We start from the raw sequence: 72089 nt of genomic DNA on the forward strand, positions 1-72089 counted from the left end.
ATGAACATGAGGTGTTCAGTCCTCAGATTAGTTATGTCGATATCTCTAACCTATTAATACAGTTACCATTTACCTAGTGATGCATGACCATCTAAATATTTGACCATGTTATGCATGAATAAAACATGCTTTTCCGCAAGGGCTGCATTATACTTCATATTTCATTTGATTGCACAACCCCATCATGGGCTATTTGTGAGTACGTTCAAATTACTCATTGGCTTGCCATCGGTTATTTTATTGACCATACATGGAGGAACCAGAATATGGAGAAGAATTCGTCGTTGGAGACGGACACACAAACTAGGACGCTTCCCAGTCAGAATGAATGTTCATTAGGCTGATAGTATGGGTTCACGTTTACTACCATGATTTCTGCTAGTAGTTTAATTGGTGTGACTGGCCTTCATGGCCCTATCTATGTAAGCCTTGACCATAATGGTCCTTATTTGTATCAGACGTTAATCATGGATGTAAGACTCTTGTTATTCAGTATCTGTGTGTTTAGTGAGTATTGATCTCTAGGATCACTATGCACGATCAGTCGGTGATCTCGACCCGTAAGTCGGGGTCCCCACAGAGTTGGTATGAGAGTCATCCTGACTGTAAGAAGCCTTAGGTAGCATTTATGTTAGCAAGGACGAATAGCACAGTGAGTCATTACACTGGGGTTTTACATACCCTTACTACCTTTCTATACAATTCACAACTTTTTGACCTCTCTCCTAAAACCTTGTAGATGATCGTTGTACCTCGGACTCTCCTGGAAACTGGCTTTCCCCTACTTCTCGGAAGCGGCCTGGAAAAGTGTCAGTTACGCCGAACACCCGTTTACCTCTACCACGAGCATTGGGTCAATTCCAACACAAAGGAATATTACGTGGACGTAATTGTGAAGGCAAATGACTCTCCCACAAGTTGGTTCTATCAAGGGCCACAGATGGAGACTCTGGTATTGGAAGTTGAGACGGCAGCATGAGAGGCGCTCGTGCACATCCGCGACTTCCTTCCAGAGATGTCTGATGAGCTTGAACCCCGCCACCTACCTTCTATTGAGGATGTGGCTGACGGGAGCTGGACGCTAAACCCATCCCCGAAAGGAGGGACACCACTCATGTTTCTGACCTACTTCAGCCTCTGCGCTGACAGCCTAGTTCACAACCTGCTTAAGGAATCAGTAAACCTTCGCCCGGAACTCCATCGTGTACAAGAACTACTCTGCCAAGAAAAGATGAAGGCAACCAAGATCAAGAAAGAAGGAGCACTTGAAGGACACCTTGCTATCGCATACAGAGGAGGAATACCACCACACAAAGTCACCCCCATTCGGAGTCGGCGCATGACCCCCGAGGAGTTTACAAAGCTCTTCACCGCTTCTCTTACAAAGCGTCGTCGTGATGGACTTATTCCTTCCCCACACCCTTGACAGGAGATGATGGTCGCACTGATGATGACAAAGAGGAAGACCCCGAATAGCGCGAGTATGCGACCGAGCAATCCACCGCTCAGGATGAACGTCTTAAGGATAACTAGGAGTCCCCATGCGAAGTCGAGTCCATGAAATGGTTCATATGAAACCATGAATGCTTGTAGTGTGTGCCTTCTGTTTGTGTCTCGATGCAAGCCGTGATTTTTCCCTAGGCAACCTATAAGCGGCTACATCACTTATCTTAATTAATGTATTTGCATAAGGGTTCCGCGACCCTTCTCGTTTGACACACTCGCACCATACCCAAATCCCCTTATGTAGACACGTTTCTCCCCAATGTTTTCCTCTTGACCATTTGGGGGTATTTACCTGACTGCTCCAAATAGGATGGTGATTGCTTCTCACACCAGTACCTTCGGCCAATCCATCACTTGTGAATCTAGCCAACAGCCAGGAGCCGGTGGGTCTGCACAAGCTGGAGTTCACTAGGAGCAGCCACAAGGTGACATTCTCCCGCCACCGCCTCCTCTGGAGAACCTGACTGTGGCTGAGTTCCTCCAGGCTCTTCGAGAGGAACGCAAGGGCAACGATGCTGATATCCAGCAGATATCTCAGGCCTTGATGAGCAACCCTCCACAGGGCGGACATGGCAATGGTTCCTCCACTCTCTCAGAGTTCATGACCTCCAATATTCACTAAGGCGACTAAGCCTATGGATGCCGATGACTGGATCCGCACCATTGAAGACCTCCTCACACTGGTTAAGTGCACCAATGATCGTGAAAAGGTTCTTTATGCCTCTCTCTGTCTCAGAGGCACTACCAGGAATTGGTGGGATGGGTTCCAAATCATGCAAGGCATGCATGTTATCACTTGGGCTGTCTTCAAGGACGGGTTCCGCGCTGCTCATGTTCCCCCGGGAATGATGACTATCAAGAAGCGGGAGCTCCGTGCACTGAAGCAAGGCAGCAGCACAGTCAAGGAGCACCTAAAGAATTTCAACCTCTTGTCGAGGTATGCACCTGATGATGTCAGCACCGAAGCCGCCAAGGTGGGACGCTTCATGGAAGGGCTACAGTAGTCGCTGCAGTATCAACTTGTTGTCTATGACTGTCGGACCTTTTGTGATCTGGTGAACAAGGCTCTCATGCTTGAAGACAAGTGTCGTGCTATAGATGATACTCATAAACGCAAGGTGATGGGTAATGGTGGTTCCAGCAACCAGAAGGTTCGTCCGTGGCAAACAGCCCCGACAAGGCCTAACTATCAGCAGCAGCAGTACAAGACCCCTGCACCTCGCCCAAGTTTTCAGCCTCAGCAGTATGCCAACCCCAAGCCAGCATTCAACCTGTCCAATAATAGTGGGGTAAAGCCCAACATCCCTGGGCAGATCATATGCTTCGGGTGTGGCCAACCTGGACACCACTCTAGGCAATGCCCCAACATGAAGACTGATGCACCGCACCCCAATGCGCTGAATCAAGGACAAGGTCATGGAGCACCAAACAAAAGTCAGGCCTCCTGCAACCAGCAATACCACTGTAGGGGATGTGTAAACCACATCTCCGTAGAGGAAGCCCAGGAAGACCCGGACTGCATACGGGGTACGTTCCTCGTCAACTCCACTCCAGCAACAATATTGTGTGATTGTGGTGACTCACATTCTTTTGTCACCCAAAAGTTTTCTACGAATATTGGCTTGAAACCTAAATTCATAAAGAGTCAAATGGTAGTACAGCCCGGGTGCAGTATTGAGGACCAATACAGGATGTAGGGGAGTTGGAATAACATTAACGGAGTAGACTTCGTAGTAGATCTCATCATCCTTAAGTCGCAAGGCTTGGACGTGTTCCTTGGTATGGACTGGTTGGCCAAGCACCAAAGCATACTGGACTGCACCAATAGGGTTATCACCATGAGCAGTAACCAAGGGATCAAGGTCAAATATGTTCCTCAACCTATCTCCGCTCAAGTTCCTCAGGTTAACTGCCTTTTAGGAAAAGAGTTGGATCAAGTGCCAGTGGTATGTGAATATCCGAGCGTCTTTCCTTATAAACTGATTGGGATGCCTCCTGATCGTGACATCGAGTTCATCATTGAGCTCATGACCGGGTCAAGGCCTATCTATAAGAAGCCCTATATGATGTGATTCGAGGAACTGGCAAAGCTAAAGAGCAGCTAGCCGAGCAGCTTAGGAAGGGATTTATTCGCCCTAGTGCCTCACCTTGGGGATCACCTGTTCTATTCGTGTCCAAGAAGGATGGGACTATCTGCCTACCGTTCCCTCAATGAAGTCACAATAAAGAACAAGTATCCACTCCCCAAGATTGAAGACCTATTCGATCAGTTAAATGGTGCCAAGGTATTCTCCAAGATTGATCTCAGATCTGGGTACTACCAACTAAAGATTCGACCCGAAGCCATACCAAAGACGGTATTCGTAACTAGGTATGGCCTGTACGAGTGCACCATCATGTCATTTGGGTTGACCAATGCCCCTGCCTACTTCATGTACCTCATGAACAAGGTCTTCATGGAATACCGGACAAGTTTGTTGTCGTCTTCATCGATCATACTCATCTTCTCCAAGTTTGAAAAAGAGCATGAGAAAATACTTGAGGATGGTGTTGGAAAAACTTCGGGAGCATCAACTTTATGCCAAATTCAGAAAGTGAAATTTTTGGTTACAGGAAGTTGGATTCTTGGGTCATACCATGACGACAGATGGATAGGCAGTCGATCCCGCCAAGATTACTACGAAAACAAACTGGGAGTCTCCAATCGATGTGAAGGAAGTCAGAAGCTTCCTCAGACTCGCGGGGGGTATTACCGCAAGTTCGTGGAAGGATTCTCCCGCATCGCCCGACCAATGACTCATCTCCTGAAGAAGGGCAAGAAGTTCAAATGGACGCTGGAGTGCGAAGAAAGCTTCGAAGAACTCAAGAAGAGGTTGACCACCATCCCAGTATTGGCCACTCCAGATATCAACAAAGAGTCTGTGATATACTGCGACGCGCCAAGAATCGGGCTGGGTGGCGTTCTGATGCAAGATGGAGGGTCGTGGCTTATCTGTCACAACAACTGCGCCCTCATGAAGAGAACTACGCCACGCATGACCTCGAGCTGGTGGTTGTAGTTCATGCCTTGAAGACATGGCAACATTCCCTTTTGGGGAAGCGATGTGAAATATACATCGACCACAAGAGTCTGTAGTATATTTTTACCCAGAAGGATTTGAAATGAGGCAGCGGAGATGGTTGGACATTATTAAGGACTACGACCTCAGCATTCAATACCATCCCGGTAAGGCCAACATGGTAGCAGACGCCTTGAGCCGGAAGGCTAGCACCTTGAATGCGATGATCAAGGAAACGCTACCCGCTCTATATGAGGAGCTGGAAGGCTTCGGGTTGGAGCTAGTCGAACAAGGGTTCCTGGCAAACCTCAAAGCCAAACCCACGCTCATGGATGACATTAAAGCAGCCTAGAAGGGACATGAGAGCATTGAAGGCATTAATAGGAAGATCAAGGAAGTCAAGGCCCAAGGATTCTCAGTGGACGAACATGAAGTTGTGTGGTTTGGGAATCACATATGCGTACCCAACAAGGCTGAACTCAAGAATCTAATCTTGCAAGAAGCCCACGACACTCCACACTCAATTCACCCTGGTGGGACCAAGATGTATCAAGACCTCACAGAAAGATTCTGGTGGCGTGGCATGAAGAGATAAATAGCTTCATATGTAGCCAAATGTGACATATGTCAGCAAGTCAATGTTGAGCACTAGCGACCCGCTGGGCTGCTACAACCTCTCCAGCTGCCTGAATGGAAGTGGGATAAAGTCAGTATGGACTTCATCATCGGTCTGCCTAAATCAGGCAGGGGACACGACTCCAGACGGGTCATCATCGACCATGTGACCAAAATGGCCCACTTCATTCCCGTCAGCATGAAATATGAGGGAATCAAGTTGGCGAGTCTCTATATTGAGCATACTGTGAGCCTCCGCAGAGTTCCCAAGGAAATTGTGTCCGACCGGGGCAAACAATTCACTTGAGATCCTGGAAGCTGTTTCATCAAAATGCACCATTCAAAGACACATCATCAATTTTCAACTATTTCTGACTTCATTTGGTATTTTTCATGCATTTACTGATTTTTTTTGAGCTAAATGACCCTTAAATTGAAAAGAACTAAAAATGAACTCTGAAAATGTTGAAAGTTGGCATGGTATCATCATTTCACCCACATAGCATGAGCTAAAAAGTTGAGAGGGTTGCGGCAAAAACTGGATGCACTTGATGTACAAAACGGACAATCTCTTTCGAAGTATTAGGGTTCCATACAAAAACTCATATGTTACAAAGGTATTTAATTTGTTTGAACTCATTTGAACTCCAGACTTTTTGTGTGTTCAAAATGCACCATTCAAAGACACATCATCAATTTTTAACTATTTCTGACTTCATTTGGTATTTTTCATGCATTTAGTGATTTTTTTGAGCTAAATGACACTTGAATTGAAAAGCACTACAAATGAACTCTAAATTTTTTGAAAGTTGGCATGGTATCATCATTTCACCCACATAACATGTGCGAAAAAGTTGAGAGCGTTGCGGCAGAAACTGGATGCACTTCGTCTACAAAACGGACATTCTCTTTCGAAGTATATATCAGGGTTTCATACGAAAACTCATCTATTACAAAGGGACTTCATATTTTTGAACTTATTTGAACTCCAGACTTTTTGTGTGTTCAAAATGCACCATTGAAAGACACATCATCAATTTTTAACTATTTCTTACTTCATTTGGTATTTTTCATGCATTTAGTGATTTTTTTTGATTCAAATGACACTTAAATTGAAAAGCACTACAAATGAACTCTGAATAGGTTGATAGTTGGCATGGTATCATCATTTCACCCACATAGCATGTGATAAAAAGTTGAGAGGGTTGCGGAAAAAACTGGATGCACTTCGTGTACAAAACGAACAATCTCTTTCGAAGTATGAGGATTTCATACGAAAACTCATCTGTTACAAAGGGCATTTCATTTCTTCACTTTTTCTTCGCTTGTGTTCCTTGCTTATTGCACCATAACCATGAATAATCTTCATCGTTTAAGAGGGTTCTTGGGCCAGCCTTGACTTTGAAGGGAGGAATTTCATGAAACTTTTCATAATCTTCACACATGTCTGTCTTGCCCTCCAATCCCATGATGTCTCTTTTTCCTCAAAGAACTATGTGGCGCTTTGGCTCATCGTATGATGTATTCACTTCCTTATATTTTCTTTTTCTCGGTTTGGTAGACATGTACTTCATATAGAAAACCTGCACCACATCATTGCCTAGGACGAATGGTTCCTCTGCGTGCGCAAGATTGTTCAGATCCACTTTTGTCATTCCGTACTGTGGGTCTATCTGTACCCCGCCTCCTGACAGATTCACCCATTTGCAAGGAAACAAAGGGAACTACAAATCATATCCATAGTCAAGTTCCCATATGTCCACTATGTAACCATAATATGTGTCCTTTCCCCTCTCGGTTGCCGCATCAAAGCGGACACCGCTGTTTTGGTTGGTGCTCTTTTGATCTTGTGTGATCGTGTAAAATGTATTCCCATTTATCTCGTACCCTTGGTAAGTCAATACATTCGAAGATGGTCCCCAGGCCAACGAGTACAGCTCATCAGAAACAGTGTTGTCACACATGAGACCTTTTTGCAACCAACTGCTGAAAGTCATCATGTGTTCAAATGTAATCCAGTCGTCACACTGCTCCGGGTGTATGGAGATCAGAATATTCTTGTGTTCATCGACATATGGGGTCACCAAGGTAGAATTCTATAGAACTGTGTAGTGTGATTGAGACGAAGAATGCCTGTCCGTACACATTATTGACTCCGCTCCTAGTGTGCCTTTTCCAGTCAGTCTCCCCTCATACCGCGATTGAGGGAGACCAATCTTCTTAAGGTCAGGAATGAAGTCAACACAAAATCCAATGACATCCTCTATTTGATGAAGAATGGAGATGCTTCCTTCTGGCTTAGCACGGTTACAAACATATTTATTTAAGACTCCCATGAACCTCTCAAAGGGGCACATATTGTGTAGAAATACAGGGGCCAGAACGACAATCTCGTCGACTAGATGAACTAGGACGTGTGTCATGATATTGAAGAAGGATGGTGGGAACATCAGCTCGAAACTAAAAAGACATTGCACCAAATCACTCCTTATCCTTGGCAGGATTGCTAGATCGATCACCTTCTAAGAGATTGCATTGAGGAATGCACATAGCTTCACAATGGCTAATCGAACGTTTTTCGGTAGAAGCCCCCTCAATGCAACTGGAAGGAGTTGGGTCATATTTATTATTTCTTTAGGTTTTGGAACTTTTTCTTTGCCATATTTATTATTTCCTTTATATTCGACGGGAAGGCAGACGGTACCTTCATACTGAGCAGACATTCGAAGAAGATTTCCTTCTCTTCTTTGGTAAGAGCATAGCTGGCAGGACCTTCATACGGCACAGGATGCATGCCGTCTTTTTCATGCACACGTTGATGTTCCTCCTGTGCCTCCGGTGTATCTTTTGTCTTTCCATACACTCCCAAGAAGCCTAGCAGGTTCACGCTAAGATTCCTCATCACGTGCATCACGTCAATTGCAGAGCGGACCTCTAGGTCTTGCCAATAGGGCAGGTCCCAAAATATAGATTTCTTCTTCCACATGGGTGTGTGTCCCGCATGGTCATTCGGAAAAGATAGTCCGCCAGGACCCTTTCCAAAGATTACTTATAAATCATTGACCATATCAAGTATGTGATCACCAGTACGGAGAGCGGGCTTCTTCCGGTGATCTATCTCACCTTTGAAATGCTTTCCTTTCTTTCAACATTTATGGTTGGTCGGAAGAAATCGACGATGCCCCATGTACACATTCTTCCTGCATTTATCCAAATATATACTGTCGGTGTCATCTAAATAGTGTGTGCATGCGTTGTATCCCTTGTTTATCTGTCCTGAAAGGTTACTGAGAGCAGGCCAATCGTTGATGGTTACAAACAGCAACGCATGTAGGTCAAATTCCTCCTGTTCGTTCACATCCCACACACGTACACCATTTCCATTCCATAGCTATAAAAGTTCATCAACTAATGGCCTTAGGTACACATCAATGTCATTGCTGGGTTTCCTAGGGCCTTGGATGAGCACTGACATCATGCTGAACTTCCGCTTCATGCACAACCAAGGAGGAATGTTATACATGCATCGAGTCATAGGCCATGTGCTATGCTTGCTGCTCTGCTCCCCAAAAGGATTAACGCCATCTGCACTTAAACCAAACCATACGTTCCTTGGGTCATGTGTAAAGTCGCTCCAGTTTCTCTCGATCTTTCTCCACTCCAACCCCTTAGCGGGTGCTCTCAATTTCCCGTCTTTCTTACGGTCTTTTATGTGCCATTGCATCAACTCGGCATGCTTTTTGTTTCTGAACAAACGTTTCAACCGTGGTATTATAGGAGCATACCACACCACCTTGGCAGGAACCATCTTCCCGATGCGTTGGCCCTCAACATCACCAGGGTCATCTCTTCTGATCTTATACCGTAATGCGCCGCATACCGGGCATGCGTTCAAATCCTCGTACGCACCGCGATAGAGGATGCAGTCATTAGGGCATGCATGTATCTTCTGCACCTCCAATCCTAGAGGGCATAGAACCTTCTTCGCTTTGTACGTACTGTCGGGCAATTCGTTATCCTTTGGAAGCCTCTTCTTCATTAATTTCAGTAGCGAACTAAATGCCTTGTCAGATACACCATTGTCTGCCTTCCATTGCAGCAATTCCAGTGTGGTACCAAGCTTTGTGTTGTCATCTTCACAATTTGGATACAACCCTTTTTTGTGATCCTCTAACATGCAATCAAACTTCAACTTCTCCCTTTCACTTTCACATTCTCTATGTGCATCAACAATGACCCGAAGAGGATCATCATCCGGCACATCGTCTGGTTCCTCTTGATCTTGAGCTTCCCCCATTGCAACATCACTGTATTCAGGGGGTGGGTAGTTGTCATCATCCTCTTCTTCTACGTTGTCTTCCATCATAACCCCTCTTTATCCATGCTTGGTCCAAACATTATAGTGTGGCATAAAACCCTTCACTTCCACCTACTTCAGAAGGGTTTTATAGTCGGAGAATTCCTTCGTATTCCCATAGACAATACATGGACAATGCATAAAACCATTCCGCTTGTTTGCCTTAGCCGCTTCGAGAAAATTATGCCGGACATTAATATACTCGGAGGTGCGTCGGTCACCGTACATCCATTGACGGTTCATCTCGGTGCATTATATAACAAAGTGTATTAAAAACTACACAAATCTTGATGAAAATGGAGCTTGGACAAGGAGCTTCTAAAGGAGAAAGCTTAAGTGTGGCTCGGGCATTTCATCGAACACCTCATGTGCATACGAGGTGAGCTAGAGCACCACAAAGTGCTCCCACAGTCAGCCGAAAAAACAGAGCAGTGCACTGCTCTGCTCAGAGGGGTATATGTAGGCCAACCATTGGTCCTTGTTTGTGGCTGGAACCGAAACCAAAGGACAACCTGAGGTCCCGGTTCCAGCCACAAACCGGGACTACTGGTTGTGGGCGAGGAGCGAGGCACATTGGTCCCGGTTCGTGTCTAGAACCGGGACCGAAGGTGACAAACGAACTGGGACAGCCCATGAGGCCTGGCCGGCGCCCTCGCCTCACGAACCGGGACCTATGCCCACATGGGTCCCGGTTCGTGAGTGAACTGGGACTAATGGGATTTCATCAAGTGGACCAAAGCCCTCTTTTCTAATAGTGTCCTCGGTGTCCATTTGCTAAAAATTGGATGTTTTGTTTTTTCCAAATTGGTGCCACCGAGTTTGGATAACTACCTAGGCTAGCTAAATTGGACCTGCCAAAAATATATGTCAGTATCATCAAGTGCAACCGTTTTTTGCATCGGTTTCACTGAGTTGGGCAATAATGTTTTAAATGTTGGATTTTTGGAGATGCCTATATATATACCCCTCCACCTGCCTCTCATTCATAGAGGAAGCACTCAGAACAACCCAACAGTTGACCCATCTATTTTCTGAGAATGAACCACCTACTCATGTGCTGAGATCAAGATATTCCACTCCAACCATATGGATCTTGATTTCTAGCCTCCCCAAGTTGATTTCCACCCATTCAAACTCTTTGACCAAGCCAAATCTATGAGATAGTGATTGAGTGTTGAGGAGACTATCTTTTGAAGCACAAGAGCAAGGAGTTCATCATCATACCATATCTATTACCTTTTGGAAAGTGGTGTCTCCTAGATTGGTTAGGTGTCGCTTCGGTGCCTCCGACTTCATGTGGACTTTTGTAACGGCAAGGAGATCACCTACTTCATGGAGAGCTACCCCAAGTGAGGCTAGTCCTTCATGGACGTAAACCATGGTGGAATAGGAAAGGTGGCTTATTCATGGACTCCCTGTGGGTGGAGCCCTATGTGGACTCGCGCGACCGTTGCCCTCCATGGGTTCAAGTCTCCATCAATGTGGACATACACAAAACCACCTATCGGAACTACGGCAAAAATCTATGTCTCATCTTTGCGTTTGATCTTCCTGTCTCTAATTCTTACTTTCATGTGCATGTCTTTACTTTCTGCTTCTATACTCATTTACTTGAATGTGTAGGGTGTGCTTGACTTGTTAGAATTGCTAAAATCTGACAGCTGTTAAAATTGGGAAAATGTTAGGTTTTTAGATTGTCAGGTAGTCTATTCACCCCCCTCTAGACGTCCCTTTTGAGATCGCACACTACTCGCCGTCAAATCAGGAGTACGAACCACTGTTCCCTCGTGGCGACAGCGCCCCCGCTAGTACTCCACTCCCTCGACCTCATCGAGGACGACGAGATTGCTACTTGTGATGCATTAGGATTTTTCCCGGATAGATAGGGGGAAGTTATATAGTAGCGATGTGTATTCCCATTAGTTGAGAACGAAGGTTTATCAAACCTATAGGAGAATCAAGCAAACAACTGGCAAGAACACCTGCACACAAAAGAGCAAATACTTGCACCCAACACGACAAGAGAGTTATCAACCCCCTTGTACTTGTTAACAAGAAGGATTAAACCTAATAGTGACAGGTCGATAAGTCTAGAAGTATATTAGAAGTAAATAAATTGCAGGAAGCTATTTTTGGTTTTTATAATATGATAAAAGTAGACTCGAGGTGCATAGTTTTCACTAGAGGCTTCTCCCTTATAAGCATGGCATACGGTGGGTAAACAAATTGTTGTTCGTCAATTGGTGGAAAAGCGCATAGTTAGGATGTTATTCGTGGCATGATCTAATACGTAGCCATTACATCCATGCCAAATAGTCCGACACCTGCCAACGTCTACCACTCTTACTCCACCAGACGATCGCTATCCAGCATGAATCCATGGTATTAAGTTCATGATAAACAGAGTAATGCTTTAATCAGATGACGTAATGTAGACATAATAAAACCAATCAATATGATTAAAATTCATCTTTTTATCCTTACTGGCAACAATACAATACATGCCACTGGGTGAGGACACCACAAGATTGAACCTATTACTATGCACCAATTCCATTGAAGATCGATAGATCAACTTGGCAAAAGAAAACCCATGGATCAGAAAATAATAGATAGCTATATAAATCACACATAATAGAATGCAGAAGGTATTCAATTCAGAATTCAGAGAAGATTCAATTACTTTCAACAGATAATCTGATCATAAAGAGACAATTCATCGGGACCCAACAAACACATCGCACAAAAGATTACATCGAATAGATCGCCGAAGAGAACATGGTATTGAAGATCAAAGAGAGATAAGTAGCCATATATCTAATCATTATGGACACACAGGTCTCTGGTGAACTACTCACACATCATCGGAGAGGCAATAAGGTTAATGTAGAAGCCCTCCATGATTGATTCAACCTCTGACAGGTTGTTCGAAAAGGACTCTATATGGGATCGACGAAGAACACAGACTTGCAGTAGATGTTTTTGTTTCGGGTGACTCTCTAGGGGTTTTAAAATATTTGGGAATTTTTAGCGCTGGAGTTACTTGAGATGAAGTCAAAAGAGGGCCACAAGGCATCATGGCGCTCCATGTTGCATTATCGTCTCCTTGTAGGTCTTCCGGTCCTACCCCGAAGCTTCTAAGGTGTCTTCTCATCCAGAAAAATTGTCAACAAGTTTCATAGTGTTTGGACTCCGTTTGGTATGGATTTTCTATAAAACCAAAAATAGGCGGAAACATCAATTAGCATTGGGCACTAGATTAATAGGTTAGTTCCCCAAAACTAGCATTGCTTGCTCATGAAAACCTCGGTCATTTGAGGAAGCCCATCATCGGAATATGCAAGCCAGTTTTATAGTTATGATAATATGATTCCCACTAGCATAAGAAAATGATATATCATGAGACTTTCTACATGAGGAACATGGTGCCACTTTGAGGCACAAGTGTGGTAAAGGATAGTATCAAAGTCCATTCTCTCTTTTTCGATCATTCATTCTTTTAATGGTGGGCTCATTTGGCCTCCCCCATTTTTTTCATTTTTCATCCGGAGTCTCTTCCCGACTTGTGGGGCAATTATAGTCTCCATCATCCTTTCCTCACTTGGACAATGCTCTAATAATGGTGATCATCACACTTTTATTTACTTACAACTCATGAAAGATTGATCTGAACCAATATGAATGCCTCTCGCACTATACAAGGATGTGCAATGATCTAGCATGATCTATATTCAACAATGTAATGAATGGTGGCTTTGACAAAAATGCTATGTCAGCTCTATGATCATGCAAATCAATATGATGATGAATGAACTAGTCATATGATGTAATGGTGAAATTTGCATGGCAATATATCTCGGAATGGCTATGGAGATGCCATGATAGGTAGGTATGGTGGCTGTTTTGAGGAAGATAAAGAAAGGTTTATGTGTGACAGAGCATATCGTGCCACGGGGTTTGGATGCACCGTTAAAGTTCGCACCAAACCTCGAGGTGAGAATGGGCAATGCAAGCTACCAAAGAGGCTGTCAAACTATGAGGAAGTGAGATAGCGTATGTCCATGGTTTCACAGTAGTCATGAAGAACTCATATACTTATTGCAAAGTTTTATTAGTTTCAACTGAAATCAAAGCACTACCCGCATGCCACGACGGAGAGGGTTGGGAGGAGTTAGCCATCGCTTGACTCGAACTCAAAACAACACTCGGATTTCAACGAGGAATAGAAATGCTCACACATGGCTGCCATGCCTTTTTAATATTCAGAGAAACAAGGAATTAACACCTCTTAATACCGCTACTCCTACAAAACAACAATTATGCACTCACACCTTTTTTATATTACCACATCAATATCATTAACCCACAATTTCTCTTTATGTGGTACACAACGGTTTTGATTATCATCCATTCGACACATCTTATTTTTGGACTAGCTTTATGAACCAGGAAAATACTTCTGCTGTTTATTAATGCTCAAAAATATATAAGTGAAGAATGAGAGTTCAAATATTTCCATATAATCTACACGCTGCACTACTCAAAAAGATACAAATGAAGCACTAAAGCAATTGTTTAGCTCAAAATATATAAGTGAAGCACAAAGAGTATTCTACCAAATCATGATAAATGTGCATCCCTATCAGGTTGGTGTGTCCAGTAAAATATGATTGTCGCAAGCTAATAATAAAAATCAAACTAAAGCAAACGATGCTCCAAGAAAAACTCATATCATGTGATGAATAAAAATTTAGCTTCAAGTGACATACCGATGGATTGAGATGAAAGAGGGGATGCCATCCAAGGCATCCCCAATCTTAGACTCTTGAGTCTTCCTATAATTTTAATTTTGGTGCCTTGGGCACCCCCAATCTTAGGCTCTTGCTGCTCCTCATTCAATTGTCCATCACGAAAACATCCAAATCTTGAAAACTTCAATCACACAAAGCTCAACAAAACTTCGTGAGTTCCGTTAGTATAAGTAGCATAAAAATACTCAAGTACTATCGTAAACTGATTCTTATTTCATTATTTCTTAATAGGTAATGTATTCTAACTTCTCCATGGCTTATACCCCCCGATACAATCAATATCATCATCAAAACAAACAAACTATGCAAGCAAAAACAGAATTTGTCTAAAAGAGAACTGTCTTTAGTAATATGTAATGAACCTATACTTATGTAACTCCAAAAATTCTGAAAAATTAGGAAGCCACGAGGAATTTGTACATAAATACTGTGTAAAGCAACCAGATTAAAATAATTCCAGTAAAATCTTAGAAATTCTTCACTCGACGTCAAAGTTAATGTTTTTTGCATCGTATCAGTTACACTTATCATACAGGTCATCCCAAAGTTTTAACTTGGAACAACCGCTAATTTAAAGACAATAACATAATCGTTAAAGAGGAAATAATAATGTGATAACATCAAAGCATAAAGTTAAAAGCAAAAATTAATATAACTATTGGGTTGCCTCCCAATAAGCGATATTCTTTTATGACCCTAGTTAGGCATAATGCATATGATCAAGTGTTGTCATCTTTGACACTCAATCCGTAAGTAGACCTCATGATAGATTCATAAGGTGGTTTGATTATATTTATAGGGAAGTGCTCCATTCCTTTCTTTAATGGAATTTGGAACCTTATGTTGCCCTCTTTCATATCAATAATTGCACGTATAGTATGTACGAAAGGCCTTCCAAGTATTATTAGACAAGTAGGATTACAATCAATATCAAGCATAATGAAATCTATAGGCACATAATTTTTTTTTGCACAAATGAGAACGTCATTAATTCTACCAAAGGGTTTCTTATTGGTAGAATCCGCACGATGCAAGTTTAGGGAACACTCTTGAATATTAGTGAGACCTAGCGCAACACACACGGACTTTGGTATTGTTGAAACACTAGCACCAAGGTCACACAAAGCATTGCCTTCATATTTATTCGTCTTTATTTTGATAGTAGGTTCCCACTCATCAATCATCATGCAATTTTCTAGGAATAGAATTTTCAAGTTCAATTTTCTCATGGTATGCTTTTATGATTGCTTCCACTATATGATTAGTAAAAGCCTTGTTTTATTCATAAGCACTGGGTGAGATAATAATGGTTTGCACCAAGAAAATAAATTATAGTAAAGATCAAATTTCATAATTAAACTCCTTGTAATCCAAGATAGTGGGCTCATCAATAGTTAAAGTTTTGACCTCTCCATCCCACTTTTTTCAGTTTTAGCATTAGAATCATCAAGAAAACAGGACGCTCTCTAGCTAAAGTTGACTCATCTCCTGTCCCTTTATCATTTATATTCAGATAAGTAAAAATATATTCAATCGAAGAAGTGCCAACCATTTTAAGATTTTCATCGTGGTTTTGGTAAAAACCGAGTGGGAGACCTTTTCTATGAATTCCCGCTTAGCTTCCAACTTAGCGGTCCTCTCGCTATTTTAATTCATAGGTATTTGGATAGATTTAATAGTCTCATTAAAATTGTGCTTGGGTGGCAAAGCTTTACTTCTAATAGTTTTTACATCAAGAGCAATTATATCCATGTTCTTAGCCAAAGTATCGAGCATATGCATCTTTTCCTCTACCATAGTATTGAAAACTTTTTGTGAGTTGAAAAATTATTTAATCGTATTTTAAATATTAGAGGAGCATTTATTATTATTGGTATAAGTATTTCCATAATAATTTCCATAAGAATTTCCATAACCACTAGAAGGATTACCTCGATATGGCCCAACACTGAAATTAACCCTATATGTATAGTTATTGAAATTATTTCATGAAATAAAATTCAGATCAATGAAATTATCATTCTGCTCAATGAAAGTAGACAAAGGCATGTCATTAGGATCAACATGTGCATTTTTATTAGCAACCAAATTCATAAGAGCAACCACCTTTTCACTCAAGGTAGCAATTTCCTCAACAAAATTTACCTTCTTACCAGTTGGAGCTCTTTCGGTATGCCATTGAGAATAGTTTGCCATTATGTTGTCCAGAATTTTGGTGGCATCTCCTATGGTCACCTTCATGAAGGTACCACCTGTGGAAGAATCTAGATGATTTTGAATACAAAGTTTAGTCCTGCATATATATTTAGGATAATCGTCCATAAGTATAAACCATGTGTAGGACAATTTCTAATCATTAACTTCATCCTATCCCAAGCTTGTGCAACATGTTCACTTGATGACTAAAATTAATTATTTGATTTATAAGGGAGATGATGTTAGGAGGAGGAAAATACTTGGCAATAAAAGCATATTTACACTTATCCCATGTTCCAATACTATTACATGGTAAATATGAAATCCAAGCCTCATCTTTATCTCTTAGCAAAAAAGAAAATAATTTTAATTTCATAATATCATTATACATATCCTTTTTATTTTGCATATCACAAAATTCAAGAAATATATTAAGATGAGAAGTGGGATCCTCATGAGGACTTCCCGAAAATTGTTCTTTCATAACAAGATTCAACAATGCAACATTAATATCAAAGGCATCCGCACGAGTGGTGGGCGGTATTGGAGTAGTAATAAAATAATTATTAGTAGTATTTGAGAAGTCACACAACTTAGTAGTATATTGAGACATGGTGACCGATCAAGCAAAGTAACAAGGAGGACAACTAAACTAGAGAGCGAAGATGCAAACTAGTGACAAGCTAAGCAAGCAAAGACAAATATTTTTGTATTTTTGATTTTTTGAAGCGAGAAATATATACCAGCAAATAAAAAGAGGAACAAGTGAATGATAATTTGTGTGAAGTTACTTGATAGTTGGTAATGATATTCCCTGGCAACAGTGACATAAATCCTTCCTGATGCTTGTGATCCGCGTTGCGTTTTCCGAGAAGAGGAACGGGTTATCGTATCACAATGTGGGTAAGTATTTACCTCGATTAAGAAAACAAGGTTTGTTGAACCAATAGGAATATCAATCATCAACCGTATACAGGGTTTGCACACAAAAGAGCACACAACTTGCACCCAACATGGGCAAGAGGGTTGTCAATCCCCTTGATCTCGTTATTTGCAAGAGAATGAGGTGTGTAGATAATAGTAGATAGTTGTGACTTGCAAAATTAAATAAAAGACAAATAATAATAGTGGGGAAATTATAAGTTTTCTGAATGTAGAAGTGAATAGACCCGGAGGCCATAGTGTTCTCTAGTGGCATATCTCATGAAAGCAACATACAGTGGGTAAACAAATTACTAATGCGGAATAGATAAAAGGGTGGATAGTTATGAAATTTTCATGGAAAAAATCATGTGTATATAGGAATCACATCCATAAGACAATAGGCCGACTCTTTCCTGCACCTACTACTATTACTCCACCCATCGACTGCTATCCAACATGTATCTAGAGTATTTAGTAAAAAAGCAATGCTTGGGGAACAATGACGTGATGTAGACAAAGTAAACTCAATCAATATGAATTAACCCCATTATTTTATCCTTAGTGGCATCAACACGAAGATGGACCATGTCACCTTTCTGCCACTTGGATATAAAAATTCGCCAAGTTGAACGCACTAGAACACACATCTACCAGTGAAGAAAGATCAAACTACTTGGCCAAAGCAATTCAATAGACCGGATAGATTTATGAAGCTATGATGAACATGCAAATAAGAAACATAAAACTCGAAGAAGGTTTAAATACTTGTCATGAATAATCTAAACATAAACCCACATTTCATTGGATCCCAACAAACACACAGTACGAAAGAACTACATCAGATAGATCAAAGCGAAAGTGCAATGATTATTGTATTGAAGATCAAGAGAGAGAGATAGCCATATAGGAACTAACTATGGACCCATAGGCCTGTGGTGAACTACTCACACATCATCATGAGGGCACCAAGGTTGATGAAGAGGCCCTCTCTGATCGATCGCCCCTTCGACAGAGTGCTAGAAAGAAGCTCCAGATGGGGTCGCCGTGGAATAGATACTTGTGGTAGCGTAAAGAGTGTTTGCTCAATATCCCTAGGGTTTTAAGAGTATTTGGGAATTTATGGGCCAGAGAATGAGGTAAGAGGAGCCACAGGGAGGCAACAAGGCTTCAGGGCATGACCACCCCCTTGCCGCGCCTTGTTGCCCTGTGGGCTTCTTGTGTGAATTCATGTCTCCTCTCAAAGATTTCTGGTCTTATTTTGGTCGAGAAAAATCATCAAAATGTTTCGTGGCAATTGGACTTTGTTTCGTACTAAAAATCTGAATAACAAAAAACATGAAGAAAACAACAACTAGCACTAAGCACTAGGTTAATAGGTTAGTACTAAAAAATAATATGATTGGTGCATTATGACCCAAAAAGTATCTTTAGATGATAATATAATAGCATGGAACAATCAAAACTATAGATACTTGGAGACGTATCAATATCTTAGGGGATCCTCCTCCACCAAAAGGAGATCTCGTGTTTGGGTTAAAGACATTACCTGATACTTTGAAATATGCTTATCTTGATTAAAAGAAGATATATCCTGTTATTATTACTGCTAACCTAAAAAAGCATGAAGAAAAGAGGTTACTCAAAACTCTGAAGAAGCACAGCGCTGCTATTGAATATACTCTTGATGATCTTAAGGGCATAAGCCCTACTCTATATCAGCACAATAGTAATACGGAACCAGATGCTAAACCTGTTGTTGATAACCAACGCCGCTTAAATCCTAAGATGAAGGAAGTGGTAGGAATTGAAATACCAAATCTTCTAGAAGTGGGTATAATTTATCATATTGCTGATAGTAGATGGGTAAGTCATGTTCATTGTGTTCCTAGGAAATGAGGTAAGTATTATTCCTAATTATAAAAATGAACTTATTCCACAAAGAATAGTAACTGGTTATAGGATGGTAATTGATTTCGGGAAATTAAACAAATCTACTAGTAAAGATCATTACCCCTTGCCTTTTATTGATCAAATGTTAGAAAGATTATCTAAGCACACACACTTTTGTTTTCCTGATGGATATTATGGTTTCTCTCAAATACTTGTGTCAAAAGAGGACCAAGAGAAAAATAATTTCACATGCCCTTTTGGAAACTATGCTTATAGACGTATGCCTATTGGTTTATGTAGTGCACCTGCTACCTTTCAAAGATACATGACTGCTATATTCTCGAACTTTTGTGAAAACATTGTTGAGGTTTTCATGGATAATTTTCCATTTGCCGGACATATTTTGACGATTGCTTGAGCAACCTTGATCGAGTTTTACAGAGATGTGAAGAAACTAATCTTGTCTTGAATTGCACTAGTGTAGCCGCGTGCTATACAAACGGGTTTTTACCCCTTTTCCATGATGAAAGTTTAAACCCTCGCCTTGCATGTGTGTGTGATAGGGGACCTATCCCACACGACAAAGATAAATCGTCGGTGATGCCTCCGTTCGGTCACACACCATAATCGTAATTATGTCGATTGTGTTATTCAATATATCACTCATGGTGCCTAGAAGAAACTGTTTGGCATTGGGATGTCCATCACACACACTTTTTGTGTGAAAATGTTTGTGATAGGGTGGCCTAACGCACACAATTGTCGATCGAAAGTCGTATGTGATTGTTCACTGATCCAACACGCTAATTTTAAAGAAACCGTGAGAGTTTGTTGAGGTTATCGTCCACTTTGTTATCTTACAAAACTTCTACAACAGTAACCACAGTTATCAGCCTAATTGCTCTATTATTTATAATCCACATATTAATCAAATTAAAATTTCATATCAAGAAGAGAGTATATTTCTTATTCGTATTACGGCAACCAGAATTTTATAACTGAATTACATCAGGGTACAACATCATATATGCATATACTACCTAGCTACCCAATTGCACAACAGGATAAAGTTTTAAATGCAACATCTAAAACTTTTGGAAATTAAGTACCATCGTAGATGGTAAATAGACAAATGAGTCTCGTCTAGAAAACTGTTGAAGTGGAAGGCAAATATTGAGACTTCAATGACGTTGAAGATCCTCGCAACTTTAGGCCAGTGCATGTGGATGATTGCCCTCCCATCCTTCATCCTCTTGAGGAAAACTTCCAGATTATATACCGTGGGTGTTGTATGAATACCTTCCTCATATGTTTACCATACAGGTGGTTTGAGACATAACCATCGACGAACTGCCTTGAAATGACAGAAAACAAACATATGCATAAATATCTTTTCGAAAATTTGAAATGGCGCAAATGGAAAATGACAAGGTGAAAGAAATTGAAAGAAGTGGGGCTACGCACACCCAAAACGTTCGAACTCTGGGGTGCGCTCGCTCTCCTATCCTGTTCTACCTCTCAACTTCACGACGACTCTCTGGTGGCTCGAGCTAAAGGAATAAAACTAGAACACACGATAGTTTACCCAGGTTTGGGCCACCTTGTTGTGTAATACCCTACTCCTTCTTGTATAGATTGCTTGAGGTGGAATACAAGTAAAATGGTGGGTTCTTTCCCTAGACCAACATAATGAGCCTCGGATCCCCTACTACAGAGGCTGGGCCTTTCTTTTATAATGGCCCTGGTCCTCTTCCCCCGAAAACACAATTGGCGGGAAGGGTTGCCACAATGGCCAATTTGAAAGAGGACATGACTGTGGTTTGCCCTAACAAAGGTGGTCTTCACCTGCAAAAGCCCTTCTCCATGATGCGCTGGTGAGCTTGGGGGTGACCTCCGCCCTGCCGAGCCCCCAGCCTTAGTCATCTTGCACCGATTGGGAAACCTTTGGGCAATTACTTTGGGAACCTGCGGCTGGCTTCACTCCCTTAGCACCAAAGGGGAAAGCTTCTTTGTCCGCGCCTGCTAGCACCGACCCTGGTGCCTTGCAGGGTGGCTCACGTCATCCATGTGAGGCGGTTGGACCATGCAACATCGGCAGGCCGCGCTCGGTAAGTCTGCCCCTCGGCTGAGGGGCGTTAGGAGGCGCCTCCTTCCCGCAAGCCTCGCGGGAAACCTTCTGGTGAGAGCCCAATGAGCGTCCCCTCACGAGGAGGGTCCTTCATGAGGTCCGAACCCCTGGGCCTTAAAGGGCGGCCTCTCGGGGCCCACATCATGAATTCGGCCATCGATAGCAGGCGGGCGGGCCTGGGTACCCCTGGTTGCAGAGCCCCAACAGTATCCCCCGAGCACGCGATGTTTACGGCCCAACAGTTTGGGGCGAGACAATGCGGGCTCACACCGCCTACACGCGAGGCCAAACGCGTGGCGGGCGACGGGATGCGGGGTCACTTGCCTTTCTATAGTGCTATAGCATCCGCCCCGGCTGACATAAAGGAGGAACACTGGGTGGAGCTATCATTACTCACCTCCATCCCACTTTTCTGCATCTTCCTCCTTCGTGCAAGGACGCACCAGAAACAATCTCCGAGTGATTCACCTTGTCGCCTCCTTTGTGGCTCCAGTCGATGGATGGAGCCGTAAAAAGGGAAGGCATCGACGTCCAACCCGAGCGCCGCCATTGCCGGGCCTCCTCTCACGCCTTCCCGCATATCCAAGGTGGAGGACCTGGCCCATGTGCCCCCGCTAATCGTTGGTGACATGAACGAGGGGGGAACAACTGCCATTTGGCCGGGCTCAGCAGGACTGAGCAGCCTGGTGAAGACTGCGTACCCCTTCTTCCTCCACAACTTTTACGCCGATCTGGTCCCGCCATTCTCCGACTTCTTCTATGCCATACTTTCCCATAACCAGATCAAGGATGTGAACCTTCAACCCAACTCCCTCCTCCTCATCGTCACCTTTGCCTTTTACTATGAGGCCTTTGTGGGTATGAGGCCCTCGGTGGCGCTCTTTTGCCACTTCTTCAGCTTGCGATTCACCGCCTAGGTCTAGCACTCCACATGCATCTCTTTCATTGACATTGCGGGCACGGGCACTCACCTCAAGCCCGGGAAGAAGGTTGATGACTACCAAAACCACTCGGTCTTCATGCATGCGCGACGGGAGAGCTCACTCCAGGCAACTCCCTTGGTCCCACTCGAGCAAACCCCCAAGTGGAACCAAAAGAAGCTCATCAACCCGAGGGCGGGGCCCGTCCTCAAGCGAATCTCCTCCCTCACGGACGCCTGCTTGATGGGGCGATGATTATCATGGAGTTCTTGGGGCATTGCATCGCGCCGCTCCAGGAGCACTGGCGCCCCTTGTGGGAGTTCATCGACGGTCGAGACCTGATGCGCCTGCACATCAGTGGCCTGACGTTCGACGAGCTGGATGGAGCCTTGGGGGCTCTGCAAGGTCCCAGCCCTGAGGACCTCCCGTGGACCAGGCCACCGTTGTACGTGTGTGACAACATGGAGGGAAGGGTCGCGTACATGCCCGCCTTCGATGAATGGGGGCTCGTTGGGACGCACAAGGGCTCCCCATCACAGTCTCGTCCTCGGGCAAAGATGACAGCGACCAGGACTCGGATGCGATGGAAGGGGAGGAAGACGCTGGCTGGGTTCCGCCGCCCAACCTCCATCCGTCCCTACACAATCTTGCGGACGATGCAGCCACGGATGAGCGGTGTCTAGCGATCCCCCGTGAGCCCGTGTCCCCGAGAGACAGAGCGGGGCTGGGCCCCCCAACAACTAAGGTGTCAGGGTGGGAGCCTCCAATGATCGTGTTGCACCTCCCTCGGCGACGTCCGCATATCCCATGGGAGGGGCCTCAGGCTCCGAGGGAAAAGGGAGGCTGGGATGAGCTTGCCAGGGACCGCGTCGAGCACCCCTCTAGTGGCGGCGGGCGGCACACGAGGGTGGCGAAAACGCACTGCCCACTGTCGAGATGAAGAGGACGTGGGCCACCTGGGAGGAGTAAGTAACTTAGCCCGTCCTCACTCTATTCATCTACGATTAGTTTGGTTAGGCCGCCTCTCCTCCGGTGCAGGCTCCCTGGCGCTGGCAAGGAAAAGAAGAAGAAGGCCGACACTATGGCGAAGGTGACGCAGGTCTTGAAGGCGCCTTCTTCCCTCGGTCGGGGTATCAGCGGGCGCGGAGGTGACCAGTGCAAGCCGGGTGCCGTGCTCAGGTGCACAGGCGCCACTACATCTTCACTCATCTCCTTGCTACCTCTTGAGCTTGCGTTGGTTTTTTTCCCTTGAAGAGGAAAGGGTGATGCAACAAAGTAGCAGTAAGTATTTCCCTCAGTTTGAGAACCAAGGTATCAATCCAGTAGGAGTATCAACATGAAGCACCGATGTACTTGCGCAAAAACAGCAAACTTGCACCCAACGCTACAAAGGGGTTGTCAATCCCTTCACGATTGATTGCAAGGTGAGATCTGAAGGCGGAAAGTGCAACAAAGTAAAAGTGCAGGGCTGAAAATAAGATGTGAAGTAGACCCGGGGCCATAGTGTTCACTAGAGGCTTCTCTCAAAATAGCAAATATTACAGTGGGTGAACGAATTACTGTCGACCAATTGATAGAACCGCGCAAAGTGATGATGATATCTAAGGCAATGATCATACATATAGGCATCACGTCCGACACAAGTAGACCGATACTTTCTGCATCTACTTCTATTACTCCACACATCGACCGCTATCCAGCATGCATCTAGTGTATTGAGTTCATGACAAACAGAGTAACGCCTTAAGCAAGATGACATGATGTAGAGGTATAAATTCATGCATTAGATATAAACCCCATCTTTTTACCCTTGACCGCAACAACACGATGCGTGCCTCGCTACCCCTTCTGTCACTGGGTGAGGTCATCGCACGGTATGAACCCAAAACCAAGCACTTCTCCCATTGCAAGAATCATAGATCAACTTTGCCAAATAAAACCCACAACTCGAAGAGAATTACAAGGATATGAAATCATGCATATAAGAGATCGGAAGAAACTCAAATAAGATTCATAGATAATCTGATCATAAATCCACAATTCATTGGATCTCGACAAACACACCGCAAAAGAAGATTACATCGGATAGATCTCCATAAAGATCATGGAGAACTTTGTATTGAAGATCCAAGAGAGAGAAGAAGCCATCTAGCTACTAGCTATGGACCCGAAGGTCTATGGTGAACTATTCACGCATCATCGGAGAGGCAATGGTGTTGATGAAGAAGCCCTCCGTATCCGAATCCCCCGTCCGACAGGGCAACAGAACGTGCCACAGATGGGATCTTGCGGAGACAGAAGCTTGCGGCGGCGGAAAAGTATTTTCGTGGATCTCTCCCATGGTTTTTGTTTTTTCGAGGATTTATAGGCGGAAGAAGTAGGGAAGACGAGCCATAGGGGGCCCACAAGCCTGCTAGGCGCGGGCCCCCTGGCCGCACCTAGGGGGCTTGTGGCCTCCCTTGGTGGCCTCTACCTTGGTTCTCACGCTCCCTGCGTATCTTCTGTTCCGGAAAAAATCTTTTCGGTGGTTTTATTCCGTTTGGACTCCGTTTAGTATTCTCCTATGAAAAGGGTCAAAAATACGGAAAAAATAGGAACCGGCACTTGGCACTGAGTTTTTAAGTTAGTCCCAAAAAAGATATAAAAGGCATACAAAGAATTCCAAAGTTTGACAAGATAATAGCATGGAACCATAAAAAATTATAGATACGTTGGAGACGTATGAAGCATCCCCAAGCTTAACTCCTGCTCGTCCTCGAGTAGGGAAGTGATAAAGACTGAATTTTTGATGTGGAATGCTACCTAGCATATTTGTCCTTTGTAACTTCTTTCATGTGACATGAATGTTCAGATCCGTAAGATTCAAAACAATAGTTTGCTATTGACATGAAAACAATAATAATTCAAGCAAACTAGCAAGCTAATCATGAACTTTCGAAATAAAAGGTCAAAGAAAATTATCCTTACAAAATCATATAGTCTGGGTATGGTCCATCATCCCCACAACTAATTTAAATCATGCACAACCCCGGTATTGGCCAAGTAATTGTTTTCGCACTCTTACTTTCTCAAACCTTTTTCAACTCTCACGCAATACATGAGCGTGAGCCATGGATATAGCACTATAGGTGGAATAGAGTGTGGTGGAGGTTGTGAGACAAAAAGGAGGAGATGGTCACATTGACTCGGCGTATCAAAGGGCTATGGAGATGCCCATCAATAGATACCAATGTGAAAAAGTAGGGATTACCATGCAATGGATGCACTTAGAGCTATATGTATGTGAAAGCTCAAAGGAGAACTAGTGGGTGTGCATCTAACTTGCTTGCTCACAAAGACCTAGGGAAATTTTGAGGAAGCCCATCATTGGAATATACAAGCCAAGTTACATAATGAAGATTCCCACTAGTATATGGTGGTGACAAAACAAGAGACTCTCAATCATGAAGAACATGGTGCTATTATGAAGCACAAGTGTGGAAAAAGATAGTAGCATTGTCCCTTCTCTCTTTTTCTCTTTTTTTTGTTTGTGCTCTTTGGCCTCTTTCCATATATACTTTTTTGTGGGCAACATTGGCCACTTTTTTTCCTCACATGGGACAATGCTCCAATAATGATGATCATCACACTTTAATTTACTCAAAGCTCAATGCTTAGAACAATGATGACTCTTATAGGAAATGCCTCCAGAAGTGTACCGGGATGTGCAACGATCTAGCTTGGCGGATGACTCGCCAGTTATCTTACGATCATGCAATGGCAATATGAAAGTGACGCACAAGTCATGTGACGGAACGGTGGGAGTTGCATGGCAATATATCTCGGAATGGCTATTAAAATGCCATAGTAGGTAGGTATGGTGGCTGTTTTGAGGAAGGCATGTGGTGGGTTTGTGCACCGGCGAAAGTTGTGCAGCACTAGAGAGGCTAGCAATGGTGAAAGGTGAAAGTGCATCTATAGCATGGACTCACATTAGTCATGAAGAACTCACATACTTATTGCGAAAGTTTTCATTAGTAATCAAAACAAAGTGCTAAACGCATACTCCTAGGGGAAGGGTTGGTACGTGTTAACCATCGCGCAATCCCGACCGCAACACAAAGGATGACAATCAATAAATCAATTATTCTCTGACTTCCTAACATAGCGGTTCATCATACGTGCATGTTACGGGAATCACTAACTTCAACACAAGTATTTCTAGATTCACAACACCGTACTAACATAACTCTTAATATTACCAAATCCATGTCTCAAAACTATTTGAGAGGAATCAAACTTCTCTTTCTAATCAATGCACATGAGGATGGAAGTTTTATTGTATCCTCTTTGGGTGCTTATCACCTTTGGGACTACTTTCATAGCACAAGCCAACTACCAAGTTACTCAGAGAGATCATTCTCAAAAAGATATAAGTGAAGATCGAGAGTTCTTATTTCTCCAAAATATGACACCGCCGGGCTCTAAAAGATCTAAGTGAAGCACTTAGAGCAAAGTTTTTCAAGCTCAAAATATATAAGTGAAGCACATGTGAGCTAAATTGCCTAACTCAAAAGATATAAGCGAAGCTCAAAGAGTATTCTAGCAAATTCACGATGAGTGCATGTCTCTCTCAAACGGTGTGAAGCAAGGATGATTGTGACACAACAAAAAGAAAATACTCCTACGATACAAGACGCTCCAAGAAAAACACATATCATGTGGTGAATAAAAATATAGCTCCAAGTAATGTCACCGATGGATTGAAGACGAAAGAGGGGATGCTTTCCCGGGGCATCCCCAAGCTTAGGCTTTTTGGTGTCCTTGAATTTGTCTTGGGATCCCTTGGGCATCCCCAAGCTTGAGCTCTTTCCACTCTTTATCCCTTTGTCCATGAGAACATCACCCAAAACATGAAAACTTCACAACACAAAACTTAAAAAGAAACTCGTGATATCATTAGTACAAGAAAACAAAGTACCACCTCTTGAGGTACTATAGCAAACTTGATTTCTATTTATATTGGTGTTAGATTACTGTATTCTCACTTTACCATGGCTAATACCCCCCGATACTATCCATAGTTTCATCAAAATAAGCAATCAACACAACAAAAACGGAATCTGTCAAAAACAGACCAGTCTGTAGCAATCTGTATACTTCGTATACTTCTGGTATTGCACAAATTCTGAAACATTACGACAGCTTGGGAAATTGGCATATCAAGAAGCATAAACAAGAATTGACTCAAAAGCTCTTTCTGGATAAAATTGAAAAATAATTTCATGAGCGAAAAGTTTCTGTCTTTTTCCAGCATGATCAAACAACCATCACCAAACTAGTCATAAAGGTTTTACTGGGCTCAAACACAAAAAGAAACACAAAAGACACAATCATAACAGAATTATGATGGTGTGTACGCAACAAAACAGAAAGCAAAAAGATAAATTCGTTGGGTTGCCTCCCAACAAGCGCTATTGTTTAACGCCCTTAGCTAGGCATAAGGCGATAGAATCACGTATCGTCGTCTTTGGTACTCAAACAATAAGTAGGGTGAACACTCATCATCTTAAGGTCTTCATCTCTTTTACTAGATGGTTCACCACTATTTTTAGGAATAAAAACAGCCTTGGTGTCCTTATTGTCTGCAAAATTTGGAGTGTTCTGCATAGCGGCAAAAGCGGAACCCAAGTTGGTTATAACATCCTCTAGTTTGCCAATCCAAGCGGAATCATGACCTAATTTTTAGTTAACTGTGGGTTCCCTCTCCTTTAAAATTTTCAAAGTCATTCCTACCTTGGATCCGTACTGAGTGATTTGATTGTGGATCTTTTTATCCAAATTCTCAATGAGTTCGATCGTAGCAACTTTATTTTCAATTATATCCAACCTACGCATCACATGTTCCAAAGTAGTTCCATTAACCATGAGTGGGGGAGAGCCTACCAAATTTATTAAAGCATCGTAAGAATCAACGGTATGTCTACCCAAGAAGTTTCCACCTACGATGGTGTCAAGAACATACCTATTCCAAGGGGAAATACCCACATAAAAGCTGCGAAGCAGGACGGTAGTAGATTGCTTACGAGTAGATTTACTCTGAGCATTGGAAATACTATACCAAGCATCCTTTAAGTTTTCTTCCTCATTTTTTTTGAAATTGAGAACTTCATTCTCGGGAGTATCGTTCGAAGCGGTAGGTCTAGCCATGAGGACAGGTAGACAAGCGCACAAGCGAACACAAAGCAAGCAAAAAAAAGGGCGAACGAAAAAGGCAAATATTTTTGTAATTTTTTGTTTTGCAAAAGTGGGGGAGAGGAAAACGAGAGGCAAAAAAGTAGATGCAAGAGATGAGTTCGCAAAACTTACTTGGATAAGCTTCACTGGATGATCCCCGGCAACGGCGCCAGAAATTCTTCTTGCTACCTCTTGAGCTTGCGTTGGTTTTTTCGCTTGAAGAGGAGAGGGTGATGCAGCAAAGTAGCAGTAAGTATTTCCCTCAGTTTGAGAACCAAGGTATCAATCTAGTAGGAGTATCAAGATGAAGCACCGATGTACCTGTGCAAAAACAACAAACTTGCACCCAACGCTACAAAGGGGTTGTCAATCCCTTCACGATTGATTGCAAGGTGAGATCTGAAGGCAGAAAGTTCAACAAAGTAAAAGTGTAGGGCTGAAAATAAGATGTGAAGTAGACCCGGGGCCATAGTGTTCACTAGAGTCTTCTCTCAAAATAGCAAATATTACGGTGGGTGAACGAATTACTGTCGAGAAGTTGATAGAACCGCGCAAAGTCATGACGATATCTAAGGCAATGATCATACATATAGGTATCACGTCCGAGACAAGTAGACCGATACTTTTTGCATCTACTACTATTACTCCACACATCGACCGCTATCCAGCATGCATCTAGTGTATTGGGTTCATGACAAGCAGAGTAACGCATTAAGCAAGATCACATTATGTAGAGGGATAAATTCATGCAATAGATATAAACCACATCTTTTTACCCTTGATGGCAACAACATGATGCGTGCCTCGTTACCCCTTCTGTCACGGGGTGAGGTCACCGCACGATATGAACCCAAAACCAAGCATTTCTCACATTGCAAGAATCATAGATCAAGTTGGCCAAACAAAACCCACAACTCGAAGAGAATTACAAGGAAAGAAATCATGCATATAAGAGATAAGAAGAAACTCAAATAAGATTCATAGATAATCTGATCATAAATCCACAATTCATCGGATCTCGACAAACACAACGCAAAAGAAGATTACATCGGATAGATCTCCATGAAGATGATGGAGAACTTTGTATTGAAGATCCAAGAGGGAGAAGAAGCCATCTAGCTCCTAGCTATGGACCGGAGGGTCTATGATGAACTATTCACGCATCATCGGAGAGGCAATGGTGTTGATGAAGAAGCCCTCCGTATCCGAATCCCCCCTCCGGCAGGGCACCGGAACGTGCCCCAGGTGGGATCTTGCGGAGACAGAAGCTTGCGGCGGCGGAAAAGTATTTTCGTGGATCTCTTCCGTGGTTTTCGATTTTTCGGGGATTTATAGGCGGAAGAAGTAGGGCAGACGAGCCACAGGGGGCCCACACGCCTGCTAGGCGCGGCCCCCCTGGCCGCGCCTAGGGGGCTTGTGGCCTCCCCTGGTGGCATGTGCCTTGGTTCTCATGCTCCCTGCATATCTTGTGTACCGGGAAAAAAATCTTTTCGGAGGTTTTATTCAGTTTGGACTCCATTTTATATTCACCTCTGAAAAGGGTCAAAAACATGGAAAAACACGAACTGGCACTTGGCACTGCGTTAATAAGTTAGCCCCAAAAAAGATATAAAAGGCATACAAAACATCCAAAGTTTGACGAGAAAATAGCATGGAACCATCGAAAATTATAGATACGTTGGAGACGTATCACTCCTCCATGCGACGGGGGAACGCGATAGTCAGGGTCGCAGCAGCCCTGCTACCAATGTCGCCGGTCGAGGGTGTGGCAGTCCAGCTAGCGCTGCCGACTGTCGAAGCTGCGGCCACTAGCAGGGCCCTGGAGGCTGGGGCGATGGCCCTCGTGAGCGCGTTGCGGACGCTCGATAAAGGGGAGGGCCCACAGCCCCCGGCGCCCCAAGCGGAGGGCATCGAGGCCGTTCTGGTTGCGGCAGCAGGCAACGCATGGGCGTCAGCGCCTCCGGAGGCCCTCGCCCTGATGGGCCCAGACGCGTTGCTCCGGTGCTGCGCTCTGACAAACGCCCTGAGCCTGCTCCCTGGGCTCGAGGCGGACTGCTGGGATGCCGAGGCGAGCCTGGCCATGGAGTGCGCAGGGTTGGCCGCGGGGGTGGCGCCTACTTGATGCCTACGCCAAGGAGGTCAGAGGCCAGGCCGAGGCTGTCCGCGCGGACGGTCGGCGGGAGGCCGCCTGCGCGAGTGCCCTTCTCGAGAAGGAAGCGCTCACCAGGCGTTGCGAATAAGTAGAGGCCAGTTTCAAGGCACTTGAGGAGGCCACGAAGGCCCGTGAGGCGGAGTTCACCGACCGAGACTCCGAGCTAGCGAGGGCGAGAACCGAGCAGGTCGCGGAGCGCAGGCACTTGGAAGCACTTCAGCGGGAGGTGGATGAGGCTCGGGATGCCCACGCGAAGCAAGACTCCGAGGCCAATGCCACGCTGGCCGCTCGGGCAGAGGAGGCCCGGGCCGTTGCCTATGTGAAGGCAGTAGCGAAATTCTCCTCTCGGGAACTTAGGGCCCGCCAGGCTCTAAGCTCCATCTGCAAGTTGGGCCTTGAATCTACCCTCGTGCCTCAGGACGTCGGCTACACCGAGTTTTCTTTCGAGCTCGTGAGGGAACTCGAGGGTGCGGCCAAGAAGGTGGACATCATCCTGGAGGAGGAGTGTTGCGACCTTTTCTCCGTGGCCGCGACCTGCGTCTTCACGATCCCCTCTTCGAGTTCAAAGGGGTGATGGGACTTGTGCCTCAGGAGTCCCGCGGCGACCTGACGACCGCCACGGAGGGCCACATGCATACGCTGATCGATAAGTTCTCCTCCGATGATGATGAATGATCCGGCGAGGAGCCCCGTGCTTGCCCTGAAACAGATTATCTTTGCCTCGAGGAGACGTCACGCATCACCTTGATTGTATGGAACAATTTGAATTCTATACTAACTTCTTGTGATCCGTAATATCTATCTCCGCGCTTGGTTTTCCTCTTGCTTGCGTTTGTGCCCTGCTTTGGCAGAGTTGTAATGCCCCAAGAGTGTAACTTTACATATATGGAACCTTCTGTATGTGGGTCCATCATGTCAGTGCCATGAGAGTTATTCCATGTGTTATTTCATGTGTGTCACCTTCCCATGTATCTCTTTCCATTCTTGCATCCATTCATCCATGTCTTTGTGTTTGTGTCCTTGTGATCATATGTATGTGGTGTGTTGTGATGTGATGATGATATGTGATGATGTGGGTGTAGTTTGCTAGTAGGAAGAACTATGTGGTTTGCAATAGGTTTCAAAACTCCCCCCCTCTCTATTTATCTCAAGCCCAAGATTCTTTTGCTCCTTCCTTGATTCAAAAAAGCCCATGTTTTAGTATGTATTGTGGTGGTTGTGAGGATGTGAATTTGTTGTTTTGAAACTATATTTTAAAGGTGCAAATACTCACAAAACAGATCAAATAAATTCTGTTTCGTAAATATTTAATTGCTCCAAATATTTATTTTCCATTTTATTCAAATGGGTCATAATTCCCTTATGACCACGAGTATTTTGTTTTATTTTGAACTCCAACAGTATTGCCTTTATTTTAATTCTTTTCTCTGTTTGTTTTATTTAGAAAAACCCTAGAGGTTTTATTCCTCTCTTATCTGGCACCACTTGGTGGGCTTTCTCCCCCTGTGTAGCCCAAACCCCTTCCTATCGAGCACAGCCCATGCCCAGTAGACGACGTCTTCTACCCCCTTCCCCCGTCAGACTTTTTCAGTGAGAGAGAGACAGAGAGACGACAGCAACGCCGTCACGAACGTCGAGGCGCGCGTCCCTCGCCTCCTCCTCCTCCATGTAAGCCCCCCTTGGCGTCCGTGCAGCCTAGGGTTCCTCCCCTTGCGTAGCCACCTCTTTCCCATCTCCTCCTCCTTATCTGTCGATAGCTTCAGGTAAGGGGATCGAGCTCCTCCGCCATGGCCGCAAGGTGAGGAGGTCCTCGCCGTCGCGCCCGTACACCTGCGACCTCTCCGACCATTCCCGCGGCTAGGACGACGTGATCAACCCTTCTACCACTACTTCGACGATGGCGACCTTCCTCCCCGACGTTCTTCCCCGAGCGGCTTCTTCCCCTTCTTCCTCTACTTCCTCTCCAGCAGACGTGTCGACCTCGTCTAGTGGGTGATCCCGAACCTCTTTCCCTTCCCCGTAGCCAGATCTTGCGCCTAGGAGCCCGTAGCACGCCGTGCTCTTCTCCCTGTTGCCGGCGCCGCCGTGCATCGTCGAGCCGTTGCTGTAGGCCCTCCCGATTAGGATTAGTTAGGGAAATGGAACCCTAGGAACTCCTATTCCCTTCCATCGATGAGTCGTTGGCTGATTTAGTGTGTAACACCGGCGAGGTCCTTCCCCTGTTCCGGCCACCATCGGGCAGAGGAATACACGAGGGGGATGCTCAAGAGGGTTTAGTCCCCTCCTATGTTAAGATCCAAGCGAGTAGCAGAGTGGTAGTGGCGTTTTGGTGCAGTGGCAGGTCGGGGGTCCGAATCCCCTCGGCGCACCCTTTTGTTTTGTGATTTTTGGCAGAGTAGCACAGTTGTGGCTTCAGTAACACTTTACCCTATTTTACCTCCCTGTTCTGTCGAGCAAATGGACAGTAGCAGAGTGGTGTTGGTTCTATGGCAGGTCGGGGGTTCGAATCAACTCGGCACACCCTATTGGTTTGTGATTTTCAGCATAGTAGCACAACAGTGGCTTCAGTAACACTTTACCTATTTTACCTCCCTGTTCTGTCGAGCAAATGGACAGTAGCATAGTGGTGTTGGTTCTGTGATGGTAACCAGGGGGTCTAGGGTTCGAAACCCACCCCATTCATTTTATTTTCTTTTTCTTTTCCTTGCTGTTTTTCTTTTGATTGTTGTGTGTGTTGCTATGGTGTGCTCTACACCATGTGGGGATTTTATTTCTCCTCACAAGCAGCATGTTGTCTTTAGTTTTTGTTGCTAGCATGATAGAAATACATGGTAGGCTTGAGTGCATATGTGTCATATGAGATAGATGCTATGTATGAGGTGTGTGTGTTTGAATGTGGTGTGCTTGCACTAGGTTGTATGTGTAGATGCATGTCACCTTGGTGATGTGGTGTGATACTCATAAGATATGATGAGTTTATGCACTAGTGGTGCAAGTGATGTGTATGTGTGTGTGTGTGTTTCCCCCCACATACCTTGTGTGTGTGATAGTGGTTCATGTGATGTTGTGAGTGCTTGTGTGTGTGTGTGTGTCACACACATGCCAAGGCATGATGTGCCTCAATGAGCACATGAGAAAGTTAGTAAGTGTATGGATAGAGATGCATATGTGAGTGTAAGCTAGTGTGGTTTGTGATAACTAGCATGTGTAGGTGTTATTATATGTGGAGCTTGATATATGTGTGTGTGGTGGTGTGCTAGACACATGAACATGAGGTCTACCCCTCATGTGCATCATTGGATATGTGAGTGGTGCATATGCATGTGTAGGAGATAATCTAGTGGAAGCACATGTGATGATGCACTATTCACCTCTATGTGATTCCATGTAGTTTTTCCTTGCAAGTTTGTGTTCTTTTGTTCTATGCAAGTGCCTATGTATCATATATGTTTTTGTGGTGGAATCATCCCAGGAATCCAATGGTGGGTTTAGATTCCACTTTGGAACACTTTTTGGGAATGTCATATTTCTGTTTTGTTCAATGTTTGGAGCTTGGTTCCATGAGATGTGGTGAGCCCAAGAGGTTGTTTCCTTGTGGTGGCAGTAGAGGGTGACCCTCTCTATAGCATGTTGGTTTTGTTTCATGCTTAGGAATTCATATGTGAAAGTGGTGATTAGTAAAAGTAGGCATGCGGCTGGAAATTCCAGTTTAGTGAAAATCGGCGATTTTCACTAAGTCTGAGAATCTTCTTATATTTTCTTCTCCTGTTGTTGTCCTTGTAGAAGTCCATGTTTTGGGAATCAGCCCTTGCTGTCAACTGGAAAGTTGTAGCTTTTGTGTTTGTCTAGCTCTTTGTCAATTTTCATTCCATTTGGATTCCTGTAGATATTGTTTTGGGTGCTGTCAAAATGCTTCAGAGCATAAACAGCTAGTGAGAATCTGGAATTTTCACCAAGTCCCTGAAAACTGATATTTTTGTCCAAGTTAGCATCTGTAGAACTTTCTGTGTGAAACTCCTTTGTATTATCTTTTTTGCTTGTGATTGTAGAGATTTTGAATAGCTTATGCCGCATATCTTATTTGGCATATTTGGGTGGTTGTAGGTGCTTTGCATGTAGCCCTCATACTACTATGATGCTGTTTATGCCAGATTGTATAGTTTTGATGTTTTGATGCTTGTGAGTGCATAGTTGATGGTGTGATGATAATCTTTGCACCACCCCATCCATACTTGATTGTTTTGTGATATGGAAACCTGGGAATACCAGAAGCATGCCATTGGAGTGAGTTGTGATGGATTTAATCCATAGGACTCTATTTCTTGTTTCGTTGTTCCCGGTTGATCCGTAGCTCCGTTCGTAACGTTCTTTATATGTTTTTGCATCATTTTCGCATGATGCATCAGTTCATGTCATCCTCATGCATGTCAAGTTAGCTTAGAGAGCAGTTCTGTCCAGGAACTTGTACTTTTCTTCTCATGCTTGTGCTAGTAGCTATAATAGAGATGCATGTTCATTTTCATCTCATGCATCATGTGCTTGTTGCATCTTGTTGTGCTGTTGTTCATTGGATGCTATTTTTTATGTTGGGTAGCACCGGGATCGGAGAACGAGTACGTGGATCCGGAGAGTACGTGAAGGATGAACAAGAGCAGTTCCAAGCTGTTCACATCACATGCAAGATGATATGACCTTGATTCCATGTCTAGACTTGTTATGCTAGATTATGTTTCCTTCGTCATATGCTCGCTGCCTACCACTGAAATAATTGCCTCCTGATACTTCCATGAAACCCAAACACTTATCCCTTCCTAGCAAATCTTGAATGGCTAAGTAGGCTTTGCTCAACTACTAATGTTAGCGTTGCTAGTTGCAGGTACATTGTCTCATGTGATAACATTAGTTTGATATCATTACGTTAAATCTGTTATTTAATTAATGCACCTATATACTTGGTAAATAATGGAAGGCCTAGCCTTTTGCCGGGTGTTTTGTTCCGTTATTGCCGCCATAGTTACCGGCTACCGGTGTTTGGTTCCATAACTGATCGCTCCTAACATGTTCGGGGTTGTTATGGGTCCCCCCTTGATAAATCGTTTAGTGTTAAGACTTGTCCGGCAGGACCCGACATTGGTGTTAATTCGCTAATCACTTAATAATAATCTGCATAGGGAATAGATACCCCGAGGAATTAATCAACAACCCGGGCCAGTGCTCCTCATGAGTGTTGGTCCAAATTGAGCAAACTATGGGGCCACCGCAGGGCAACCTGAGGTTTGCTATACTCGTAGTGTGACTCATCCGGCGTGTCCTGAGACTGAGATACGCGGCTCTTATCAGGGTCGTCGACACGTCGGGAGGTCCTGCTAGTGTTGTCTTACCTTAGCGATATATCTTGCGTATAGGAATCCCGGTGAAGCTTTGGTTCTCCCCAGAGTTGAGGTTTTCCTCTAAGGAATCCGACCAGATCACGAGATTCATGATAGAAGATTACTTTGCGGCCCGTGACCGTTTGTGATGGACTAGTTGGAGCACCCATGCAGGGTTTAATCTTTCCGAAAGCCGTGCCCTCGGTTATGTGGCAACTTGGAATATTTGTTAACATCCGGTTATAGATAACTTGAACCTAATCTAATAAAATTGCCAACTATGTGCGTAACCGTGACTATCCCCTTCGAAGACCTCTCTTCGATCGGGAACACGGTGGGGTTATGTTTGACGTAAGTAGGTGTTCGGGATCACTTACTGGTCAACTAGTCTTCGTCCGCTAGTATAGACCACCTTCAATACTTGTTCTACGTAAGTTAGCCACCACATATGCTTAGGCTGCTGCAACCTAAACACTGAACCTTCCTTACCTAATAACCTGACTAATTCTGGCACCAAGGTCATAGATTATTGAGTCCCCGTGGCTCACAGATTACTTCAACGCCCCAACAGGTACAGGTACACCCGACACAGGTGATCCCGACGGCACGCAGCTGGTGTGGCAGTACGATGAGGAGAATGACCACCTATACTGAACTATCCAGAAGACCAAGGCATGGTCGTGATGGTGGGAAAGCTTGCAGGGTAGCATATCCATTTCTCATGTTTTGTAGTTCGTAGCGGAACTACCTTGTTTGAATAAATGTGTGATGTAAACTCTGATATTATTTATGAGATGGCAGTTGAATCCCTAATTGTCATTCTATTATTATGTATGTGCTATGTTACCGTGCTTGCAAAACGCTTAGATGCGCTTCTTTCCATTTTGGGGCCTCGTTCCCTAAATCGGACAGGACCGCATCTTAGTCGTTACAACTCGGTATCAGAGCCTTACGACCATAGGAGCCTTTGTGTGATCGTACTTGGCCGAGTCGAGTCTAGTAAAATGTTTTGAGATAGTTATATCGGAGAGTAGGATTCTTTTTTCTCCTCTTCCATGTTCTAGTGATGTTCCCGACTTAGGGAATCTTAATTCTACTCCTCTTCTCGCTCAAAATATTTTTTAGGATCACGTGGGTATTTTTGAAATCTATATGATTTTGATGTGACGGAGTTCTGTCTTGGTGACTCCTGTCTGCCTTGATTTCTTTCGGGGAGTTGAGCTCCAGGGGATTCTTGTGCACATCGCCGTCATTCAGATTTCCGAGTATCTAAGAACGAAGGGTGTTCGTAATTGCTGCAATACTAGTAGTGGCGAGATAACCCCAATGTCCCCTGTACTGGTGCAGATTGTTCGGGAGTACTGCCATACTTTGTATCGTTGTGATCACGAGGGTCTGTTGTATATGAAGGTCCGAGATTCTGGTTATGTGTTGACAGATGTGATACAGTGGACGGGTTAGTATAGGAGTTGTGTGAATATTACTCCTTGTATCCGCGTACCAGATTGCATGACCAGATATTTTGGGAATTTATAGGTGGGATTTCAAGTAGTGACTTTTAGGGCAATCTTCCTATAGACGCATGATGTGAGGTTGGGTTTCGATATTCAGTGGGTATGTTTGTTCTCGGTCGTCTTACAACAGTTCTCGTTATGTCTTAAAGAGTCCTTGTAGCTGGCTACGACTCGGGGATACTTCGTAAGTCGTGTGCACTACCTTGCACAGGATGGCTACTGTAAATTCGAGCCCGTGCGATCTTATCCACGAAGATATCGGATGAAATCTCGATCATATGTTTGTTCCGAGCAGTTCTAGCTCATACTTGGTTGCAAGTGGTCTTAATCAGAATTTTGTCGACCGTCACTTTGAGGAAGCATTCTTACTATTTTGTTCGAGTGCAATTGCTAATATTCCTGTTCAGATATTCCTGCCTTTTTGATTCAGCTATACCATCAATTTATTTTGTGGGCTAATGTATTGTCCGTCTTCAGGATGGCTCCACCAACTCGTCAGGATCCAGGGCGTGAGGATGTGCCGCCACCACCTCCTCCTCCGGAGAATCCTCCTTTGCCGCCGCCTCCTCCCGCACAGGCTTGGCAAGCGGTGATGGCTGCTACAAATGCAAACACTCAGATGCTGCTACAGTTGTTGCAAGAGAGGGGTAATCAGCAGCAAGGCAATTTCCAGCATGGTGGCAATCAGTTTGCTAATCTGAGTCAGTTCCTGTCAAATCAGCCGAAGACTTTCACTTCCTGTGACCAGCCGTTTGATGCTGAGGATTGGATCCGTGACATGAACAAGCACTTTGAATGCAACAATGTTCGTCCTGAGGATTTCGTCAAGTTTGCTACATTCCAGATGAAGGGGCAAGCATCTATCTGGTGGGAACAGTTGAAGGATTCTAGGGGTGCTAGAGTGATCACTTGGGATGAGTTCTGCCGTGACTTTAGATCCCACTACATTACGTCCAACTTCGTGGAGGAAATGCGTGAGAAGTTCAGGCGCTTGAAGCAAGGTGGTAACTCCGTGTACAAGTATACCGTCGAGTTCCACGAGCTAGCCCGATACGCCTTGCAGGATATCCCTGATCAAAAGAGCAACATTTATCAGTTCAGAGGTGGCTTGAAAGAAGATTTGCAGTTAGCTCTCGCTTTGAACAATCCTGAGGAGTTCGATAAGTTCTACAATTTGCTCTGAGGGCTGAGGCAGCTTTGCTCAGGGTGGAGAATTCTAAGAAGTGCTTTAGAGATTCCAGTCCGTCTTCCTCTACTTAGGTGGTTCAGAAGCAAGAGAACTATTGGGTGTCTCCTCCTCGGCACACGCAGCAGTTCAAGCATTCTGGTGGCTGTGGTTCTTCCCACCCACCCAACCCAACTTTTCAGCAGAGATTCCAGCATCAGAAGCAAGGGCCTGCTCAGACACAGTACCGTCAGCCAGCAGATGTTACTTGTCACAAGTGTGGGCAGAAGGGTCACTATGCCAACAAGTGCACTTCTCAGCTCCGTCTGCCGCCTCCTCCTCTAGGAAAACCTCCAAGCAATGCTCTCGTGAAGTTCAACCCCAGGTCTGCTCGAGTCAACATGGTGAATGCGGCTGAGGCAGAAAACTCATCAAATGTGATCTTGGGTAACCTCCTCGTCAATGATATTCCTGCTGAAGTGTTGTTTGATTCTAGTGCATCGCATTCTTTCTTGTCATATCCTTTTGCGGCAAAGCATGATTTCCATCTTCAAGAATTGGCTAAGTCTTTGGACATTGTTTCTCCGGGGATGCTTATGAGTTCTCGTTGGGTTGTTCCGGATGTTTCTGGCAAGATGGGTAGTTATTCTTTTCTCGCGTCTCCTATTGTCTTGGGCAATTCCGACATTGATTTGATCCTTGGTATGGACTGGTTGGCCATGAACAAGGCATCGATTGATTGTGAAGCTAAAGAAGTGAAGCTTACTCACTCTTCAGAGGACGTGATTATATTCGCGGCGGGCGATGATACAATCCGTTTGTTCTCTTTGAATAAAAAGGGTGAGATTAATGCTATTTCATAAGTCCAAGTGGTCTGCGAATATGAAGATGTGTTTCCAGAGGAACTGCGAGGAATGCCTCCGCACCGAGAAGTTGAATTTGTCATTGATCTTGAACCAGGTACTGAGCCTGTGTGCAAACGACTATACAAATTGGGTCCAGAAGAGTTGAAGGAACTTAAGAGGCAACTCGATGAGCAGGAGCGTTTGGGTCTGATCAGACCAAGCTCGTCTCCGTGGGGCTGTGGTGTTCTCTTTGTCAAGAACAAGGATGGCACGGACCGATTGTGTGTCAATCACCATCCATTGAACAAGAAGACAATCAGGAACAAGTATCCACTCCCGAACATAAATGAGTTCTTCGAACAGTTGAAAGGGGCTAAGATCTTCTCCAAGCTCGATCTGAGAATGGGCTATCATCAAATTCTCATTCACAATGAGGATATTCCCAAGACTGCTTTGAGGACTAGTTTTGGCTCGTATGAGTATACGGTCATGTCTTTTGGTCTGGCAAATGCTTGCTACAGCAACAGACAACAGTGCCAGAGATTGACACGTTGACGGAGACTGCACTTGCATTGGTTTTTCCCTTGAAGAGGAAAGGGTGATGCAGCATGATACGTCTCAAACGTATCTATAATTTTTGATGGTTTCATGCTATTATCTTGTCATCTTTGGATTTTTTTATGTACCTTTTATATCTTTTTTGGGACTAACTTATTAATTCAGTGCCAAGTGCCAGTTCCTGTTTTTTCTGTGTTTTTGACTTTTTTCAGATCTGATTTTGGAACGGAGTCCAAACGGAATAAAAACCCCCAAATGATTTTTTCCCAAACGGAAGAAGATCAGGGGGCCTCTGGGCCAAGCCAGGTGGGCTCCAGGGAGCCCACAAGCTCCCACTCCGCCACCAGGGGAGGCGGCGGTGTTAGGGCTTGTGGCCTCCCTGGCCGCCCCCTGACCTAGATCCTTGTCCTATATATTCCCAAATATTCAGCAAAAAATAAGGGGAGCCTCGAAAATACTTTTCCTCCGCCGCAAGCTTCCATTTCCGCGAGATCTCATGTGGAGACCCTTCCCGGCGCCCTGCCGCAGGGGACTTTGGAGTTGGAGGGCTTCTTCATCATCATCATCGCCCCTCCAATGACTCTTGAGTAGTTCACTTCAGACCTACGGGTCCGTAGTTAGTAGCTAGATGGCTTCTTCTCTCTCTTGGATCTTCAATACAAAGTTCTCCATGATCTTCATGGAGATCTATCCGATGTAATCCTCATTGGCGGTGTGTTTGTCGAGATCCGATGAATTGTGGATTTGTGATCAGATTATCTATGATATATATTTGATTCTTTGCTGATTTCTTATATGCATTATTTGATATCCTTGTAAGTCTCTCCGAGTCTTGGATTTTGTTTGGCCAACTAGATCTATGATTCTTGCAATGGGAGAAGTGCTTGCTTTTGGGTTCTACCATGTGGTGACCTTTCCCAGTGACAGTAGGGGCAGCAAGGCACACATCAAGTAGTTGCCATCAAGGGTAAAAAGATGGGATTTTTATCATTGGTTCGAGATTATCCCTCTACATCATGTCATCTTGCTTAAGGCGTTCTCTGTTTTTATGGACTTAATACACTAGATGCATGCTCGATAGCGGTCGACGTGTGGAGTAATAGTAGTAGATGCAGAAAGTATCGGTCTACTTATTTTGGACGTGATGGCTATAGATATAATCATTGCATAGATATCGTCACGACTTTGCGCGATTCTATCAATTGCTCGACAGTAATTTGTTCATCCACCGTCTACTTGCTTTCATGAGAGAAGCCACTAGGAAACACTACGGCCCCCGGGTCTATTCACATCCATCGTTTACACCTCCGCTTTTACTTTGCTTTGTTACTTTGTTCCTTTCAGTTCTCACTTGGCAAACAATGTATAAGGGATTGACAACCCCTTCATAGCGTTTGGAGCAAGCTTTTGTGATTGTGCACGATCTTGAGATACTCCTCCACTGGATTGATACCTTGGTTCTCAAACTGAGGAAAATACTTACCACCGCTACGCTACATCACCCTTTTCGCTTCGAGGGAACACCAACGCAAGGCTCCAAGGCCACGGGGGAAATCCTTTGCATACTTGCCTAGGAAGTCCCTTAAGGCGTAGCCGCAGCAGAAGGATCAAGCCAAGTATTCTCCCGTCGACGTGCCTATTTCTAGCGCCATTGGAAGGTCTTTTGTTGCAGTAGCACAAGTATTTCTCACGCCGTTGCCGGGGAGGAGAGATCAAGCTCTATCCAAGTAGGTCTCACAAACTCATCTCTTGCATTTTTTTGCCAGTTGCCACTCGTTTTCCTCTCCCCCACTTCACATTTGCCGTTTTCTTTTGCCTTTTGCCTTTTTCGTTCGCCCTTTTTCTCTCGCTTGCTTTCTGTTCGCTTGTGTGCCATGTGCCTTCAATATGCTTGCATCTTCGTTTGTTAATCTCTTTAAGAGACCCACTTATGTGGAACGAATTGCTAGTGAGTTGAGGGCACTTGACTATCTTTATGGATTTTTGCGTGAGATGCGTGAATCTGAAAATTGTGAGGAAGAAATTTATGAAGTGATTCACGAGGTCTCCTTGGATGAAAAGCATGATTGCAATGGTTTCACTATAAATTCTATTAGTGACAATCATGCTAAATTTATGCAAAACCCTAAGCTTGGGGATGCTAGTTTTGCTATGTCCCCTAGTTGTTGCAATAATCATGATTGGTGTGATGATCTTTCTTATGATCTTGAGAATTTGTTCAAACCTCATGATGAATATGATATTTGCAACAATACTGAAAGTGGGATTGGAGACGTCATTACTTTATTTAATTATAATCCCACTATTTTTGAAGAGCGTCAACTTTGCATGCATGTGGGTCATGAAAAGAATATCCTATGGGATAGCTATATTGTTGAATTTGAATATGATCCCACATGTAATTGCTATGAGAGAGGAAAATATTTTGGTAGAAACTTTCATGTTACCAAATCACCTCTCGTGATGTTAAGATTGCTCTTGTCTCTTTCTTCTTCCTTGCATACGCCAACTATTGGTTGCCTATGCATAGGAAGTATGTTAGACTTAGATGTGGTTTTCACATGCTTTAGGATGCTCTCGTTATGTTTCAATTCTTGTCTTTTGTGAGAGCATCATTGAATGCCTAGCTAAGGGCATTAAACAAAAGCGCTTGTTGGGAGGCAACCCAACGAATCTATCCTTTTTCTTTGTGTTTTGTGTTTTCCACACTTTCATAATTCTGTTATGATTGTGTTTTTGTGTTTCTTTTTGCGTTTGTGCCAAGCAAACCGTTATGATTAGTCTTGGGGATGATCGTTTGGTCATGCTAGAAAAGACAGAAACTTTCTGCTCATGAAAAGAATTTTCATTTTTTTTCTGTAAGAGATTTTGAGTTGATTCTTTTTGCTGCTGATTGCGACGCAAATTCTTCAGACTGTCGTAATTGTTCAAAAAAATTGAAGTACCAGAGGTATACGAAATATACAGATTGCTACAGACTGGTCTGGTGTTAACAGATTCTGTTTTTGTTGTGTTGGTTGCTTATTTTGATGAAACTATGGATAGTATCGAGGGGTATTAGCCATGGAAGATTGAAAGTACAATAACCTAACATCAGCACAAGTAGAATTTAAGGTTGCTACAGTACCTAAGGAAGTGGTGGTTTGCTTTCTTGTACTAATGTTATCACGAGTTTCTGTTTAAGTTTCGTGTTGTGAAGTTTTCAAGTTTTGGGTGAAGTTCTTATGGACAAAGAGATAAAGAGTGGAAAGAGCTCAAGCTTGGGGATGCCCAAGGCACCCCAAGAGATTCAAGGATGCCGTAAAACCCTAAGCTTGGGGATGCCCTGGGAAGGCATCCCCTCTCTCGTCTTCAATCCATCCGTAACGTTACTTGGGGCTATATTTTTATTCACCACATGTTATGTGTTTTTGCTTGGAGCGTCTTGTATCGTAGGAGTCTTTTATTTTTGTTGTGTCACAATCATCCTTGCTGGACACCTAGAGAGAGAGACATGCACTCACCGTGATTTTGTCGAGCTTCACTTATATCTTTTGGTAGACAATTCAGCTCACATGTGCTTCACTTATATCTTTTTAGCTAGATACTTTTGCTCTATGTGCTTCACTTATATCTTTTACATCACAGCGGTGCGTGGCTTGGTATTTGATCTATGCTTTGAAAGTAGTCTCGAAAGGGGTAGTTATCCAAAGGGATACGTAAACTTCCACCATCATGTGCATTGAATAGTTAGAGAAGTTTGATTCACCTCAATTAGTTTTGAGTTGTGGTTTTGGTAATATTGAAGTTATGCTAGTAAGGTGTTGTGGATCTAGAAATACTTGTGTTGAAGTTAGTGATTTCGGTAGCATGCACGTATGGTGAACCTCTATGTGATGACTCTGAGCATGATTAGTATATTGATTATCATCCTTTGCGTGGCGGTCGGTATCGCGCGATGGTTTATACCTACGAACCCTTCCCCTAGGAGTATGCGTTGAATGCTTTGTTTCGATTACTAATGAAACTTTTGCAACAAGTATATGAGTTCTTCATGACTAATGTTGAGTCCATGGTTTAGATGCACTTTCACCTTCCACCATCACTATCTTCTTAGTGCCGTGCAACTTCCGCCGGTGCACAAAACCCACCATTAGCCTTCCTCAAAACAGCCACCATACCTACCTACTATGGCTTTTTTAAAGGCATTCCGAGATATATTGCCATGCAACTACCACCATGACATGTGCCACGACGTCTACATTGCCTTTGCACGATCGTAAGATAGCTAGCATGATGTTTCCATTAATGTCTATGCCATGCTAGATCATTGCCATGGTACACTACCGAAGGCATTCCATATATAGTCATAGTTGCTCTAAGTTTTGAGTTGAAAGTGTGATGATCATCATTAATGGAGCATTGTCCCATGTGAGGAAATAAAAGAGGCCAAAGAAGCCCACACAAAAAACAGGCCAAAGAGCCCACCAAATAAAAAAATGAGAGAAAAAGAGAGAAGGGACAATGCTACCACTTTTTCCACACTTGTGCATATTAAGCACCATGATCTTCATGATTGAGAGTCTCTCGTTTTGTCACCACCATATAGCTAGTGGGAAATTTTCATTATATAACTTGGCTTGTATATTCCAATGATAGGCTTCCTCAAAATTGCCTTAGGTCTTCGTGAGCAAACAAGTTGGATGCACACCCACTAGTTTTCTTTAAGAGCTTTCATTTACTCGTAGCTCTAGTGCATCATTTGTATGGCAATCTCTACTCATTCACATTGATATCTATTGATGAGCATCTCCACAGCTCATTGATATGCCTAGTTAATGTGACTATCTTCTCCTTTTTTGTCTTGCAACCTCCACCACACTCCACACCATCTATAGTGCTATAACCATGGCTCACGCTCATGTATTGCGTGAGAGTTGAAAAGGTTTGAGAAAGTAAAGGTGTGAAACAATTACTTGGCCAATACCGGGGTTGTGCATGATTTAAATTCGTTGTGCAATGATGATAGAACATAGCTAGACTATATGCTTTTCTAGGGACAACTTTTTTTGGCCTTGTTATTTTGATAGTTCATGATTACCTTGATAGTTTGCTTGAATTATTATTGTTTCCACGTCAATAGCAAACTATTGTTTTGAATGTAATGGATCTGAACATTCACGTCACATAAGAGGAATTACAAAGGACATCTATGCTAGGTAGCATGAAAGCATCGAAAATTCATTCTTTATCACTTCCCTACTCGAGGACGAGCAGGAGTTAACCTTGTGGATGCTTGATACGTCTCAAACGTATCTATAATTTTTGATGGTTTCATGTTGTTATCTTGTCATCTTTGGATATTTTTATGTACCTTTTATATCTTTTTCGGGACTAACTTATTAATTCAGTGCCAAGTGCCAGTTCCTATTTTTTCTGTGTTTTTGACTCTTTTCAGATCAGATTTTAGAACGGAGTCCAAACTGAATAAAAACCCCGAAATGATTTTTTCTCGAACGGAAGAAGATCAGGGGGCCTCTGGGCCAAGCCAGGTGGGCTCCAGGGAGCCCACAAGCTCCCACTCCGCCACCAGGGGAGGCGGCGGTGTCAGGGCTTGTGGCCTCCCTGGCCGCCCCCTCACCTAGATCCTTGACCTATATATTCCCAAATATTCAACAAAAAATCAGGGGAGCCTCGAAAATACTTTTCCGTCGCCGCAAGCTTCCGTTTCTGCGAGATCCCATCTGGAGACCCTTCCCGACGCCTTGCCGGAGGGGACTTTGGAGTTGGAGGGCTTCTTCATCATCATCATCGCCCCTCCAGTGACTCGTGACTAGTTCACATCAGACCTACGGGTCCGTAGTTAGTATCTAGATGGCTTCTTCTCTCTCTTGGATCTTCAATACAAAGTTCTCCATTATCTTCATGGAGATCTATCCGATGTAATCTTCTTTGGCGGTGTGTTTGTCGAGATCTGATGAATTGTGGATTTGCGATCAGATTATCTATGATATATATTTGAGTCTTTGCTGATTTATTATATGCATGATTTTATATCCTTCTAAGTCTCTCCGAGTCTTGGGTTTTGTTTGGCCAACTAGATCTATGATTCTTGCAATGGGAGAAGTGCTTGGTTTTGGGTTAAACCATGTGGTGACCTTTCCCAGTGACAGTAAGGGCAGCAAGGCACACATCAAGTAGTTGCCATCAAGGGTAAAAAGATGGGGTTTTTATCATTGGTTTGATATTATCCCTCTACATCATGTCATCTTGCTTAAGGCGTTACTATATTCTTATGGACTAAATACACTAGATGCATGCTGGATAGCGGTCGACGTGTGGAGTAATAGTAGTAGATGCAGAAAGTATCGGTCTACTTGTTTTGGACGTGATGCCTATAGATATAATCATTTCATAGATATCGTCACGACTTTGCGCGGTTCTATCAATTGCTCGACAGTAATTTGTTCACCCACCGTCTACTTGCTTTCATGAGAGAAGCCACTAGTAAACACTACGACCCCCGGGTCTATTCACATCCATCATTTACACCTCTGCTTTTACTTTGCTTTGTTACTTTGTTGCTTTGAGTTCTCACTTGGCAAACAATCTATAAGGGATTGACAACCCCTTCATAGCGTTGGGAGCAAGCTTTTGTGTTTGTGCAGTATCTTGAGATACTCCTCCACTGGATTGATACCTTGGTTCTCAAACTGAGGGAAATACTTACCACCGCTACGCTACATCACCCTTTCCGCTTCGAGGGAACACCAACGCAAGGCTCCAAGGCCACGGGGGACATCCTTTGCATACTTGCCTAGGAAGTCCCTTAAGGCTTAGCCGCAGCAGAAGGATCAAGCCAAGTATTCTCCTGTCGACGTGCCTATTTCTGGTGCCATTCGAAGGTCTTTTGTTGCAGTAGCACAACACATGAGCAGTATGTATTTCCCTCAGTTTGAGAACCAAGGTATCAATCCAGTAGGATAATCTCGTCAAGTCCAGAGTGCCTCGCTACCCCTTCTCTCACTGGGTTAGGTCACCGCACGGTATGAACCCAAAACCAAGCACTTCTCTCATTACAAGAATCATAGATCTAGTTGGCCAAACAAAACCCACAACTCGAAGAGAATTACAAGGATATTAAATCATGCATAAGAGAGATCATAAGAAACTCAAATAAGATTCATAGATAATCTGATCATTAATCCACAATTCATCGGATCTCGACAAACACACCGCAAAAAAAGATTACATCGGATAGATCTCCATGAAGATCATGGAGAACTTTGTATTGAAGATCCAAGAGAGAGAAGAAGCCATCTAGTTACTAGCTATGGACTCGTAGGTCTATGGTGAACCACTCATGCATCATCGGAGAGGTCATGGTGTTAATAAAGAAGCCCTCCGTATCCGAATCCCCCCTCCGGCAGGGCACCAGAACGTGCCCCAGATGGGATCTTGCGGAGACAGAAGCTTGCGGCGGCGGAAAAGTACTTTCCATGATCTCTTGATTTTTTCTGGGATTTTAGAGAATATATAGGCGCAAAACCTAGGGCATAGGAGGTCCACGGGGCCCACAAGCCAGGGAGGCCCGACCTCCCCCCTGGCCGGGGCTTGGGGGCTTGTGGGGTCCCTGGGGACCCCCTGCCTTGGTTCTCAAGTCTCCCAATCTTCTTTTGTTTCAAAAAAAATCTTTTCTGGGATTTTATACCGTTTGGACTCCGTTTCAATTCTTCCTCTCAAAAGGTTCAAAAACACGGAAAAAACAGGAACATGCACTTGGCAGTGAGTTAATAAGTTAGTCCCAAAAAAGATATAAAAGGCATATAAAACATCCAAAGTTTGACAAGATAATAGCATGAAACCATCAAAAATTATAGATACGTTGGAGACGTATCAAGCATCCCCAAGCTGAACTCCTGCTCGTCCTCGAGTAGAGAAGTGATAAAAACTGAATTTTTGATGGGGAATGCTACCTAGCATAGTTATCCTTTGCAACTTCTTTCATGTGACATGAATGTTCAGATCCGTAAGATTCAAAACAATAGTTTGCTATTGACATGAAAACAATAATACTTCAAGCAAACTAGCAACGTAATCATGAACTTTCAAAATAATGAGGCCAAAGAATGTTATCCCTACAAAATCATATAGTCTGGCTATGCTCCATCATCCTCACACAACTAATATAAATCATGCAGACCCTCGGTATTGGCCAAGTAGTTGTTTTCGCACTCTTACTTTCTCAAACCTTTTATAACTATCACGCAATACATGAGCGTGAGCCATGGATATAACACTATAGGTGGAATAGAGAGTGGTGGTGTTTGTGAGACAAAAATGAGGAGATGGTCACAATGACTCAGCATATCAAAGGGCTATGGAGATGCCCATTAATAGATATCAATGTGAATGAGTAGGGATTGACATACGAGGCATGCACTAGAGCTATAAGTATGTGAAAGCTCAAAAGGAGAACTAGTGGGTGTGCATCCAACTTGCTTGCTCACGAAGACCTAGGGAAATTTGAGGAAGCCCATCATTGGAATATACAAGCCAAGTTATATAATGAAGATTCCCACTAGCATGTGGTAGTGACGAAGCAAGAAGCTCTCAATCATGAAGAACATGGTGCTATTATGAAGCACAAGTGTGGAAAAAGATAGTAGCATTGTCCCTTCTCTCTTTTTCCCTCTTTTTTATTTGGGCTCTTGGCTCTTCTCTTTTTTTATTTGGGCTCTTTGGCCTCTCTTTTTTTCCTCACACGGGACAATGCTCTAGTAATGATGATCGTCACACTTTTATTTACTCACAACTCAAAGCTTAGAACGATGATGACTCTATAGGAAATGCCTCCGGCAGTGTACCGGGGTGTGCAACGATCTAGCTTGGCATATGACGTTGAAACATCTCGCTAGCTATCTTACGATCATGAATGGAAATATGAGAGTGACCGCACAAGTCATGAGACGGAATGGTGGGAGTTGCATGGCAATATATCTCGGAATGGCTATGAAAATGCCATAGTACGTAGGTATGGTGGCTGTTTTGAGGAAGGCATATGGTGGGTTTGTGTACCGGCGAGAATTGCGTGGCACTAGAGAGGCTAGCAATGGTGGAAGGTGAAAGTGCATCTATACCATGGACTCACATTAGTCATAAAGAACTCACACACTTGTTGCAAAAATTTTAGTAGTAATCGAAACAAAGTGCTAAACGCATACTCCTAGGGGAAGGGTTGGTAGGTGTTAACCATCGCGCGATCCCGACCTCAACACAAAGGATGACAATCAATAGATCGATTATGCTCCGACTTCCTAACATAGCGGTTCACCATACGTGCATGCTACGGGAATCACTAGCTTCAACACAAGTATTTCTAGATTCACAACACCCTACTAACATAACTCTTAATATTACCAAATCCACGTCTCAAAACTAATTGAGAGGAATCAAGACTTCTCTTTCTACTCAATGCACATGAAGATGGAGGTTTTTGTATCCTCTTTGGGTACCTATCACCTTTGGGACTACTTTCATAGCATAAGACAACTACCAAGTCAAGCACCCCCGTGCTCTAAAAGATCTAAGTGAAGCACATAGAGCAAAATTATCTAGCTCAAAAGATATAAGTGAAGCACGATGAGCATTCTAGCAAAATCACGATGAGTGCATGTCTCTCTCTAAAGGAGTGCAGCAAGGATGATTGTGACACAACAAAAAGAAAATACTCCTACGATACAAGACGCTCCAAGCAAAACACATATCCTGTGGTGAATAAAAATATAGCTCCAAGTAATGTTACCGATGGATTGAAGACGAAAGAGGGGATGTCCTCCCGGGGCATCCCCAAGCTTAGGCTTTTCGGTGTCCTTGAATTTGGCTGGGGATGCCTTGGGCATCCCCAATCTTGAGCTCTTTCCACTCCTTATCTCTTTGTCCATGAGAACATCACCCAAAACTTGAAAACTTCACAACACAAAACTTCTAAAGGAGCACAAGGAAGACAAGGGCATATCATTAGGATCTAAAGGAGCACTTCTACTAGCAACCAAATTCATTAACTCATCCATCTTAGTACTCAAGAAGTTAATTTCTTCTATAGCGTGTACTTTCTTACTAGTAGGTGACCTTTCAGTGTGCCACTGAGAGTAGTTCGTCATGATATTGTCTAGGAGTTTTGTGGCTTCTCCTAACATGATTTCCATGAATGTTCCACCTGAGGCGGAGTCCAAGATATTTCTAGAAGCGAAATTCAAGCCAGCGTAAAAGATTTGTATAATCATCCAAAGACTCAAGCCATGAGCGGGACAATTTCTAATCATCAATTTCATTCTCTCCCAAGATTGTGCAATATGTTCATGATCAAGTTTATTAAAATTCATGATATCATTACGGAGAGAGATAATCTTAGCCGGCGGAAAATACTTGGATATATAAGCATCTTTGCACTTATCCCAAGAATGAATACTATTTTTGGGCAACGACGAAAACCAAGTTTTTGCTCGATCTTGCAACGAGAAAGGAAAAAGCTTCAATTTAATCACACCATTATCCACATCTTTCTTGTTTTGCATATCACAAAGCTCAATGAAGGTACTAAGATGTGATGCGACATCTTCACTAGGAAGGCTGGAGAATTGCTCTCTCATAACAAGATTCAGGAAAGCGGCATTGATTTCGTATGACTCCGCACTAGTGGCGGGAGCAATCGGAGTACTAATAAAATCATTATTATTAGTATTCGATAAGTCACAAAGTTTGGTGTTTTCATTCATGGTGACTTCGGCAAGCAAGAAAGCACACAAGCGAACAATAAGCAGGCGAGAGAAAAGGGTGAACGAAAAAGGCAAACGAAAAAGGCAAAGATTTTTTTGTAAATTTTTGTTTTTCAGAAGTGGGGGAGAGGAAAACGAGAGGCAAAAAAGTAAATGCAAGAGATGAGTTTGCGACACTTACTTGGATGAGTTCTTGACTTCATCCTCCCCGGCAACGGCGCCATAAATCCTTCTGCTACGTCGACAGAAACCTTCTGTCGTCTCTTGAGCTTGCGTTGTTTTTCCCTTAAAGAGAAAGGGTGATGCAGCACAGGAGTAGTAAGTATTTCCCTTAGTATGAGAACCAAGGTATCAATCCAGTAGGAGAATCTTGTCAAGTCCAGAGTACCCGCGCAAACACAAAAGAGCTTGCAACCAACGTTATAAAGGGGTTGTCAATCCCTTCAAGATTGATTGCAAAGTGAGATCTGAAGGCGGAAAGTGCAACGAAGTAAAAGTGTAAGTCTGAAAATATGGTGTGGAATAGACCCGGGGCCATAGTGTTCACTAGAGGCTTCTCTCAAAATAGCAAATATCACGGTGGGTGAACAAATTACTGTTGGGCAATTGATAGAACCGCGTAAAGTCATGACGATATCTAAGGCAATGATCATACATATAGGCATCACGTCCGAGACAAGTAGACCGATACTTTCTGCATCTACTACTATTACTCCACACATCGACCGCTATCGAGCATGCATCTAGTGTATTGAATTCATGACGAACAGAGTAACGCCTTAAGCAAGATGACATGATGTAGAGGGATAATCTCAAACCAATGATGAAAACCCCATCTTTTTACCCTTGATGGCAACAACACGATGTGTGCCTTGCTACCCCTTCTGTCACTGGGTGAGGTCACCGCATGGTATGAACCCAAAACCAAGAACTTCTCCCATTGCAAGAATCATAGATCTAGTTGGCCAAACAAAACCCACAACTCGAAGAGAATTACAAGGATATGAAATCATGCATAAGAGAGATCAGAAGAAACTTAAATAAGATTCATAGATAATCTGATCATAAATCTACAAATCATTGGATCTCGACAAACACACCGCAAGAGAAGATTACATCGGATAGATCTCGATGAAGATCATGGAGAACTTTGTATTAAAGATCCAAGAGAGAGAAGAAGCCATCTAGCTACTAGCTACGGACCCATAGGTCTATGGTGAACTACTCACGCATCATCGGAGAGGTCATGGTGTTGATGAAGAAGCCCTCCGTATCTGAATCCCCCTCCGGCAGGGCACCAGAACGTGCCCAGATGGGATCTTGCGGAGATAGAAGCTTGCGGCGGCGGAAAATTACTTTCGATGATCTCTTGATTTTTTCTGGGATTTTAGGGAATATATAGGCGAAAAACCAAGGGCAGAGGAGGTCCAGGGGGCCCACAAGCCAGGGAGGCCTGGCCTCCCCCTGGCCGGGGCTAGGGGGCTTGCGGGGTCCCTGGGGACCCCGTGCCTTGGTTCTCAAGTCTCCCGATCTTCTTTTGTTTCAGAAAAATCTTTTCAGGGATTCCGTTTGGACTCCGTTTCAAATCTTCCTCTGAAAAGGGTCAAAAACACGGAAAAACTGGAACTGGCACTTGACACTGAGTTAATAAGTTAGTCCCAAAAAGATATAAAAGGCATATAAAACATCCAAAGTTTGACAAGATAATAGCATGAAATCCACAAAAATTATAGATACGTTGGATACGTATCAGCCCCGCGCCCCCATCGATGAGGTTCTTGGTGACTACCACGTTGTTGATGGTGGGAGTGCACATCATGGGAGCGTGCCCACGACAGCCACATACTTCAGGTTGTCCTTGACATAGAAGGTGATGGCGTATTGGGACCATTTCAGGGGCTTTCACGGGGGGATAACCCCGGGGTAGCCTCATCGAGCCTACTTCTTTACATTCAATATTAAAGGAAAACCACAACTCGTTCCATACGGCCAAATCCTCTTGGCCGGCTAGGAAGCCCCTGCCGGCTAGGGGCGATACGGCCAACTCCCCCTGGCAGTCTAGGAATCACATGGCGGCTCTGAGCGAGACGGTTACCTCATTCTGGCCGTCTGGGAAGTGTCTGCTGGCTAGAGGCGAGGCGGCCGTGCCTAGGCTGGCTAGCGAGGCCGCTAGCTGGCTAGGGAGTTCAAGCCACATCCGATTGTAGGCCATGACGATACCCTATGATTAAAGGTGAATACGTGTCAGCAAGGGTACAATGTTGGAGTCCACGGCAGATACAGTGTCAATGGCCATGCTGCTAACCTACTCTGGCCCCGATCCGTCATCCCCGCACATAGGGATGGAAATGGGTACCCATTACCCACGTACCCTGCGGGTAAAATCCCTATTAGGGTAAAGGTATGGGACAAAAACTTACCCATGGGCATATAAATAGGAAAAATCTGAAACCCATCGGGTAGAGCGGGTACGGGTATGGGATCATATAACCCATACCCATATACCCATGTACCCATATAAATCTACGTAAACTCTAAATTATCTCTACAATCTACACTATGTCAATAATTTATGAATTGAAAGTGTATGCCTATGTGTTGTTGTTTATGACTATATGATGTTGTTTTATAAGTATGTTTGTAGTTATAATCTATCTTTGTAAAATATACGATACAATGCATTTTATAACTTTAAGTTGTTTAAATTTATGTTTGCAAATATGGGTAATTTTACCCGCGGGTACCCGCCTACACTGTAGGGTAACGGGTATGGGAAAAAATTGTACCCGTTGACGGGTATGGGTAAGGGTGATGGGTAATATCAGACGGGGCGGGTAAGGGTATGGGGAGGCTCCCCCCGTACCCATACCCTGCGGGTGCCATCCCTACCCGCACAGTACCCACCCGTCGCCAGCCACTCCATTACCAAGCTGGGCGTGGCAACAGTGGAGACAGCCGTACTGGCAACCCGTGACGAATCTCGCAAGACGACGCTAGACATACTACACGTGTCCTGCGTCGGCCTTACGCGAGAGCTTCATTGGCTGGCTGACAGGTCCCATAGCCACATGGGACCTTGCAGCCGGCGGGCCCCTCCAGTGACAAGACAAGACCATCGTGGTCCCCCTGGCCAGCCGACGAGGCTGCCAGGCGGGTCCCTCCTTTGTACTTTTATCCTTATTATAGGTCGGTGGGTTCGTCTATAAACCCCCCCTTATCCCCCTCCATTCAGAGGGTCGGTCAATTGTTCACACACACACCCATACAGGAGAGGTAGACGTGAGCCGGCAGCTTCTTCTTCCTCCTGTGTTGAATAGCTCAAGGAGCACACTGTAACCTCTCTGTTGCATTATATTTTCTGGCGGGACTAGGGGTGTTATCTCTATGGAGAGCCCTGAACCTGGGTGCATCGTGCGTCCCTTGCTTATACTAACCCCGTTCCGGGAGCCCGTCGTTGTCCTTTCGGTCCCCACCTCACATCTTCAGCCTATCCATGGCTTATGTCGTGACTAAACACCGACATTTGGCGCCCACCATGGGGCCGTCCGCGGCATCGGCCGAAGTTACGCTCTGGGCGGGGCCCTTCGCCAACACCGCTGGATGCCTCTCATCTGGATTGATCAGCATGCCCGTGGAGCTTGCCCATGCCGAGGTTTCTGCGATGATGGTCGATGTTCCAGTTCGTCTCACGGACTCTAATGAGGAGTCTGATAACGAGTCGCTCGCCGGCGTTGTCATCGCTGCTGTTGCGAACCTCGACGTCCTCTTCAGCTACTTGCGCCTCAACGATAAGCCTCGCTACCTCGGCGAGGGCATCGACATCGACGCGCTATGCGCCAGCTTCAGTAGGCTCCCACTCAAGGAGATGCCTGCGTATGATGAGTTCCTTAGTGAGGTGCTTGTTTTCGATGGTCCACCATCATCTGCGGGGCGTCTTGTCCAGCACCACGTTGCTGTCGTCTCCAACCTCACGGAGGTGATGGTCATCGGTGGCGGCACCAGCAAGCCTCACTACAAGGCGTCAGCGGAGGCAGCTGATCCTGCTGCGGGTTCTGCAGACACGCTTCATGCTGCCCTTGTCGTCTTCAAGACGCCTATCACCACCTCTACAAACCAAACCGATGCTCGGGCCTCGCTAGAGGAGGCCTGCAGGCAGATCCTGGAGGAGGGCATTGTCATCGCTGCTGCCAAGCGCTGGATGGCGGCCGTGCAGCGCGAGTATAACTCCGCTTATGACTTCACTCCGGCTACTGATGGTGCTAGCCGACTCGGCGAGGTCCGCGGCCACGGCCGGGTCATTGCCGATATCCTAGGTGGCAAGCAACCCATTTACGATACCCCCACGACCAACTTGCGGGCCGCTCAGATGGCTATTGCAGAAATTCCTAGCTTGGAGGGCGAGGAAGGCGTCCTTCAAGAGAAGCGGGTCAAGGATCTCCTTGATGCTGCTAATGAGCAACAATATCTTCTTGACCGTAGTCATGCACAGTCGGTGTCTCCGGGAGCCAACCCCGAAGCACACCGCAACCCCAGCGGCCGTCATCATGTCGAGGGTTCTTCCTCGCATCACACTTCTGGCCGGAACGACGAGTGCAGTCAAGACAGGCGTTCCCTGCGCCACAGCGAGCCAGTTTCAGGCCGGCATCATAGGGATGCTGGCGACCACGGGGATTCGGTGCGTGAGGTTCCTCCTCCGAGGCGACGGGAGGAGGCCAACGCCATAAGCTCCTAGGACACCCTTCCAATCTCAACCCGGATCGGCCCTCGCGTCCCTCACAACAATAACGATGCTTGCAGATGCCTCAACCTTCTGGTGCAGTCGGCCTTCCTTGATGAGGATGGTCCCATTGGTCTGGCGTGCTTCGGGCCCCGGATCCGAGGGGAGCCGTTCCCCAGAGGCTTCACTCTCCCTCGGGACACCCCCAAGTACAACGGCACAGCCAAGCCAGAAGACTGGCTGATCGACTACACCACCACAGTCGGCATCGCTCGGGGCAACAAGCACGTAGCAGTCTGCTACGTGCCTCTCATACTTGCCGTCTCGGCCAGGACATGGCTTAATAACCTTCCAGCCGGCAGCGTCAACTCTTGGGTTGACTTCGAGGAGGCGTTCATCCACAACTTCACTGGCACCTACAAACGCCCTCTTCGGCCTCGCGAGCTGGCCAATGGCGTTCAGAGGCCTGACAAACCCCTTTGCGACTACGTCACGTGTTGGACGGAGCTGCCCAACTCGTGCGGAGGAGTGCATGTGGTACAAGCCATTCAATATTTCATTGACGGCTACCGAGACGGCACCCTAATCAAGCACAAGCTCATGTGCTTTGAGCCCACCTCTCTGGTGGTGCTCATGGCCCAGGCGGACAAGTACGCCATGGCCAACTCCGTGATGCGGGTCAAGTTCACCACCTCAGACAAAATTGACCCCACACCGTCTACTCCCAAGCTGGCTGGCAACAACCGAGGCAGCCAGAACAACAAGCGCAAGGCGTATCAACTCGATTCGCGCTCTACAAGCAAGCAGGTGGCTAGCGTGGAGGAAGACGCACCGGCTACGCAAGCCGGCTCTCAGTGGCAGCAGACCGGCAAGAACAACTCCCAGCCCAAGCTCACATTCGAGATAATGCTCGACGTACCATGAAAGATGCACACTGGGGCGAAGCTGGCCACTCATACCCACCGGCAGTGTTGCTTTGCACAACGACTATCGCGAGGAGAGGGTCTGTCGGCTCCCCCGGTGGCAGCTGCTGCGCCTCGTGCTCCGGCTCCACCACCGCCGCCTCACAACGACGGCTATCTCCACGATGACTACCCCCATCAAGATGGAGCTTACGTCGTCTTCACCAGCGAGGGTGACGACAAGATAGCCAGCGACAATGCAGGCGTGAGGTGAACGCCACGGTCCCCCGGTTACCCAATTCATGCATTGGTCTGAAAAGCCAATTACATGGAGCCGGGCAGACCATCCTATGGTGATGCTGAACCCTGGCTCATATGCACTCGTCCTCGACCCCACCTTTGCCTCCAAAAGGCTCACTTGCCGGTTCTCCCGGGTGTTGGTCGATGGTGGCAGCATCATAAACATCCTCTACCACGACACCTTGCTCAAGCTTGGGCTGAAGGTGAAGTACCTCCAGCCGACCAGCATTGTCTTCCACGGCATCGTGCTGGGACCGTCGTGCTTGCCGGTTGCTGGGCAGGCCGGCTTTGGCCAAGTTCATGGCTATCCCCCACTACGCCTACCTCAAGATAAAGATGCCGGGTCCAAAGGGCTTCATCACCATCGCTGGCGACTACAAGAAGTCTCTCGAGTGTGCACATGAATGTAGCCGTCTGGCCGACGCCCTGGTGATTGCTGAGGAAAAGAGGCAGATCGACCGGCTCGTAGCTCAGGCTACGGAGCAGCCGACGATCCGTAATCCACCATCCCAGTCGGCCGGCGAAGGCTCATTCAAGCCGGACAAGGAAACCAAGAAGGTGCCACTCGACCCTATGAACCCCAAGGAGTGCGTCACCATCGGTGCTAATCTCAGCACCAAATCGGAAGGCGAGCTCGTCGACTTCCTCCGTGAGAATCGGGACATCTTTGCATGGTCTCCAAAAGACATGCCTGCAGTTTCGAGGAAGTACGCCAAGCACAAGCTGCATGTGCATCCGGATGGGAAGCCGGTGAAACAACCCTTGCACCGCTTCACCGAGGGGAAGTGGCGCACAATTGGAGAAGAAATCGGCTTCATAATGGAGGTTTTCCACCCGGACTAGTTGGCCAATCCAATCCTTGTGCTGAAGAAGAATAACACATGGTGTTGGGGATGTTACCTGTAGGTAACCCGCCCTTAATGGGCCGGGTCACCAAAGGGGCGACTCACCATTAATTATGCGTTCTATGGCTCAGGAGCTATAGGGTGGTCCAAAAGGATCGTGCGGATGATGGAACGTCAAGGAAGCTCCTGATCGTGGGAACACGGCGACTTAGAGATAAGGAAAGCTACTAAGAGTAGGATGGTAGGACTTTGTAAACCCTAGGGCCTCGACCTGTATATAAAGGCGAGTCCCGGGAAAGGTCAGGCGAGTTAGATTAAATCGAGAGCTAGGTCAGGCGAGTCACGCCCTCCATTTAATCGAAACCACCATTAATCCACACCAAGCAGGACGTAGGCTTTTACCTCCTCACGAGGGGCCGAACCTGGGTAAATCTGAGTCTCGCTTTCGCTCACCCCCTTTGAGTCGCCACCAAGGTGCGATGGCTCCATCTCTAAGTTCTTTCATGGGGATATCTGCCGTGACAAAACCACGACAGTTGGCGCCCACCGTGGGGCTAGCGCACAGTGGAGTTGAGTTCTCGAAGGGAGCCCTATCAGGGTTAGAAAGCTACGCGGTCGACATCATGACTAAGAACCGCCGCGGGAAGTACTACATCGACAACTCGCTATGGGAATCGGAGGCCGGTTCCATCGAATCTGGCTACCGAGTCCCCTTCGGCAAGATCAATATCTCCATCGGCATGATCAGGACGCTCGTTCCTGAGCCGGACACCTCCACCGACATCCTCGAGCCGGCCAGGTACGTCCTCCCCGTTACACGACAGAACAAGAGTCGCTAGGTTTTCGTCGGTTTTACGCAGGGAGGCAACGCGCAAGATGAAGTGGCGGACCAGGAGATCACCCCCGTCAATTCTGATGGCGAGTCATCCATGGGCGAGACGGAGTCGATCCACCCTCTTGAGGAAGGACAGCTTGGGGGGCTGTCGCTGGCAATGGATCCCGAAATCCTCGAGATATCTCGCTGGCAAATCGCCATCTACATGGAAGGGGCGGCCCAGCCTCATCAGAATCCAACTGGCAACAACGAGACCGAGGGAACATCCAAGCCACCAGCGCAAACCACGACGGAACTGGCAGTGGAGATAACCAGCCTCATGGCAACCACGATTACATCTGAAAATTAGGAGTCGACCAATGCCGAGCTAACCAAACTGCGGGAGGCGATGGCCAAGGCACAACGCGACATGGAAGCAGAAGTCGCCAGGATCGAGACACAGCGAGGTGCGGTCGCTGCAGAGACGGAGCGGCTAAATACCGAAGGCTGGCGGCTCGAGATACATCAGCGCGCTTCTCATGCTGTCCATCAAAGGAGGCACAATGGATGCGTCCCGGCCGACTTACACCCAACTCGCCTTTTTGACACTCTGCGCACCCCCGGGGCGGGTCTTGGTCGGCCTTTACAAACCGCTCCGAGGGGAGGAACTGTTCCACCGCCCAATCCGCCGCCGGCTCAGCCAATGGATGCCCATGCGACTCGGTTCTAGACACCGCGGGGTCACTTCTCAAATCCCGTCGACAATGTTCTGACGGCAACCCGCCACGAGGAGTCTCTTCCGATTTACGGAAACACCCCGGCCGAGATAGAAGCTAGAAACGCCATCGAGATGTTGAAGACGGCTGTGGTTCAGCATGCTCAGTATTCCCATAGCCTTGATGGGCTCCACTCCACGCCTTAGGTGAGTCACACCAGAAGTCGCCACGAGGACTTCCCCGTGGTGACCAGCGGGCCGCGGTGGCTCCCAGAACACGATCCGCTCAGGATGCCCGACACAAGAGCCCAGGATATTGTGGATGCAGCACGAGCCGCGCGTTACATGGAGCCAACGACCGTGGCGGGTCAGGCCTACCCAGCTTACATACCATCACCGCCCGCACCTCTGGACGGTGGGGGCAAACATATTGGAGTATCATGCCTCGCGCCAGCTTTGCGCGACGAGCGCATGCCAAAGGACTTCAAAGGGCCCAGGAATGTTCCCAACTACTCACCGGACCTCGAGCCCGGTTCATGGATCAAGAGCTATGAACTCGCAATGGATATGCTCGACGTAAGCGAGGTGGTCTGTGCTACATACTTCACTATGATACTCGAAGGGACGGCGCGCACTTGGCTGAAAAACCTGCCGCCCAACTCCATCAACACTTGGGCAGAGCTGAAGGAGCGCTTCATTAAGAACTTCAGAGGGACCTGCAAGCGCCCAATGACCATCGTCGACTTACAGCACTGCATCCAGCGGCCGGATGAATCGGCCCACCATTGGACCCAGCGGGCTGCGGAAGTTATCCATTCATCGGAAGGCATTTCTGCGGCTCGGGCGGTGTTGATCCTGGAGAAAAATTGCCATTACGAGCCTCTGGTGCTGAAGCTAGGGAGACTTATGCGAAAGGTATAGGACATGGGCGAGCTAATGGACGCTCTAACCAGGTACGCTGAGTCGGATGACACCAAGGATCCTGGAGAGGGCGACGATAAAATTGGATCCGCCCGCAAGGGCGAGTTACAAAAGGGCCAATCCCAGTTTCAGAACCGGGGCAATAACCACCATGGAGGGCATGGCAAGAAGCGGCAACAGGAGGGTCCTACGGAATTTGTTGCTAACACTATTACTGGCAACGCAAACCCGGGTCATAAGAAACGGGGCTTTAGTGGGAAGAAACCATGTAACTACCATGAAATGCTTAAAGGCCCCTTGCCCGCAGCACGCCATGGATGAAGGACCGGCGTCTCACTCGTGGGAGGATTGCTACGTAATGCAAGAGTTTCGGGCCGAAGCGCTCAAAAGAAGACAAGGCTGCGAGCAGGGCCAGCGGTAGGAGCAACCCGGCGCATCCGGGTCACGACATGTCACGTTCGGAGGTTTCCCCAACCAAGGACCCCAGGGCGGGTCGCAGCACAATATCGGTCAATACCAAGTTCATAACTAGTAGTACCACCCAGCGGGAATGTTCCAACAACCTCCCTCCCCCCCCCCCCCCGCAAGGAGACCCCCAGCGTCAGGAGGATCGGGGCGGGTTGCAAAATAACCCCAAACAGTTGAACAGCGGGCAGTACCACGTGTTCGCCACCAACACTTGTAAACGGTATCACAAGGTGAAGCATAGAACTTTCGTAGGTGATCTAGCGCTCCCTCGGTACCTTCAATGGTCAGAGCAACCCATAACATGGAGCCGGGAAGACCATCCACCCTGAGTCGACAACCCTGTAGACTTAGCCCTGGTCGTGGCTCCCCAAGTCGGGGGATACACCCTCTCCAAGGTCCTCATGGACGGGGGCAGCAACATCAATATCCTATATTTCGACACCTTCCAGAAGATGAACATCCTCGAGAAGGACCTGATGCCGTCATCCACGGTCTTCCACGGTATTGTCCCTGGTAAGTCGGCGTACCCGATTGGGCGGGTTAAGCTCAATATGGCTTTTGGCACGGAATCGAACTACATGAGCGAGTCCCTCTTGTTCGAGGTAGTCAAGATCAAGAGCCCCTAGCACGCGATGTTTGGACGGCCGGCTTACCCCAAGTTCATGGCCCGCCCATGCTATGTTTATCACAAGCTCAAGATGCCCGGACCAAAGGGTCCCATCACCGTCCACGGCGACAGGAAGATAGCTCAAGAGTGTGAAGAAGGAGATGCGACTTATGCCGAGTCAGCTTGCACGGCCGAGGAGCTCAAGTTGCACCAATCCCATGTCGACCCGACAGACATGACGCTGCTCAAAAGACCGACTATCGATTCTGAGCCGCCCCTCAAGTTCAAACCAGCGGACGACACCAAGGTTATCGATTTTACACCGGGCGACTCCACCAAGCAGTTCACTATTGGGGCGGGTCTCGACCCCAAATAAGAAAGCGTGCTCATCGAATTCATCCGTGAGAATCGGGACATCTTTGCATGGAAACCTTCTGACATGCCAGGTGTACCGAGAGAATTTGCTGAGCACCATCCTAATACTGACCCTAAAGCTAAGCCAGTACGACAGTACCTTCGCAAGTTTAATGAAGAGCGCCATAAGGCGATTGGAGAAGAAGTAGCCCGACTCCTTGCCGCTGGATTCATCATCGAGGTTTTTCACCCAGAATGGCTGGCTAACCCGGTCTTGGTGCTCAAGAAGAACTACACTTTCCACATGTGCATTGATTACACCGACCTTAACAGAGCCTGCCCAAAGGATACGTTTGCCCTTCCCCGCATTGATCAAATTATTGATTCGACGACGGGTTGCGAACGTGTGTGTTTCTTGGATGCTTATTCGGGATACCACCAGATAAAGATGGCGGTGGCGGACCAGGAGAAGACATCCTTCATAACTCCGTTCGGAGCTTTTTGTTATGTCTCTATGCCGTTTGGGCTCAAGAGCGCAGGGGCGACTTACCAGCGCTGCATCCAAAACTGCTTACACAGCCAGATAGGCCGTAACGTCCACACTTATGTGGACGACATCATGGTCAGATCTAACCACAAGGAGTCGCTCTTGGAGGATCTCAAAGAAAGCTTCGACAACCTGCGTGTTAACCAGATGAGGGTTAACCCTACCAAGTGTGTTTTTGGTGTCCCTACGGGGAAGTTATTGGGTTTCTTGGTATCAGAACGTGGCATCGAGGCCAACCCGGAGAAGACTGAGGCAATTACTTAACTTGGGAAACCCGCCAACATTAACCAAGTAAAACACATGGCGGGCCGAATCACGGCCTTGAGCCGTTCCATAAGTCGCCTTTGGGAGAAGGCCATCCCTCTCTACCAGCTGCTCAAGAAAACCGATCGTTTCGTATGGACGGACCAGGCCAACGAAGCCTTCGAAGCCTTGAAGTGGCAGTTAGCTAACCCGCCAGTGCTGGAGGCTCCGACAGACAAGGAACCTATGCTCCTGTATATTGTGGCCAATTCCAAAGCAGTCAGCGTGCCAGTAGTTGTCGAGCGAAAGGAAGAAGGCAAAGAATACCCTGTCCAGCGACTGGTGTATTTCATCACCGAGGTCCTCACCCTCTCCAAACAACGCTACCCACATTGGCAAAAGTTGGTTTTTGGAGTATTCATGGCGAGTCGAAAGTTGAAATAGTACTTCCAGGAACACCCGATCACGGTCATCAGCTCCGCCCCCTTGGGCGACATCATACAGAACCGAGAGGCTACTGGGCGGATTGCCAAATGGGCCATCGAGCTTGGACCCCACCAGGTGCGATATACGCCTCGAACAACTATCAAATCACAAGCACTCGTGGACTTCATCAATAATTGGACCGAGTTACAAATCCCCGAGGAAAGACCGTACCTTACATATTGGACCATCTATTTTGATGGGTCCAGAAAGCTACAAGGCTCGGGGGCTGGCGTGGTGATAACTTCGCCTCAAGGGGACAAGTTTTGCTATGTCCTACGCCTCATGTTCCCATGTACCACTAATGCAGCCGAATACGAAGCTTTGCTCCATGGTTTGCGACTCGCCAAAGAGATGAACCTCACACGGGTGAGATGTCTGGGCGATTCAGATCTGGTGGCGCAGCAGGTTTCTGGCACCTGGGATTCACGAGACCCTCTGATGGCGGCTTACAGACGAGCAGTATCAGATGTGGCGTGTCATTTCAATGGCTATCAAGTGGATCACATCGACAAACGGCTTAACGAAGCAGCGGACGCCCTTTCCCGCCTTGGTTCGCAGCATAAGCCGGTTCCTCCCAATGTCTTTTTGGATATATTACCTAACTCTTCAGTAAAACTGCCTTCGGAGGAAGATGTAGCAGTACCAGACCCCGAATCTCAATTCGTGGCGGATCTTCACGCTACTCCAGACTGGGCGATTCCCTACATGGCGTATCTAACCAGAGGCGAGTAACCTACCGATGAGTTGCTAGATCGCCAAATTGTCCGTCGATGCAAATCCATGGTCATTCACAATGGCGAGTTACACAAATGAAGCACCTCAGGGGTATTTAAAAGATGCCTTTCTTCTGAAGAAGGATGCATGATTCTCAACGAGATTCATGCGGGCAACTCTGGTCATCATGCTGGATCCCGATCCTTGGTGTCTAAAGCCTTCGGACATGGGTTTTATTGGCTGACGGCTCACGCACACGCCGATGTGATGGCTGCCAAAAGTTTGGACGTCAGATGCATGTACCGGCCCAGGAATTGCGGATGATACCAATCACTTGGCCGTTTGCAGTCTCGGGGCTCGATATGGTCGGTCCCTTCAAAATGTATTCCAACAAAAAGACTCATCTGTTGGTGGTGGTTGAAAAATTTACCGAATGGGTGGAGGCAAAACCTGTTAGTAGCTGTGACGCTGATACAACCGTCAAATTCTTGAAGAAGCTAATTTTTAGGTTCGTATATCCACATAGTATCATTACTGACAATGGTACTAACCTATCCAAAGGTGCAATGGAAGAGTTTTGTTCACGAGAGCATATTCGGCTTGATGTTTCCGCGGTTGCACATCCCCAATCCAATGGACACGCAGAGAGGGCGAATTAGGAAATATTACCGGGGATTAAACCTCGGCTCATGGTGCCTTTGGAACGCACACCGGCATGCTGGGTCAAGGAATTGCCATTAGTACTATGCAGTATAACGACGACTCCAAACCGCTCAACGGGTTTTACCCCTTTCTTTCTGGTCTATGGAGCAAAAGCGGTGTTACCAAGTGACATCAAACATGATTCCCCACGTGTCGCTACCTACGTGGAGCAGGATAATGAGTTCGCGTGACAAGACTCGATGGATGCTTTGGAGGAGGAACGAGATTTGGCCGCGTCACGGTCGGCGATTTACCAACAGGACTTGCGACGCTACCATAGTCGCCGGGTCAAGAGCCGAGCTTTCCAAGAGGGCGACTTAGTGGTTCGTTTGATTCAAGATCATACCGGTATGCACAAGTTACCACCACCATGGGAAGGACCATTTGTCGTCAACAAGAATCTTTGAAACGGCTCATACTATCTGGTGCATCTTTGCCCAGATCGGCCAACTACGGAGGTTGAGACAACTCGCCCCTGGAACATAGCCCATATGCGGCCTTACTACACTTAGAACCATGCGCTCCCTCTTTTTCTTTATCCGTTTTTAGGAAATTGTAATCTATGAATTATGAAAGCAATAAAGCTGGCACCCACGAACTTCGGGGTCCTTTGCCGTTTCAGCTTTTGAAAGCATGAGTCTTTATTGTTCCATAAGTCCCCCAAACATGGACGCAATCAAATTCAAAGAGCGTAAGTCACCATGCTGCACTTCCTTCAAAACTGGGCTTTGATAAACTGCCAAAGAGGACCAATATTGCCAAGTTGCACGGTCCAAACATAGGCACCTTATATGGTTTTGAGAATTAAGCCGGCTTACTTGGGGGCTACTAGTCCCCAAGTCGTTTTGCAGTAAGAGCGTATACGCTTCTGTAATTCTATGCCTGGTTTCTTCCTAAACCATAGGTCACTTGGGGGCTTCCACTCATTGAGTTCAACCTGAATACCCTCTTGGCTAGCGAAAAATTACCGCATTACAAATGGTTATACTGGACTATGTGTTGAACAAGTCGCCACATGGACCTATGTACTCGAGGCGAGTCAATCCGCTAGGTGGACCCTGAACTCGCCTTGGTTAAAACATAAAAGGTACCAGCCAGAGTCACACATGGAAAATAGAGAAACCATTGGTTCATTGAACCTGCTTCACAGAAGCTTGACTCGCGCCTGATCAGCTAGTCTAAAATAACAAAGCTTTTTTGAAAGCTTCCTAAGGGAAACACTAGAGTTTTGCAAACTCGTCTTATCCTATCGAAACTCCTTGAGTCGGCAAATCTTTTACTCTGAGCCGGTTTTGATTATAACTCCCCCCGAAGATATTTCTCGCCATAACCCGGGGGCCGATTTATTTCTTGCAATGTCCCAGGGGCTAAATTATCTCTGGCCATGGTCCAGGGGGCTGGTTTATTCCTGGCCATGCCTTTACCAAAAAGGAGACATTCCTCAGTTTACCAAAAAGTTGTAGGCGAGTCATGCATAAGATTGAAGGAATACACGTTGTTCCATCCAAGAACAATATGGCGTGTTACACACATACTAGCAAGACTATTACATGGCTCGCATGGCCAGAATGGGTATCATCCCCTAGAAAAGGAAGGATCCATGGCCCAGTCAGGCTGCCGCCGAGTCGCCTTGTTTTGATCTCTCCCCGCCTTCAATCTGTAAGTCGCCCAGCTTCCAGTTACACTTGGACAAGGCAATGAACTCGTCTTCATCGTCAATGAAGAGAGATAGGTCCAAGTCAAGATCAAATGGATTCTTGGGACGACTAGCAACCAGGCTAGCAGTTTCATATGCAGGAGGCGTCACCTTCTTTTTGTTCTCGTCGTAGGCGGCTTGGTACTAGTTCAGGTCCAAACTGGCTGCCAGTTTAGTCGCCTCATAACGATATTCTATGATGGTTCGGTGATAGTCCGCCTCGGTGAATTCTGACCTGTCATCTTTCAGCTCGGGATAGCCGGCGACTATGTCTTCGGTTTTGAGCTCCGGGGCGTAAGCTAAGCACCGACTCAGGGTGTTCAACACTCCCTTTCGGGCGACTGATCTTTTTAACTCCTCTATTTGAGGAGGCAGGGTAGATAAAAAGCCAAGCATATGCTTGATGGTCATTATTTGTCCCTTGTTGCCCATCACTGCCTTGATCGATAGCACGCCTCCGGTGTATAGCTGCTCAGCAAAGGTGTATATGGCTCTCAACTTAACCAGGCACTCGTCCTGAAGGTTGACAGCTCGTGCGAGTCCAAAGGGGAAAATCAGTATTTGATAGTTTTTGATCCCAGATTGGTTAGTCAAACGAGTTCAAAGATGAAGCTTACCAAACATGGCGACTGTCATATTAGACACATGCTTTTTTAAGCCGGTCAGCTCTTGTTGGGCAGCTTCTAATATCTCCTCTGCTTGCTCAGCACGCTTCAAGATGGCGGCTTGATCGGCCTTGGCTTTCTTCTCAAAAAAATGCTGGGCGGCCTTCATTTTTTCTAGATCAGACTGCAGCAAGCGGAATTCCGTCTCCAACTCGGCGTAAGCATCTTGTTGTCCAGCCAGATTTTTCTTTAAATCGGCAACCGCCAACTCGGTTTGTGCCATAGATTCCTGCACATCATATTTGGGGAGACAAGTCTCAGAATTTTTGCAAGCAATACTCCTCACCCTTGGGGCCTAATGTATGATTTTTATCAAAAGTCATACCACATGAAAGACCCGGCTCATCTTTCAAAAGATGACCCGGCCCTTGGGGGCTACAAGTTGAAGTTTTTATAATACAAGACCCGGCTCATCTTCCAGAAATATGACCCGACCCTTGGGGGCTACAGGTTGAAGTTTTTTACAAGACCCAACTCATCTTCCAAAAATATGACCCGACCCTTGGGGGCTACATGTTGAAGTTTTTCCAATACAAGACCCGGCTCATCTTCCAAAAATATGACTCGGCCCTTGGGGGCTACATGTTGAAGTTTTTCTAATACAAGACCTGGCTCATCTTCCAAAAAGATGACCCGACCCTTGGGGACTACAGGTTGAAGCTTTTCTCCTACAAGACCCGGCTCATCTTCCAAAAAAGATGACCCGGCCCTTGGGGGCTACAGGTTGAAGTTTTTCTAATACAAGACCCGGCTTATCTTCCAAAAGATGACCCGACCCTTGGGGGCTACAGGTTGAAGTTTTTCTAAATACAAGACCCGGCTCATCTTCCAAAGGATGAGCCGGTCCTTGGAAGGCTAACGGGTAAAGGAAAATACATCAACATACCTCGTGTTTGGTCTTCATAAGGCGGAGCAAGCTTTTGTTCAGTACAAAATCCATCTCCAAATGAGTGGTGAAGCCGGAGCAAAGCTGGTCGAATTCCAGCTTCTCGTATTGGGGGAGTTTGAGGGGTTCTGCGTCGCCATCAGGGGAAAGGCGACTCGCCTTTCAAGTGTGTTTGGAAAGCACGACAGTTGGGAGAGTGGAGTAGCCAACGCCAGTAACCACGACGTCTGGATCGTCAGTCGCCTTGAGATGGCTTGGCGGGTTACTCTGACCATCAATCTCCTTCAAAATGACGGGCAAGTCATCCGGGGCGTCGAGAATATCGCCCGCAGGAATGTCACCAGCCGCCTTTTGCTCGTCTTCAACCTCAGGAACAGAGGTGCCCGTGCCTAAGGCGTCAGATGTTCGGTGAGGAGAAGGAGAGTCGCCGGTTTTTCTTCTCTTCGCTTGTGCCCTCCGACGAAAGCACCAAGGTTAAAAGCACATGTCATTGTTTACAGAATTTGGGTTAATGAAGAAGACTTACCCTCGCACACGAATCATCGGCGGGAGAGCAGAGATGGCCGAGTTGCCAGATGTGGGAGGAGAAGTCTGACAGAACAAACACTTGAAATTCACAAAGTGGCGAGTCATATTTCACACGGCAAAAGGATATAATAAAACAAGAATATACCTCGTTGGTGCATTTCCGACCGGTTGTCTTCATGGGTAGTCCAGTGATCAAGTCACCAGAGCGACTACGGGTCTTGCGTGAGGGGGTAAATCTTTTTGTCTTCAAAAGGAAATCAGGGTCCATATAAGCTTGAGGGTGAGACATGGGCACTTATCCGCAGATCCGCCTGGCTGGTCTAGGGGAAGGAGAAGGTGAGTCAGAAGAAATGGAAATTACCTCGACTGCATCATTCTTGCTCTCTTCATCATCGCCCTACACATAAGGATGTATGGTGTAAACTTAAGTCGGAACACATAGATAAGGAGCAAGGGAAAAACCTTACCTCAGAATGTGCCTCATCTGCGTGTGAGTCGCCAACAAAAGATGAATCCTTTGTGGCGGTTTTCTTTTTGCTCACCGTCTTTTTCTTCTTGGTTGGCACCTTGGTGGACTTCGGGGCGACAGTTTTGGGGCCCCTCCGCCAAAACACATCAGTTTTCTGATGGATGGAGGCAAATCTTAAGCCACGAAAGTTGTTAAACATAGACAAGACAAAGGGCGGCTTGGATTCTTACTGGTGGCACCGGGTTGGCGCAGCAGAAGCCTTTAAGACCAATTTTGGCGCATTCTTCTAGAGACTCGTCGGTCAGTTTCTTAATGACTCCAACGATTTCGCTCTCTAAAAGCTGGCGGTGACTGACACGCTGTGGATGGTCTACTGTGCCATCGTAATCATACATCAGCCCGTCGTGGCGACTCAAGAGAAGGATGTTCCATTCTATCTAGCAGCGGAACAAGTCGATCCCGATGAGCCCGTTGTTGTTCAGGAATTTCAAATCGGAGAAGAGTGGGATAAACTCCGACTCTTCTTCTTCTGTGAGCTTGTCAGGAAATTTGATGTCCATAGGCAGGCGGTCTGCTCTGAAGCCCGGGAGAGGATTCTCGCCTGGTGGAGAAGTGTCTCGGCAGTAGAACCATGACTCGGCCCTTGGGATGGCTAGGCAAAAGAACTGCCGGGAATCCACGTTTGCGGCGTCTCTGGATGTTAACTCCTCCAAGCTCGTGGTTGGGACCGTTGGGGAACTCGGCCTAGCGGTTTAGATGGAAGAAATTCCAGAACAAGGGGATCATGGGTTCTCTCTGCAAATATACTTCTCAGAAGACCTGGAACTGGCATAAGTTGCTGATGGAGTTCGGTCCCAGATCTTGAGGATGGAGGTTGAGGAAATTCAGGACGTCCCAGAAAAACTTTGACCCAGGCGGCTTAAACCCACGCTCAAGGTAATCGGTGAAGATCACTACTTCTCCTGAAGCGGGGTTGGGGGTCAACTCGCCCGGGGTGGTTCTCCAACCAATGGTTTCCTTGCTGTCGAGGAGACCCGCCTTAACGAATTTTTCAAGCGTGGCATCGTCAACCTTGGTTGGCAACCAATCACACCTCGTAATGGCCATGACTACAAAAAATGGAGTACGAGGCGACTCAGTAACAGACTAGGAGATGTTCTAACTCGCCGGCATGGGCCTACGGTGTTCGTAAAAGGATTGGTAACCCTCCAAAGATTGATGTACGACATAGCCCACTATTTGGGCGATCTACAGGTGTATCTTCAAAAAAGCATTCTAACCCGCCCTTCAGACTGGAAGAGAAGGCATCATGGCTACAGTAGTGAAACTAAGTCACTACGAAGACTGGAACTAAATGGCGACTCTCAGAAGTGTTCTTTTCCTTAGAAATATTCTCAACAGGTGAATAAACATGTTTCTACAAACAGGCGATAAATTATGGATCTACAGACGGACTAAAATAGAAAGATACCGCGTGGAGTAATGGTGACGAACTACGCATATAACACAACTACAGTGTTTTTCAGCAGTACATGGATTTAAACTGACAGGAGGACATGATTAAATGGCCGAAGCCTGTTACCACCTAAAGCTAATCGCTGGAGCGGGGAACAGATCTAAAGCAGTTCAAGGAGTTCATCGCATTATGAAACTAGCTCGCAAGGAGGCTATGATCATGGCGTTCTTGGCCTAATCCTAAGTGGGGGAAGGTATGTACCTGTAAATAGGAGATCGCCACCGGGGACGAATGCTCGGAGCTTCGTGTTCCTTCGCGCCCGAAGAGTCGCGGTCAAGGGAGAAAACTCTAGGAGCCGGAGACGATGTCGGGGCGCTGGAGCTTGGAGACGACGTCGGGGTGTTGGCGCTCGGAGACGAAGAGCACATGGAAGACGAAGACGAGAGGCGGATTGGTGACGGGGTTCCTTTCCCCCCATTTCTCTTGTTATTTAAAGGGCAGGAACGGAAAACAAGACTGTTAAAGCGGAGATCGAGGCGACAAGTCAGAGATCGCGATGATGGCGCCTAGATTTTCGGGATAAGCAATTATGGGCGAAAGATTCATTGACGGTTACAGTGTTTGGAGCTCTGGAACCAAGGGGATGAGGTGACGTCATTTAATACTATATGGCGACTAAGGCTAAGTACCACGGATGGCGGCTCAATGTTCGCCGAAGGCCGTAAATGAGGAGAGTCGCCCCAAGTTCATGGGAGTTTATTGACACGAATGAATTCACGACAATCTGGGGCCTAATGTTAGGGATGTTACCTGTAGGTAACCTGCCCTTAATGGGCCAGGTCACCAAAGGGGCAACTCACCATTAATTATGCGTTCTATGGCCCAGGAGCTGTAGGACGGTTCAAAAGGATCGTGCAGATCATGGAACGTCAAGGAAGCTCCTATTTGTGGGGAACACGACGACTTAGAGATAAGGAAAGATACTAAGAGTAGGATGGCAGGACTTTGTAAACCCTAGGGCCTCGACCTTTATATAAAGGCGAGTCCCAGGGAAAGGTCAGGCGAGTTAGAGAGAATCGAGATCTAGGTCAGGCGAGTCACGCACTCCTTGTAATCGAAACCACCATTAATCCACACCAAGCAGGACGTAGGCTTTTACCTCCTCACGAGGGGCTGAACCTGGATAAATCTGAGTCTCACTTTCGCTCACCCCCTTTGAGTCGCCACCAAGGTGCGATGGCTCCATCTCTAAGTCCTTTCACTAGGACATCTGCCGCGACAAAACCACGACACATGGCGAATGTGTATCGACTACACTAGCCTAAATAAGGCGTTCCCAAAAGACCCTTTCACCTTGCCCCGGATAGATCAGTGATCGACTCCATAGCCGGCTGCGAACTGTTGTCCTTTCTGGACGCCTCTTCGGGCTACCATCAAATCAAGTTAGATCCGGCTGACCGGCTGAAGACCTCCTTCATCAAACCCTTCAGGGCCTAGTGCTACACCACCATGACGTTCGGTCTGAAGAACGCTGGTGCCACATTTCAGCGCTGCATGCCTCCTGCCGTATATCGGCAAGAACGTCCGCGTCTATGTGGATGATATCATCGTCAAGACCAAGCAGCATTTTAGTCTCCTTGAAGACTTGCGAGAGACATTCGCCAATCTGCGCGTATACAAGATCCGGCTCAACCCGGAGAAGTGCGTCTTTGGAGTTCCAGGCGGCAAGCTCTTGGATTTCTTCATGTCCGCTCGTGGCATTGAAGCGAACCCTGAGAAGATCGGAACCATCGAGTGGATGGTGAAGCCGGCTCGAATCCTTGACGTCCAGAAGTTCGCCGGTTGTCTGGCATCCCTTAGCCGGTTCGTCAGTCGGCTAGGCGAGAAGGCGCTTCCACTCTATCAACTAATGAAGAAGACGACCAAGTTCGAGTGGAACGACCAGGCGGATGAAGCCTTCCGCGACCTCAAGCGCGTCATCTCGAGTGTGCCAATCTTGGCGGCACCAGCTGAAAGGGAACCCATCCTCATCTACAACGCGGCAACACTTGCGTGGTCAGTGTGGTTCTGGT

Source organism: Hordeum vulgare, chromosome 1H (genome assembly GCF_904849725.1).
Source record: "Hordeum vulgare subsp. vulgare chromosome 1H, MorexV3_pseudomolecules_assembly, whole genome shotgun sequence".
Taxonomy (NCBI): Eukaryota; Viridiplantae; Streptophyta; class Magnoliopsida; order Poales; family Poaceae; genus Hordeum; species Hordeum vulgare.